Genomic DNA, 72,089 nt, shown 5'->3' on the forward strand with positions numbered 1-72,089 from the left:
TTCCTGGGTCATGAGGCAGCTATACTTGAATAAAGGATTAACTTTTATTTCTAGCATTTTGTGTTGTATGTTAACTTCTAAAATTTGGTATTTTAACTCAAATCTTATCTCTTATATTCTCCATTGAGTCTCAAAATATTTTCTTAGTTTATTCTTTTATTGAATCACCATGTGGAAAGTTACAAAGCTTTCAAGTTTAAGTCTCAATTATACAATGCTCGAACACCCATCCCTTCACCAGTGCACATATTCCACCACCAAGAATCACAGTATACCTCCCCCTCCCCCTCACCTCCCCAGCCCCTCATCCCTCATGTGTAACTGGTAAATTTCACTTTACTTTCACTTTACTTTGATTACATTCAATATTTCAACAAAAAACTCACTATTATTGATTTGGAGTTTCTCCCCCCTAAAGTCTACCTGCTGAAAAGAAAGCATTTGATAATTTGTTTTCCATTGCTGAGTCTCAAAATATTTTTAAAAATAAATGCGGCAAGGGGCTGGAGCAATAACACAGCAGGTAGGGCATTTGCCTTGCATACACCCGAACTAGGTTCGATTCCCAGCATCCCATATGGTCCCCTGAACACCGCCAAGAGTGATTGCTGAGTGCATGAACCAGGAGTAACCCCTGGCTGTGACCAAAAAAGAAAAAAAAAGTGCGGCAAAAGTAAAGCAGCATATGCATAATTTAAATATCCATTATTTATTGATTTGTGTATTGGATATCAAAAGGAAAAAAAATATTACCCAATTTTTGTTTATAAAAGGCTTTATTACATCCTCACAAATACAGTTAGTAGAAAATATTTATTCATGGTATTAATCTTTCAAGAATAATGCATTTTGCAGCATAGTTAGAAATATCTGAAACTGTATAGTGTTCTTTATAAAAAATTATAGTCTGCAAAATATGCAAAATTGTGGCTAGATAGAAATTTAATTTGATTTGTATTAATGTGAACACTAATGATCAGTACATTTACTTTGGACATACTAGAACATTGGGCCCAGTTTTGCTCTGATGCTGTTACTGGGGCCACAGCCAGCTGCCCCTGCGCTCTTTGCCCAGGGGATATTCCTAGAGAGGCTCCAGGAACTTATGGGGTCCTGGCATCCAACTTGGTTCGGCTGCATGCAAGGCAAGTGCCCAACCCACTGTACTATCATTCTGGAACTTCCTAAATTACTAACAAAAGGAACTCAGGAAAGTAATTACTTATTTTCACTGGGTTGTTCTGTTGAAACTATACTAAAGTAACAGTGCTTAACCTCTTCTACTTGCTAGTCCTTTTAGATCAACACATTTTAGGCAACCCTGGATATGTAGAACCTAAAATAGGCATAGTGATAAACACTAACTTGATAAAAATGTTATAAAGAAATGAATTTTAATACAAAATTTGAAAAGTTGCAAGGCACCATATGGTGCTACCAACCGCTGAGGAGGAAGCTGGGTGGTGAAGCATGTGGATGGAGTTCTCGGGGCTCTGAGGGGAGAGGTCTGAGCAGGGCTGCGGCATCTCCAGGCTTGCCAGTCATTCCAGTCAGGACATCTCCATCTCGTTTCTCTCTGAACCCTGGATTGGGGGGATTTTTGAGGGGAGCCTCCCAAGCAGCCCTCTAAGGTCCACTGGCAACTCCCAGTGGCACTAACTTGGAAGTTCCCAGAGGGTTTAGGACCTTCAGTGGGCCTGGAGGAGGGCGAAATTCATATCTCTGGGGCTGGGAAGGAGTGGGGTAGAGACAGTGCTCCAAGGGCCTGAAGAGATACTACAGAGGGCAGGGTCTTTGCCCTGCACCAGTTTACCACGGCCCCATCCCCACCTCTGATGGTCTCCAGAGCCCCACCGGGAGTAACCCCTAAATACGGCTAGGAGAAAGCCCTGTGCATGCCTGGGCATCACCTAATAACAGAAATAAGCAAAATCAACCCAGTGCCAGGAAGTAGAACTCAATGTCCTGTACATACGAAGCATCCATTCCAGACTTGACAGTATCCCTGAGGCTCTGCTTTGCAGGAATTTTTTTATGGTTTTCATCACACAGGTATAAATCATTATTATTTATTTTCCCTCTCTGGGGTATTTGGATGGAATGAATATTCCAGGGAAATAATTTTCCTTCAGTCGGGCTTGGCCTTCAAAGAACCAATTCTGAAACAGGTCCCACTATGAATCACCTCATTAGATAAAGAACACTTACATCACCTTGGAAATGTCCAGGGTTGTAGGTGAAAATTAATACCCGACATTAAATTATCATTTGATTTTACCTCTTCTCTTCATAGCAAGCTTTGGTTGGTTCCAAGATCTCCATGACTGCTCTATCCTGATTTTTGTTACCAAACCACATTGCCTGAGTCCCCTCATTACACTTACTGCATTTCTGACATCTCACGTTTCTGGTAGCTCCCCAACACATCCAGATGGATCCCAACATCTGGACCCCTTACATCAACACTTGTCAATTTTTGGGCCTAGATCATTATGACTACTGGCTGACCCTTTAGTTAATATTATATGTTATATATTATATATTAGGGCCCGATTTAACCATCTTCTCTATGGAGTATTCATTCATCTTTGTTTGCAGATGCCTGCAACCTCATGTTGATCAATAAGTTACCTTCACATGCATATTGGCTCTCCTAGACTGAATTACCTTGATGGTAACAAATATATTGTGTGTCATATGTGTGTGATTATTGCAAGCTGGCACACGACAGGTAATTTAAAATATATATCCTAAGCACATTGATCACTGTCACTGTCATCCCATTGCTCATCAGTTTGCTCGAGTGGGCACCAGTAACATCTCCATTGTGAGACTTGTTACTGTTTTTGGCATATTGAATATAGCACGGGCAGCTTGCCAATCTCCGCTGTGCAGGTGAGATTCTCTCAGTAGCTTGCTGGGCTGTCTTAGAATGACAGAGAAATTGAACCTGGGTTGATTGCATGCAAGGCAAATGCCCTACCCACTGTGCTATTGCTCCAGTCCATCGATATGATCCTAAAAGCACATAAGTATGTAAGTAAGAATCTAACATTTATCTAGGGGAGGCCTGCTTTATTTAGAGTTGTCATACTTTTGGAAGTCATATTAGCTTTGAACTAAGTAACTAATCTGAATCAAAATTTGTTTCTACTGATGAGATCCAGAGAGGGCAAATAACATTTCAAAAAAGTTCATACTGTGTATTCATGTAAGAGTTCTGGTTTCAAAATACAAGAGAAATAACAATAAAGTTCATAGCACTAACATTTGCTAACGTATACTTTATACTACTAACTTGCTGTTTATGATTTTGAGCTTCTGTTCAAATTTAATTTCATGTTTTCTGACCAAAAATATTCATCTATAATAGCATCTGTGCTCTAGAAATATAAGTGCTATTTGTTTGTATTTTGAACTCAACATGAAGTAATGGATTCATAAAGCATATTGAATTCGTCTATTAAGATAAGTCATGTCATCTGTAGGGAGGGCTTAAAAAGTGGGAGGATCTACTTGTTAGAGAGGTAAAATGTACATGAAGACTTATTGATGGCATACTGAATTTTATCTCTGTTTAGGATAATAGCATTCATGTTATATTACAGATATGTTTTGTAACATTTTATTGCTAATGAATGCTTCAACATTTATTTCAGCATGTTTAAACACTTGCTGTGCTCGAGTATAAGGTAAAATATCTTTGTGTTCTGTTCCGGTTTGCTTTGGGTAGGTGGCTACACCTGGCCCTGCTAAGGGCCTACTCTAGCCTCTGCACTCAGGGATGATTCCCGCTGAGGACGGAGGGAACACATAGCCTTCAGATATTTTAAATGGATTATACTGTGACAATTATGTTTCCCTACGAGAAGTAGAAACTATCTACACATTAGGATATGGTTTTCATGTACATTTCTCAGTAGTATTTCCCTTACTCAAATCATATCTGTATGAAAGTTAATAAAGTCGGGAGAAGGGATTTTCAAATGTTTTATTTTCACTTTTGTTTCTCTGTTTTTTTATATATAAAAAAGAATATAAACTTTTGTTTATATTCTTCATATAAAATGAACTGCTTATCTTTTTGCTTTCTGAAGTCATAAAAGCACTATTATCTTCTTTAAAGTAATCCTTTTCTATAGCCACAGATAAAGACATTAAAACTTGAAATTGATAACGAGTAAACACATTTTTCAGGTGCTTTAATACTACATTGCAAACACAACCCTTTGTGCAGATTCTCCCTTTGAAAAACTGTCTTCTCTGGTGAGACAACAGAGCTAACAGATCTAACCGAATGTGGAACTGAAAAGTCACCTGTAAATGAAAATATATAAAACACACAAGAATTACTAAAGATAAAATGAGAGATATTTTAATGAAACCAATGGGTGATTTTATTCAATATTACAAAATATGTCTTATGCCACTCTCCGGAAAGAGCTTGATTTTCTAAATATTAAGTGCCTCTGCTCTGATTCTGAAAACAAATAGGTAAGCTACGTAATAAGATATATTATTAATGTTGCAATAATATATTAATGCTATAGTCTCCTGCCAAGAGAAGACTACAGCAGCTACCTTGGACTATATGCTCTTGTTTACCAACCTTTTCTGTATCTGCCAGGAAGAACAGCTGCATGGAAACTTTCTGGGGATTTAGGAGAGAGAGTCACTGCAGGAGAAGCAAGGACACGTTGTCAGAGAAACAGAGTCTGCACTCATTCTGGAAACATCTAGCAGAGCTCATGTGGCAAATAGTGCATGAAAATTTGGAAGAAAGATCTTCCCAGACTACCAGCCCTCTCTTCTTTTAAGCAACATGCAGTGAAAAGAAAGGAACTTGTATAGTACTATTTTCCTTTACCCTAATTTCAGATCAGTAGTTTAAGCTTCAAAAGAGAGAAATGCATTATGTCCGTTAGGATGAAAAAACACGTTTGAAAGGATGTTCAGCCAAACTGCCAAAGAAGAAAGACATAACAGAAAGTGAGATTAAAGGAACTCTCTGATCACTACACAGTGTTTATGTAACCGAGCAAATGGAAGCTGGTCTTCTGGTGGTTATTGTTTCCATTTTTCCCCATCGTTATGATCATCAGTCCTTAAAGACTTTATTTTTCTCTAATGCTAAGCATGAAATGAACTTAGTAGTGTTTCTTGTTGAAAATTAACTAACTTTCACACCCCTTTATTGAAAATAAAAACCAACAGTGACCTCATGAAATACAATTAGGAATTCCCATTTCTGTTGAAAAGATAAATTAGTCCATTTCTATAAATTAATGGGGTGGATTAAGGTGTTCAATTCTAAAGCTGAGTCAGCCACAAAATACTATAATTAAATTGCATTTTGAATTTAATTATGATATAGAATACAAGGGCCATAGCTATTGTACAGGGAATAAGGACTTTTTTCTTATATCCACTAAGCCCTGGTTCAGTGCTCAGCACCACAGAGTCTCCTGAGCACTGCTAGGAGTAACCCTCGAGAGTGCAGCTAGGAGTACTCCCTAACACTGCGGGCTGTTGTCCAAGTCTCCCCACATTGCCCCACCCCAAATATCAGGTACAATCTTCTTTCTGAGACTGTACACTATTATTTTTAAAATGTTGTTGAGGAGGGCTGGAGCAATAGTACAGCAGGTAGAGACCTGCCTTACACACTGCTGACCTGGTTTCATCCCCGGCACCCCATATAGTCCCCTGAGTCATCCCTAAACTCATAGCCAGGAGTAAGCCTTGAGCACTGCGAGCACAATAAGTAGAGAGAAAAACATGTCGATGAATTAGGAGAGATATTTCATGGGCTAAAGCATATGCCTTGCGTGTGGCCAGCCCAGTTTGAGCGTCAGCATCATGCACAATCTCCTGAGCGTTGCAGGGTTCAAAAAAGGATGCCAAGGGTACCAAAGGGTGGCCTCAGTAATCCCCAGTACCACGGGGTGCGAACTCCACACATATTATGGAATCACTGGCTTGGTTAGGTTCAAATGGTTGTTGTCAGGGGCCCCTATACACTGGGGATCCTCCTTGGGATCCTCCCTCCAGGAAACGAAGTTGAGCCACTTGCTTGGAAAAATGGCCGCACCTGGGTCCAAACAATTGGCTCTTTGGAGCGCAGCTGGAAGCGCAGAGTTCAAAGGGGCTGCGTGTGTGCACGGATGGACCATTATCCCTACAAGCAACTATCCTGGGGGTCCACTTTCCTGGGCATCCACTATCCTGATGATTCCTCGGTGAGGGGAAAGATAAGAGAATCATTTTTGTTATGTCTATTTCTAAGGAGTTTATATCATTATATATCAGGCATATAGGTCTGAAAAGTTGCCACATAAAATATGTGCAATGCATTTTGCAAAGTTTTAAACAGGTAGTGGAGTAAAGGACACCCACATATCCCACATTCCCATGGGCGTATTTACACTGAAGAGTAGACCCCGTTTCTAAAAATGTGGGTATGTGAAAATATTAGTAGTGCTAATAGGAGAACTGATCGGCCTACCCGGGTTCGATTCCTCTGCCCCTCTCGGAGAGCCCGGCATGCTACTGAGAGTATCCCGCCCGCATGGCAGAGCCTGGCAAACTACCTGTGGCATATTTGATATTCCAAAACAGCAACAACAAGTCTCACAGTGAAGATGTTACTGGTGCCCGCTCAAGCAAATTGATGAACAATGGGAGGACAGTGGACAGTGGACAATAGGAGAATAGAAATGGAAGAAAAGATTGGGACCAATCTGGGTTTGCTCAACAGCACCCCATATGGTCCCTGCAGACATTTCAGGAGTGATCCCTGAACACAGAGTCAGGAATAAGCACTGAGCACTGCCAGGGGTGGTCCTGAAACAAAACAAATAAACAAAGCAAAATAAAGTCTTTGAATTTTCTGGGAAGTAGCAGTGATAACCCAGATTCCTAGCAACCAGACCCATCCTGCCAATCTTAGCTACATGAACACTCTTGAATAGAACTAACAGCAGAATCCCATGCAGTGGCAGTAGCAATAACCAGCGTTTGTTTGCCAAGCTTTCGATCAAACGCTCTGTATGGACTGTCTTGCCAGCTTGTGGTGAGTGAAATCCAAATTGATGTTCACTGATTCTAAAACTCATGTTCTAATTCTCAAAATGTCACACAATGATTATGTGAACTGTGAATTTTGTCTGTGGGAATATTACTCTAAAACATACAACAGAAAACAATTAGGTACTCTTGTTTAGATGAGAGTGTGGAGGGACAAAGGATAAATGGGAATCACTGGGTAAAAGATTGCACAGAAAGCCCTTGTGTGGCTGTTTAGCACTCCCATGAAGAACGGGTTGCCATATGCTTATTGTTTCTAAAATGCAATGGGAAGATAAACAGAATTATAATTTAGAAAATGTTTGAAACAAGGCACAGTGAATAATGTGTGAATGGTGTTACATGGGCTGTTTTTAACTTTTACTTTTTGTAAATTTTTGCTTTTGGACCACAACCGGGAATGCTCAGAAGTTACTCCTGGCTTTGCACACAGGGATTACTACTCCTGGAGTGTTTAGGGAACCATCTGGGATGCTGGGTATTGAACTTAGGTCGGCTGCATGTAAGGCAAATGTATGCTGCACAATGGCTCTGGCCCCATTTATATTTGATTAATGAGTAGGCATTAGCAGGATTTAACTCAACGCAATCTTTCTCTTTTGAGCCTCTTCCTTGCCTTCCACAAATCTCCTCCCTTAATACAAACCCCAAAATTCTTTGGCAGCAGTCACTGTGCCATGAAATAAATTGCTAGTGAGATCAGAGAATAACTATTTGGTGACTATTCTTGAAAATAACTTATTTACTTTTGTTTTGGTTTAATTTTGTTTTCTTGGCCTAATATGGTTAGCTTCATGGCCTGAATACACAGGAATTGAAGTTCCTTTTGCTTCTTCAAATAAGGAAAATGAAATAGAAATATAAGAGAAATATTAGGAAATTTCAGAAAGAATTTTCCTCATTGCATTATGCATTCTTTTCCCCATGCAGTGTTTACTTCAGTTATTCAGGGGTAATTGTGAAAATATAGTCTAACTGAAAATAAGACCAATTCACTATGGTCTGAGGTTGTAATATCAGACTCATCTGTTATATGTTGTATACTTTTTCTATATTACCATAGAAAGCTCTAAAGTATACTCATTTTCATTGTTAATTTTATAATTTTAATCTTAAGAATGATAAGATTTTTAAGTCAAAGTAGATAAATTTACCTAGATAATTTTAGATTAAATAACATGTCTAGCTCAATGAAATCTGTGGCTGTTTAAAATTAGAATGATTGTGGACATTGGGTAGAAAATTTTTTAAGTTTTTCTAACAGAAAAAAACAAATAGTGTTATTGTTAGACAATTGACAAAAAAGACAAGTAATGTTTTCTATATATATGTATGTATGTGTGTGTGTGTGTGTGTGTGTGTGTGTGTGTGTGTGTGTGTGTAAAATCTTTTTTTGGAATCTTTAATCTACAGAGCCAGTTCTCTGTGATAATCATTCCTTTCCTTATCTCAAGGTTAAATTTGAAAGTAAGGATTTTGTTTCACAACAGTAACTTTGAAAGTATCACCACCCAATTTTTAATAAAGTGTTATCTGAAATATTAACATTTCTTCAGTGTATTCTCACTTCAAACCTGGTTCCAGTCAAATTTGTTTATGGTGTTTAAAGTTTCTTAACTTCTTTTTGGTGGGAGAGGTAGAATTATGATTTTACTATTCAAGAAAATCAAAACTGATTTTTAATTTTCCTTAGATGTGTTTATCTCTAGTGATTGCACACACACACACACACACACACACACACACACATACACACACAGATGCCCAAAATCTGGGACACATTTTATTCTCCCTTTATTATCAAACAAAAATATTTGGTCAGAATAGATGAATATAAGACTTAACTTTTTAATAGTATGCATAAATTCATAAAGAAATAAAATTTATAAAATGCAAAAAGCAAGACTAGAAGATAAATAGCTGCAGCTATTTATCTAACCTTTCTTTTTGCATTCATTAGTTCAACCTGAGGTTTAGGAGGACCAAGGCAGCTGGTACTTTATTGTTGATGAAAGCAGTGACTAGGATATATTGACATGTATCAACTGGTTATTTTTTCAGAGGCCAGAAAATTAGTTTCACATGAGTTAAATACTTCAATCCTAAGCTTATATGTTTGTAATAGTCTGTCACAAAAAGGGTGTTTAAAGAAACTAGGAGATTAGTTGTGTGATATTGTTTAGCATATGAAAATTTTTCATGAAAAAAATATTTTCTTCCATCTTGGTAGGATATAATAAATTACCATAGATGATTCTGTATAACTTGAGAGACACAAAACATTAATTTTACATAAAATAAATTCAATATATATCAAAATGATTGATGTGAAAATACAAAAATGTGTTTGGCTATCCAGTTAGAATATAGCCTGCTTAGTGATTTTAAGATATTTTATTTTTTATTATTTTTTATTTATTCTTTTATTGAATCACCATGTGGAAAGTTATAAAGCTTTCAGGTTTCAGTCTCAGTTATACAATGCTTGAACTCCCATCCCTTCACCAGTGCACATATTCCACTGCCAAGAATCACAGTATACCTCCCCCCTCCCCCCCAACTCCCCCACCCCCCACCCCGCATGTGTAACTGGTGAATTTCACTTTACTTTCACTTTACTTTGATTACATTCAATATTTAAACAAAAAAAACTCACTATTATTGATTTGGAGTTTCTCCCCCCTAAAGTCAACCTTCTGAAAAGAAAGCATTTGATAATTTGTTTTCCATTGCTGAGAATGAAGAGATATGAGGTCAAGATGCCACACTAGCAGCCGCACGGGTTTGGATTTCTGTATTTTAGTATTTTAGTAACTAAGTCCAGAGAAATATCTGCCAGAACTTGCATCATTGTAAGCTTTAAGATATTTTAGTATCATAATAATTTTATGTTTATTTAGAACTTCAAATTATTTAATTATAAAATTACTTGATAGCACATGAATAGTTTATATTATCACTTTTTTCTACTAAGATAACTTTTATCAAAATTTAAATATTTAAAAAAAATTATCATTTTATTTTTACTGGATTGATGCGAAATATGTAGGTATGAGGGAAATACTCCCATTTATATTAAATTTTAAAATACTAAGTGAAGCCTTTATCATCCTAGCTGTTAATATGCTTCTAGTTTATATGTCTATTAAATTATTAAAACACATGCTATTTGATACATATTTATGAAATGAGATGAAACAAACATTAGCAAAGTGCCTAATAATGAGTATTGGGTTTATTCTTATAGAATAAATTAAGCTAATTTTCATCTGAAACTTGATTTAATACAGAATACAAAAATCCAAAAGTGAATATGATAGTTGTAGTAATCATCATCATCATCATCATCATATCACTTTCTTTGTCACTCATGGTAGTTCTCAGGACTTCCTTTGGTCTCTGTGAACATAAAACTTTTGTGATGACAAAGTGAGATATTAAAATTTGAAAATAATTATATTTCATCACTATTAGTATTATAACTATGTTGTAATAGTAGCTCTAGATAAAAATTAAGAATATTGACAAAAATAATCATTTTGTCTAGTGGGATATATCCTACAGATGAAAGGAATGATCAATATCCATAAACCATTTTATATAACATATCACAAAGTGAAGAGAAAGACAGAAAAATGCAACTGATGTTCGGTTTGTTTCATACAGGAAATGTAATAAATGTGTTGATATTTTTGATGCTTATATATATGCCAGTGGTTTGCGGACTTTTAACAGTCATACTGTATTATGCTATGTTTTCAGTGTTACTACCCAATAAATGATATTTTGGATACTCCTATAGTAGCACTTTCATACCAAAATCAATGATTACTCTATTTTATGAAAATAATTATGAAAATTAATTATTTAATAAAAATTGAGTAGAATATGTATTTTACTGATCATCTGAGAAATTAACTAATATTTCTGACTGATGTAATTCCATGCAAATATCTAAAACTGTTATATAGAAACTTAAATCACATTGAAATAAGTCATTAAATTATCTCTGTACCTAGTATGGTAAAAATTCATGGTTAGTCAGTTTCTGGATATGATCTAACTTCCATATTTTTCTTGGCAATAGTGAGAATAATATAATACTTCAAAACCACTTTTGCCAGAGAAATTGTGATTGATGACATATTCTCTTGTCCTTTCTTTTCTAAATCCAATGCCATTTCTATTTCTCTGAGCTTGTGAAACAGATTATTCTGTTGTTTTTATTATTCTTTTTTATATGGTAGAATTTAGTTGTGTGGACAAAAATTGACAAGTGACTCCAAATGACTGCTTACTGAGCAATCTCTCTAGGGTTCTGAAAGGTTGCTCTTATTTGTCATTCTATATCCCAGCTAGATTTACTGCCCTTCAGAAAAAATACTATCTGCAAAGTCACCAAGAAAATAAGCTGTTTGCAAACGGGATAACTTTGGATGAAATCAATAAGCAGCATCTAAGTTTTATGTCTTAGTGCATTACCCTATAAAAACTTGGTGATGTTGAAACTTCTAATTTTAAATCTATAAGGTATTAAATAAAGGAAGTCATGCTTTTAGGTTTGAATATGATATTTTATTTCATAATCATTGCATCCTCTTTTTAAATACTCTGTATCACTGTATCACTCTATCACTGTCCTTCCGTTGCTCATCAATTTGCTTGAGTGGGAGCCAGTAATGTCTCAATTGTCCCTGTCATGTTCAGGGTCAAGGGAATGAGGCCCTTTATTGTTACTGTTTTGGGCATATCGAATACACCATGGGTAGCTTGCCAGGCTCTGCCATGCGAGGTTCTTCATCGCTCTCTTTCGGAGCTTTGTTTTATAGTCTATGGATCTTGGCTGTTGATGAGATCTTGTTTGTGGGTGTGACTGCCAAACTATTGGGAAATGGGGATCTGGGTGGCTTAGGTCCAGTCCCAGTCAGAGCAGGCTTGGAGATCTCAGCCACGGGTCCCACATACTTGGGTTCCTCTGCTGGTTCCTCATGGGTGTGGCTCGTCCAAGCATGTGGAGAGTGGCCTTAAGCATGACTGTAACTGGGTTCCAGAGGTCTTTGACTGCCAGGGCTCTGTTTGGGGCACAGAGGAAAACTCAACCCACCTCCCTTCTGCGGGGGCAGGAAATTCTGCTTAAATACTCTGGGCACACTTTATAAGAACTTCACATAATGATCACATCCCATATTTTGCAAGAAAAAGAAAGCATAAAGACGTGGTAATGATAAAGTAAAATGTATACCTTTTAAACATGAATGATCCCTTACTTGTGCTTTTTCTCCCCTACCTGAAGTATACAAAATGATTTCTGCCCAGCCAGTCTGTCCAAGTTAAAAGCAGCATTATTTTAAAGGAATAACCTATTAAACACTTAGTGAAAGACATTTCAAAACATCATAGAAATTGCATGTGCCTATCTTCTTGCTGCTTCGAACAGGATTAAGCCCCATGACTAGCATTACTCCTTCCTCATTGTAACTGATACAGAAAAATTGAGTTGTATCTACTGGGTTATGCATATATATTTTTTCCATAACCATGGAGTTACAAGTGTTATGAACTCTAATGTAGAAAGCCAACGTTAGTAACATCATTTCAATGAACATGAAATTTTTTTTATTATATGAATTCAAACAAATGCTTCTGACAGTTTAAATTCACTAATTCAAATCATTTGATGCAGCATGTCCATTTTCTATGAATCTTACATTCTGCCATAAGAGAGTGAATAAAGGAGCCAGAGAGATATCTCTCTTTACACGCGACCAACACGGGGACATACCCTGCACTCCAGATGGCCCGAAGTTCAGCTAGGAATGACCCCTGAGTGCAGAGCCAGAGTAATCCTGAATAACTGCCTGGTTGTATCTCTGCTCCACCCCCAAAGAAAAGAGTTAAAGACGGAGAGTCTCTATTAATTTTCTGAAAATTAATAATTAATAATAATTAATAATTATTAATAATTAATAATTTTCTCACTACTATGTGAGACTCAAATTTCTTTCACTTAAAAAGCACTATAAAGGGAATGGAGATAGTAATAGGATTAACGGTTTGGCTTGCATATGGCCAACTTGTGTTTGATTAGCAGCCTTGCATATGGTGACCTTAGCCCTTGCAAGAGTGACCCCATAAGAACGGAAATAATAGTAAGCCCTGAGCACTGCGAGCTGTGGTCTGACCACACAGTCTCCGACATGCCCCAGAAGAAAACAATTAGATAAATAGGGACAGTTTGATACTAATAAAGAGAGGAAAAGGAAAGTGATTGACGCTATATACCTTCTTGATGACTAATTTGAGATCTAGGCCTGGAAAATAAAACTGCAGTGCCCATTTCATTATTAGTGCTACCTATATGGTGCTAAAGAAAGATTACAAAAGTAGAGGCATCATATGTATGTGTATATATATGCATACATATGTGTGTGATCGTGTGTGTATGTGTGTGTGTGTGTATGCACAGTATTTGTTTCCAAAATGTATCATAGCTTTTTTATCCACTCATCTGTTCTCAGGCACTTGGATTGTTTCCAGATCCTGGCTATTTTGAATAGTGCTGCAATGAATTTAGGAGTGCAGATGGCTTTTCTGCATTTTGTTTTGGGGGCACTAGGGTACATTCCCAAAAGCAGTAATTCTGGATCATATGGAACCTCAATTTCTAGTTTTTTGAGGAATGTCATATTGTTTTCCTGAAAGGATGAACCAACTGGCATTTCTACCAGCAGTGAACGAGGGTCCCTTTCTCTCAGTATCTCTGTCAGCAATGACTTTTTTTTGATGTGTGCCAGTCTCTATGGCCAGAAATGATATCACATTGCTATTCTGATTTGCGTCTCTTTTGAAATTTAGTGATATAGAGCACTTTTTCATATGCCTTTTGCCCATTTGTATTTTTTCTTTAAGGACATTTCTTTTCATCTCTTCTCTCCATCTTTTAATAAATTGCATATATTTTTTTTTCTTTTAAAGGCTACCAGCGCCTTATATAACTTTGACATTAGCCTCTTCTCAAATGAGTATATTGGTAATAATTTTTTTCATTCTTTGTACTGTCTTTGTATTTTGCTCATCACTTACATTGAAGTACAGGATTTTTTAAATTTAATATAGTCTATTTCTTTATCATTTTTTCCTCATGGTGGATCAATGATGTTTCATCATTGAAGCCTTTAGCTTCAATTTCATGGGGAGTTTTGTCTACTTTTACTCTTATGTTTTTATGGATTCATGTCTGATATCATTTCAGTTTGATTTTTGTGAATGGCTTTAAAAAGAGTCTGAGTAGTTGAGATTTTTGGGGGTGGGGAATTATTTTTTTATTCCACACAGCTGACCAATTTCCCCAGCACCACTTGTTGAAATGGCTTTTCTTATTCCACTTAATTTTGTTTGCACCCTTATCATGTATTAACTGATCATATCCCTTAGGGTCTGTCTTAGGGTATTCACATCTATTCCATTGATTAAGGTCTTTATTCCAATAACATGCTATTTTTTAGTCCTATCACTTTTTAGTAATGATTGAGGTTGGGAAAAGTGATAACTTCCACCCTCTTTTTACCAAGGACTGTTTTAATTATATATGGGGGTTATTGATCCACATGAATTTAAGGATTATTTGATCAATTTCTCTAAAAAGTGACACAGGTGTCCTTACAGGAATGTCATTGGTTCTATACAATAGGAATGCTGTCATTTTTATATTAGTACTCCCAATCCACAAGCAGTAGATATGCTTCTATTTCCTCATGTCCTCTTTAATTTATTTTGGAGTAATTTTTTTGTATAGGTCTTTCCCATCTTAAGCTACGCTTATCCTAAAGTACATTTGTAAATAGAATAGTTTCCTTTTTTTAAATATCCTTTTCTCTTATTCATTACTTGTATATAAAAAAGACATAGACTTTGTTGTATTAATTTTGTGGACTGCCACTTTACTATGTATATCTAGTGCTTCTAGGAGCATTTTAATAGTCTAGGATTTTCTAAGTTTAATGTAGCCCCATTTGATGTAGTCCCTACTGTCTCTTAATTGATGTATTTACCCCATTGGTAATTGAACAAGATTATTGTTATGTTGTTTTGTGCAATCTTTCTGCAGGAGTTTGGTGTCTTTGTGGGTTTTGGCTTAAATTTGTCTGTTCAGTTCTTCTTATAACGATGGATTTTAGTCTGTGAAGTTCCTGCATCCTGTCATCTGCAAATAGTAAGAGTTTGAGTTCTTCGTTTCCTATCTGGATGCTTCTGATATCTTCATCCGCCTAATTGTTATGGCAAATACTTACAGTACTATGTTGAATATTAATGGCAAAAGTGGGCAATCCTGTCGTGTGCTCGATTTTAGAGAGAAGGATTTTAGTTTTTCCCATTGATAATAAGGATTGCGAGGTGCGTGGGACTCCCCCGCTCTGCCCAGAGCTGCTCTGCTTGGACTACCAGAGCGGAGCACCTGCAGCTTCCCAGAACCGCAGCTTCCCAGAACCACAGCTTCTAGCTCCCTGCGCACTGCCCTAGCTCCAAAGCTTCCCTAACTAGGTGTGGCCTCTATGGTATGGGGCGTGGCCTCAGCAAAGGGGCGTGGCCTTCTCTGTTCTCTCTCTCCCAGCACTAGAGACTTACATCACAATCTCCATAGCCAAATTCTGTGGAGAACACCTTGTCCTCAGTCACATTAGGCCAATAACCCCAGTAGTCTTTTCTAATTTCACCAAAACTATCACTGGACACAAGAAGCTGCACAAACCAAATATAAGAGAGCATATCTGCCAAAGCTTCACTATCCCAGACTTGGAAAAAGGCAACCACCATTGTCTGAGCTCATTCCGACTCCATTCTCGCAGCAAGAGGGAATAGGGATAGAGAACTGAAAGGTTCCACCTCCATAATCCCACAACAATATGAAGAATCAGTGAAAATCCCCACCACGAGAAGATGAAGAAAAGTTTCCAGAAGCCCCAACAGGGGTCACCCAGGAAAACGATCTTTCAGATAAGGAATTCAGAGATGAAATGTTGAAGATGTTCAATGAACTCAAAGTAACGATGGAATAGATATCCAGTAAAATAATGGAGGTCAGGAAAGAAACAGTGGAACGGAGTGCCAAGAAAATAAAGGAAGAAGTGAGAGCAGAAATTTCAAAGGTACAAGCAGAAGTATTACGAGTAAAGGATTCAGTAGATGATATAAGGATTGCTGTGGGCTTGTGGTAAATGTCTTTGACTATATTGAGGAAAATTCCTTCAATTTCAATTTTGTTAAGTGTTGGGGCTGGACTGAGCTATCAGGACGAGCCCATGTGTACTGTACCGTGCTACGGACAGGAACATAGGGACCCATGAAAATGGGTGAGATTTCTCGTGTGTCCTGACTGGTTTGGATGAAGCTGAACATTTTCCCACTTCAAGCCGCCTTCAGAAAAATAATTTCAGAATACTGAAAAGAGCAGTTTTTCCTTCTCTCACAGAAGCCTGGCTGGTCTTTGACATGCAGATGGTGTTAGCCAGGCCTGACCTTTGATATTGTAAATTGTAGATTTCAGGTGCAGGCCCAGCTTTGTCTTTGGGATGTAAATCCAGGTGCCTGTAGAAGGTTTCAGTTTTGGTTTTGTATCTTTCCCTTCTCAGTTCTGTATTCTTTTCCCGAGGCTATAGGCCTACCCATACAAGGAAATAATATGTTTCCATTGTCTCAATGTTCTCCCTGTAACATTTTTTGATGCCTTTGGTGAGGTCACTATATTGCGTCCTTTAGAGCTACCATGATCAATAAAAAGAGGTCCACGAGGCCCTCTGCCTTTGCTAAGAGCCAGAGTGAGCCTTAGTCCTCCAATCAATGCATTTCTTCCGCGTTCCTATCTCAGCGCCTTCCGATTGCACGAACGTTCACGCAACAGTTAAGAGTTTTTATTATGAATGGGTGATGGACCTTGTCAAATGCTTTCTCTACATCTATTAATATTATATGATTTTATTATTTATTTTATTAATATAGTGTATTATGCTGATTGACTTGTGATTGTTCAGTAATGAGCTATTTAATTTCCATCTGTTTGTGTTGTTTCTCCATTTCTGTTTGTGATTAACTTCTATTTTTCACTACATCATGGTCTGTGAGGATAGTTTACATGATTTCTATGCTTTTGACTTTGTGGAGATATATTTTGTATCTTGAGCATGTAGTCTAGTTTGGAGAATTTTTCATATACATTGAAGAATATAATGTGTGTTTGGAATTTTGAATATGAAATGCTATACACACACATGCAGACACACTCATACAAACACCCTTTTTTCTTTCTCCAAGTAATTTCCTCGCTGAGCTTTAGAATAGTTGATTTAGCAAGTGGTGACAAAGCAGTGTTGAAATCTCCAACTACTATTGAGGTTTTTTTCTTCCATTTCAGCTCTCATATGCTCTTCTGTTTTATTGGAAGTCAGTTTTATTGTTTCTTTGATTCCTTATACATCCTCAACAATTCCTGTCTAAATATTATATCAGAGGTGTTAATAGCACATTATACATCTTGGGTCATCTAAACTAGCATCTTCACTCTCTAAACCTGGTCCAGGTCCTGTGTTGCTTTACCAGTGTGACCTTTGCAGTCTGGAGTTGTTTCTGTTTTGTGGTTGTGTGGTTAGTGTCTATGTTAGGATGTCTTTGTATGTTTATGTGACTTATGGAGAGGAAAAGAAGTGTAGTCCTGGAGCAAATCCTGACCTGGGAGGCAAAGTGGCAACCCTGAGCACAAAGCAGGGCCTCTCCTGGTGCTTAGCTGCTTCAGTTTCCTGGGACAGGGACTGGATGAAGCCAAGCAAGGGCGGCCAAGCAGACCTCCCCACTCCTGTGCTCCTCCAAGCAGGGGATTCTTGACCTAATGCACAACATGCTGATCCTGAGTGAAAAGCAGAGACCATGATGATGCTGGACTTCCTCAGGCTGAATCAAATCATTTTTATACCTGAAATGAAAAAGCAATACATTTCATGTTAATGACTACCAATGCTCACATTGCAGTTTATAGCCCATTTGTTGCTGAGACTACACCAAGTACAACATAATTGAGCAAACTATCACAATTATCTCTGTATTTATTTCAAGCTCAAAGTTAGATAAGAATAATTTAGTTTCCTTGGAACTACTTGTCTGAAACCAAAGACAATAGCTGAGACTGTATCACATCATTTGCTGAAAGAATCCTCAGATTAAAATTTGTACAATGATATTATTGGGAGAGTTTCACCACAACCTCAAACTTACTATATATATATGTATATATATATATATATGTATATATATATATATATATATATATATATATCACTGTCATCCCATTGATCTTCGATTTTCTCAAGCAGGCACCAGTAATGTCTTCATTCGTCCTAGCCCTGAGATTTTAGTAGCCTCTTTTTATTCATTCTTCCCAGCAGTGCCACATTGGAGGCTCTTTCAGGGTCAGGGTAATGAGTCCCATCATTGTTACTGTATTTGGCATAGTGAATACACCATGAAGAGCTTGCCAGGCTCTGTCCAGTGGGCTGGATGCTCTCGGTACCTTGCCAGATTCTCTGAGAGAAAGAAGTAAGCTATTCTCAGTCGTGGGCTTCCAAGAGCATTGTTTTATAGTCTCTGGAGTTTCCGTTGATGGGATTATACAGCGCTGGGGGCAGTTTATGTGTGTGACTGCCTAGCTGCTGGAAAATGGGAGATCTGGGTGAAGGAGACCCAGTCCCGATCTGAGCAGGCTTGGAGATCTCAGCCCTGGGTCCCACACACTTAGGTTCCTCTGCCAATACCTTCATGCGTGAGGCTCGTCTGAATGTGTGGAGAGGGGCCTTGAGCATGGCTGTGGCTGGGTTTTGGATGTCTTCAACTGCCGGGGCTCTGCTCGGGGCAGAGAGGAAAACTCAATCCGCCCTGCTCCAAGGGGCCCCCGGTAAAGATAGCCAGGAGTGGGGGCAAGAGATCATATATGTATGATCATTGATTTTTTATGACTACCTCTACACTCTTATAAGATTTTCTCCACCTGAGAGATAACATCAAGATGATTACATAAAATACATACAAATCTCCTTCTCACTATAACAGGGACCATGTCATTCATGAGTCTCACAAGAAAATGTTAAATATAAACAATAATAATATTTTTAAAACAAGCACTTCTGACAGTTATCACCCATTTTCTGTGTTCAGAGGGAGTGACAAAAAACCTTAATTAATAAAAAATATTCTTGATTGAGTCTGTGTTTTACAGTAATGTTACTGAGAATTTCTCACACATGTAATTTCAAAACCACCCCATCACTAGTATATCCACCTCCAACATTCCTCCCTTTTAACTCCGCCAAACTCAATTGTATGGATCCACTCTCCCATGGTGTTGCCTTTGGCCTTTGTTACTATCCATCTTAAATTGCTTTTTTCATGAAAGAGATTTGATGGTACATTTTCCCAGCTGCCGCCAGGGGTTATGACTTCTAATCAGCCTCTCTCTGAGAACTTATTGAGATTCTCCCAGGAGACTAAGAGATCTGGGGGAATGAAGCTTTGCTGCTTCTTTCTCTCCCATTACTGAAATACTAAAATCAAGGTTTATTTCTTCTCAGAAATAGTTGTCAAAACATCTGGCACCTCAACCGTTGTGGCTACCAGGTACACAAGGCACTTCCTCTCACATCAACCAGCTCTGGAAGCTGACAGAACTAAGTCGTCATGAGTATCCTGGGACTACACAAAACAAAAAATGAGTTCTATTTTACTGCACAAACATTCCTACACTCTTTCCTCTGACACAGCAAGGGTAAAGATAAACGCCCACCTCAGGTTCCCCCACACCCAGTGTAATCAGAATGCAAGAACTCATATGTAACTTTTTGAGCCGCTGTTGGGTTTTCAATTAGCTTTCACCGATAAGGTAAATTAAATGGGAACAATTATTCCTTAAGGGCTATGTACAGGCATGTAAGTATATTTCAGACTTGTGTGACTGTGTCAGGTCTGAACATATGATCAGCAACTAAGAACCGCTATAAACAAAAACAGCAGTTTTGACTAGCACAAAGGCTGGGTGGAAAGCAGGTGTTTGAGTATTGATGGATAAGGCTGTCCACTACAGAAGATCCTATCTTAAAACTAACTGGAGGCAGTGACTATTTTATGAAATATGCAAGAATCATCACAGTCAAGGGGGAAAAAAGAATTAGGAATCTTTTTCTAAAGAGTAACTCTTCTTAGAAACCAATCTTGATGTAATAAGACATTTGATTTATGTACTAGTGTGTTCCTAATAATACTCCAAAAGATGCCTACCCAAATTAGGAGAGTAATACATGAACAAAGTTAGAAGTATAACAAAGAAAATGAACTAAAATCTAGTAGGAACGATATTATAGTGCTGAAGATTGAAAACAAATATTTTATATAGGGAACTGAAGCACGGAGACAGTGAAGGGCACGCCATTACAACAAGTTCATGGGAAGAAATAAAATCAACAACCGTAAAGCTGCTAAAAACCCCTTTGTGAGTACAAGAATTAAGGCCTGATAGACCTTCACGTCGTGCCAGCACAGACCCAGGGAAGGATGGACTAACCTGTGAACAAATCCCAGCAGGACAAAGGCCAGAAAAGAGATTTCAAAGAAGACCATCGATCGCTCCCAATTCTACCCCCTGAGAACTACCCTGTGTAGGGTTTTCAACCTGGGAAAGCCTAGGTAGAATGCCTCACCTGAGGTAGATTGGGAGAAGCCCTATAAAAGCCAACAAAAGAAGCACACAGATAGGTTGCCTGAACCCATGCATTGCTGCTGCGAGTACCCAGTGCCGAAGCACATGTGTCCTCTCTGTCTCCCTGTAGAGGTGTGAAATGTCATACCGTCATAATTTAACTCTGGCACGTGTACTGGGGTCTCCCTCTACCTTGAAGTAGCCTGCATTCTCTCTGGTGCATATTATTCTCTCTATGTCTCTCAGTCTCTGTCTAACTCTGTCTCTGTCTCTGTCTCTCTCTCTCTCTGTTATACTTCACTGCTTATTTCTTCCTGAAATTCTTCACTATCAGGGAAAGGCAGAACCCAATGTTCTAGGACTTACTTTCCTTCCTGCAAGGAGCCAGGCTCATGGCACACTCTGATCAATTCTGATTCCTCAGCCATTACCCATTCCCCACATGTCAGGGGTGGCAGATCTTCTGTCTGAGGCTGCCATCTCTCTTCCTTGTGAGGAAGAAAATATAAAGCTTTCACAAAAGACAGCAGAGATCCCTTCAGCATCGTTAAGTGGCGACCACAAAAGGATGGTGATGATGCAGTGAAGAAATTCAAGAGGAAGAGGAGGCATGGTCTTTGGAAAAAAACTTTAGTGGGAGGTGACTCTTTAACCTTTGAACGTGTGATCCATGAGGAGGATCCTTCTTGCTCCATGTCTTGTACACAACCAAGCACAGTGGGAAGGACTAGTGTCCTTCTAGTTAAAGAACTATCTGATTCTGGGGGACCATAGCCTAAGAGAAACCCACAGGTAAGAGCCCTTTCTCCTACCTCTGCTCTCAGGTCATCAAAGCCAGTTGGCTAGAGATCACAGGGGCGATTGAGGCCAACAAGCAGACTCTGGTCTAAAACTACTGTGAAAAGACAGCAATTGGACTCAGCATGTGGTCATGTCTGAGGCCAGGTCAGGTCAGCCTCCAGGGATACTTGGGGTGCAGTCCGAGGTACTGATGGGGTCAGAAATTCAATTACACTGATGGTTGAAGGACCCTTGCAAGGGGACGGAGTGGTGTCCCTTGCAGCAAACTTCAACATGTTAAAGGCTTCTCGCTGCAAAAGGTCCAGCACATAATGGAAAGCTATCCCAGAGATGTAAGCCTGGAGAAGCTGACACTCCCTTGGGGAAAATTAGAGAGCCCCTGTGAAAAAAATGACGAAGACCACCTGTTTTAGAATCTCCTCACCTAGATTGTTGCTGCTCATAAATATAGAAAATTAGGCCTCAATTCAATAACACTGGCAGTTTTGCAGACTCAAATATCCCGGGGAGCTGCACTAAAGGTCCATTGGTCACCTCCACTCCCTTCAGAGGATTCCTTCACCCAGGGGACTTATTGTCTGTTCATTAATGTGTGCACTACTGATGACAGACTGAACAAAAATATGGGCTATTTTAATACTTAACCTCTGCACAAGAGTCCTTTCAACTTTAGTGGTTTCTAAGGATGGGGAATTTTGTAAAAGTAAGAGAATAACTGTAGTCTACTTTTTAAAAACTATATTGTTAGCAAGTCAGAATCAACAACAGATGATATCAATAGGAAGAAAATATTTTTTAAAATTCCAATCAAGGTCTTTGTATGTACTCAGAGGAACAGAGAAGCATAATAAAAGTGATAGAAAAAAAAAACTATAGAGATGTTAAGGAACTTATTGAGTGGGACCAAACATTTATATTGGTGGGATTCCAAGAGAAGAGAAAAGAAGCAAAGCAATGTTCAAGTAAATACTAGTTGCAACAACCTTAACATATGAAAAGAAATAGACATCAGATGTAGAAAGTTCAAAACTTAGTAGTTGGCATGAGATATTATAACTGAATAGTCCATAGTAAATTAAGAGATCACTTAGAAGATATGTAAGTAGTAAGGTACATATAAGTGTGGGACAGAAAGACATTTTGAAAAAAAATATGGGAAAAAGATAAATTAGACTATCTTATGTCAAAAAGAAAAAAACGAAAAAGAGAAGCCTGGAGCACACTAAGTTATCTTAAATCTCTGCCTTATACTTTCTAAAATTCTTGTGGAGAACTTTATAAGGTGACAGATTTATATGATCTGAAGAGAAACCAAAGTATAAAAGAAAGAATGTTTGAATAAAACAATTCAGGATCCAGGTGGAGCACTCTCAGTAAATAGAACTCTGAAATTACTTTGCTTTTCTCCTAAGTTCAAAATACATATTAACTTACATATATCCACCTCGTTGTATACTTATATCTGCAGTATCTGAGCAACCATAGAGTCCTTATATACAAACGTAAGTTTGTTATCACCCAGTTGTTCTCTGGTGTATAACCCTTTAAATGCTAAGCATGTTCCTTCCTTTAGTTTCTCATTCCTTAGAAATCCCTTTACCCAAATACCTCTAGGATATGCATAGACTTATGGAAGTAAATATGCTTAGTTTAAAAGATTGATTAGGTACTCCTGAAGACAGTGGATATATTAGATACACTAGATAGAATAGATGGGATGTTTATTCCTTGGCAATCCAATACCCTAGGGGAAAACCCCCTTAGTGGGGATCCTGTAACCTTTCTTTTTTTCCCAAAATTTCATTTATTTAGTGAGTTAATTAGTTCATGGTGCTCAAGGCTTACACCTAACCCTGTGTTCAGGGATCACTTCTGGAGGGCTTGGGACTATATGAGGTGCTGAGGACAGAATTCAAGTTTGCCTCACGCAAGGCAAGCACCCTGCCTACTGGACTATGGTTCCAGTCTCTGAAAAATAGCTTTTGTGTGTCTGTCTTGTTTTCTTTTTTTTTTCTTTTTTTTTTTTTTTTTGCTTTTTGGGTCACACCCAGCAATGCACAGGGGTTACTCCTGGTTCTACACTCAGGAATTACCCCTGGCGGTGCTCAGGGGACCATATGGGATGCTGGGATTCGAACCTGGGTCAGCCTGGGTCGGCCGCGTGCAAGGCAAGCGCCTTACCCGCTATGCTATTGCTCCAGCCCCTGTCTTGTTTTCTTAATCCTCAACGTGCCCCTGGTTCAGAGACATTCACTGAAGGCTGGTTCCAGGCAAATGTCCTATGTGAATTTCTACTTTTTAAGAGAGTCCACTCCATTCCTATGGCATGTACTATCTTTAAAAAGAATCTCTGTACTCTGTACTCATCTATACTGTCCTGTCCTTCAATATATTCTACAAAAAAGACAAAGGATCAAGGCATAGCAAGACTGCATCACTTTAGATGATATCAAACTATACTTAGAGAACCCTAAAACCACTACCAAGAAACTCTAAAAACAATAGATTTGTATAGTAAAGTTGCAGGCTATAAAATCAATACCCAAAAGTCCATGGCTTTCCTATATGCAAATAACGAGAGAGAAGAAAGTATCATGAAAAAGGCAATCCCATTGACAATTGTGTCTCAGAAAATCAAGTACCTCAGAATCAGCTTAACTAAGGAGGCAAAGGACTTGTACAAAGAAAACTACAAAATGCTACTTCAAGAAATAAAAGAGGACACGAGGAAATGGAAACATATCCCCTGCTCATGGATTGGGAGAATTAACGTTGTCAAAATGGCAATACTCCCCAAAGCATTGTACAGATTCAATGCAATGCCTATAAGGATACCATAACATTATTCAAGTAATGGAGCATACACTCCTGCAATTCATATGGAACAATAAGCCCCAATGAATAGTTAAAGCAACTCTTGAGAAAAAGAATATGGGAAGAATCACCGTCCCCAACCTCAATCTCTACTACAAATAGGTAATAATTAAAATAGCATGGTACTGGAATGAAGGCAGAGCCACAGACCAATGGAACGGTTGAATATCCTGACATGCACCCTCAAATATATGATCATCTAATCTTTGATAAGAGAGCAAGAAACGTGAAGTGGAGCAAAGAAAGCCTCTTCAACAAATGGTGCTGGCTAAATGGACAATTACATGCAAAAAAATGGGCTCAGCTCTCTACCTAACACCTTGTGCAAAAGTCAGATCGAGGTGGTTTAAAGATCTCAACATCAGACCAGAACCAATAAGGTAAATGGAAGATAAGGTTGGCAAAACCCTCCATGACATTGAACCTAAAGGTATTTTCAAAGAACACACACCACTGGCCAAGCAAATAAAAACAGAGATAAACAAATGGGTGTATTTTTTTTTTTTTGCTTTTCAGGTCACACTCAGTGATACACAGGGGTTACTCCTGGCTCTAGACTCAGGAATTACTCCTGGAGGTGCTAGGGGACTGAACCTGGGTTGGCCACGTGCAAGACAAATGCCCTACCCGCTGTGCTATCACTCCAGCCCCAATGGCAGTATCTTAAACTAAGAAGCTTCTGCACCTCAAAATAAACAGTGACCAAAACACAGACAGTCTAGAGAAGGTGAAAGGATATTCACCAAATATCCATCTGATAAGGGGTTCATATCAAGGATATACAAGGCACTGGTTGAACTCTACAAAATGAAAACTTCCAACCCCATTTTGGGGGATGGAAATGAACAGAAATTTTCTCAAAGAAGAAATCCGAATGGCTAAAAGACACAGGAGAAAATGCTCCACCTCACTAATCATCAGAGAGATGCATATCAAAACAACAATGAGATATCATTTCACACCACAGAGACTGGCTCACATCCAAAAGAACAAAAGCAACCGCTATTGGCAGGAAGTGGGGAGAAAGAGACCCTCCTACACTGCTGGTTGGACTGCTGACTGGTTGAACCCGTTTGAAAACAATATGGATGATTCTCAAAAGATTAGAAATTGAGCTCCCATTTGACCTAGCAATACCACCCCTGGGAATATATCCCAGAGAGGCAAAAAGGTATAGTAGAAATGACATCTGCATTTGTATGTTCATTGCAGCACTGTTTACAATAGCCACAATCTGGAAAAAAACGAAGTGCCCAAAAACAGATGACTGGTAAAGAAACGTTAGCACATCTACACAATGGAATACTATGCAGTGTCAGGAAAGATGAAGTCCACTCATTACATATGAGTGGATCAACAGGAAAAGTATCATATTAAGTGAAACGAGTCAGATAGAGAGGGACAGACATAGAAAGATTGCACTCATTTATGGAATATAAAGTCACAGAATGGGAGACTAATACCTAAGAGTAGTAGGGATAAGGAACAGAAGATCTGCCTCACAACTTGGAAACTGGCCTCACACTCTGAGAGAAAAGGCAGCTGAGATAGAGAAGGGAACATCAAGTAGAGGATGTTGGGAGGACCCATTTGGGTTGAAAGATGCGTGTTGAAAGTAGACTACAGACTGAATATGAAGTCCACTCAATATCTCTATTGCAAACTACAACACCCAAAAATAGAATAAAAGGGAATTCCCTGCCGCAGAGACAGGGTGGGGTGGTGGGGGTGAGGGTGGGGGTGTTGGGAGGGATACTGGGAACATTGCTGGAGGAGAATGGGCACCGGTGGAGGGATGTAAACAATCACTGTATGAATGAAATGCAAACACGAAAGTTCATAAATTTGTAACTGTACCTCACCGTGATTCACTAATACAAAATTTTAAAAAGACTCCGCATCACTTCATTCTATGGCAGAAGCAGCAAGAAAAGAAGCAAGTTGCAGTATACAATAGAGCTTCTGAGACTTGCTGAATACAAGCTTCCTTGTCTATAGCAAGTCCTGAAATTTTGGATGTATTTTGAAAGTAATGGGAAAAAAAATTTCCCAACCAAGAAAATGTGATTCCAGTGTTCTGTAGAAACCTACCAGTTCATTGAAATGTATTGACCCTTCACATATTGTATGCCTGGATCATGCAGCATATCAGAGAAAGACAGCAGTAATCTCTTCAGCGAACATAAGACATGAGTCCTTATACATCATTTCCCAGGCTAGTATTGTCTTAGTTCATCAGTTGATAGCATATTTTAGTCACTTCTAACATACCTTGCCAGCCTCTAACAATACATTTTTTATCAGGGAGAGGTGATAGGGGTTTGCTTTTGTTTTAGACCACAGGGCAAGATGCTCAGGGTTTACTCCTGCCTCTACATTCTTATTACTACTCCTGACAATTCTTTTTTTTTTTCAACTTTTATTTTTTTATTTATTTTTTTAATCACCATGAAGGCACATTTACAGATTTATACACTTTTGTGCTTATGCTTCCCTCATACAAAGTTCGGGAACCCATCCCTTCACCAGTGCCCATTCTCCACCACCAGTAAACCCTGACAATTCTTGAGAGATCGTGTCGAATGGCAGAGATAGCCATTTTCAAACACATCCTTGCCCTTATTTCTCTTCAATCTTTCCCCCCAGCATGGTTACATTTGCGAGGCCCAGACATATTCTTCACTAATGCCATGTTGTGATATTTTGGAAATAAAGTAATTTCTTGTGTGATTATGCTATGTAATCTGCATGATATACTATGGAATGTGCACCCTACAAAATGAAGACAGAACTAGTAAAAGAACAGAACCTATTAAACTTCTGTAAAATGGTGGTCCATAGAAAATTAGTGAGGCTCCAAAAGTAAACTAAATGAGGACTTCAGGCTTAGGTGAAACAAGAAAAAGAAAATCCATGCTGATATTTCAGAAACAAATAAAGAAAGCAAACCTCCTTAGGGATCACAATGAATGCACAATAAATCCATGACAGCTCAATTTCACTGATTATAGTTTTATAGGCCCTGGTAGTGAATAGTTACTGTGTTTAGTAGATTTCAAAATTCTATCAAATGCTATGATGAGAAGGTATTTCATAATTTCATTCAAATCATAATGATTTTATAGATCATTCACAAAGATTTTTAAGATGAGAAATAAGAAAAGTCATACGAAAAGGAAATTGGTAATAATCTCCTGAGATTAAGAATCTACTATAAGAATTTTATTTAGTTACTCTTTGATGATATAAAAGACAAAAATGGTCATGACTATCCTTCACAAGGATAACTAGTGAAGAGTTATCCTTGAATATTGGATGCTATTTGGGAAATATTGGGTTCTCAGGTGTGTGTTCACAAAAGAGTGAGGGGCCAGGGGGGCTCTATCTCTCCCACTGCCTGAGTTCAGTAGTCTCATGCCGATTCCCCCTCCCCGGGGAGGTTGATGGAGATGGTCAGGCGAAAGAAGGAACGAGTGCCAGGCTGGTCGGTATCAGTTGCAGTTTATTCCAATCTCCGTTCCTGTTCTGCTTCTCTCTCATGCGCTCCTCTGTGTGTTTCCCCTACTTCTGTGTCTTCTCTGTACTCCTGTGTGTTCCCTCTACTTCTCCTACAGTCTTAGTTTATATAGCAATTACATAGGGTGGTAACACAAAGGTGGGTCGGAACATTAACACATCAACAAAGAGAGGTAAGACCAGCCTCAAGGACAAAAATCTCATCTAAGATTACTAGGAGATCTGCTCGAGGGTGGGATCCAAACATGGGAGTGTTGCTTTCTTCTTTTCTCAACTAGTAATCCACTTAAACAGTTGTAGTAAATCTACTTCTATTATTTCTAGCACTGTCATTCTGTATGAGCACAGTAAGAGATATATCAGACTTAAAGTTTGGTTCTTCCTGAGGACATCTCACTATACATTCCAGACCACAGTTCTCAGGCCAGGTTAGTCTTCCTAACCCCAGCAGGGTCCTAGTCTCATTGTTACCTTTGGATCATGACAGCATTTGTCCATGATCATGCTCTCAACTTATCGTTGAGTATTGTGGCACTTTGGCCTAGCCTATCTTGATGCCAGGGTAGCTCACAGCTTGCTCTGGGTCCATTCCTTCCCTTGTTGGGACCCTGCTTTGGGGGTGTTAGGAACTAAGGGCAACTGAGTCAAGAAAGCAGATGCCCAGAAGTATATATTATTGGAGTCAATCAACTCCCAAGTTACAAAGCATAATATTAACTTTCTTTCTGTGTCCATACAGAAAGAACATTGCTTTAAGGTAAACTATGCAAAAGACACTAACTTACAATACAAATTCATGGTCCTTAGAAGGATCTGATCTTACAAGATAACAGAATGTGATTAGGGAAAAGGTGATAACTGTTTGGGAAGTAGGGTGCAGAAAAGAGTTTACAGATAAACAAAGGAATGGGAGTGTCTCAGGAGCACTGTGATGGCTATAACCTGATAAACCTAAGTTCCCTTGCAGCAAGGCTGAAAAGACAAACTATGTTCTCCTACACTCAGGCTTTACAAAGTAGATGTTTTACTGCTTTGGGGCAATACCTTTCATTAGAGAATGGCTGATATGACCAGCAATATTGTAAAGGGGGTAAAGCGATATTTCACAATGCAACTTAATAAATCAACTTTCCAGAGTAACCATGCTATTGTATTTTGCTTTGGGCGATAGAGTGCAGAAACTTAAGAGAAGACCTTCTTTGCTGTCTTGACTTGTCTGAATGGACCACTAGTTTAGAGTTATTTTTAAGTGCAAGGCTAAAAATATGGATCAAAATGTGTACAGATGATGCTGTGAACAGGACAAGTCTTTAATCAGGCATCATTAAGAAAATAAAGGATGTTGTTTAAGCAGAAAATTGGTTTACTCACTGGACGCTTCTATCTGCAAAGAACCTTTCATTGAAACAAAGACTTTGATGAATGATGCAGTGACTGCCATCAATAAACTTTTAACTTCAGGTTAGTAATGTCACTACCTGAGAGTACACACTTACAATACCATATCCTTTTCTATGCAAACATGAAGTAGCCATTAAGAGAAAGGAATTATTTCATGCCATAATCACACACAGAGAAAAAATAAAGCAGTTGCCGCAACAGAACATTTTTTCCCGAGTAGAGCCTTTTTTGGATGAGTAATAGACGGTGAAATTTCTGCATATAGCATATGCATTTAGACTTCTTGATGACCTTCATTTTTCTCTCAAGACTCAAACAATATTTATTTCACTGAAAAATAAGATAGATGTATTTTTTTAAGCTGGGACTGTTGCATACAGTTCATTGCTCAGTTCCACATATGTTTCCCTGAACACACCCGGGAGTTAGTCCTGAACACTACCAGGTATGAGTCAAACTTCCACTCACACAGCACCCATAAATAATAAAAGAAAGAAAAGGAAAGACAAATAAAATAACTATTTCCACTTTTGTAAGGACTTTTAATCTCTGTTAACATCAAATGGAAAGTCAGATTCAATGTCAATTTATATTATTCTATAAATGAGGGACTCTAAATAGATAAATGCTATAGGAATAATATTTTCACTGAAGAGATCAACTCATGTACACTTGCTTTCATGGATTGAATGAACCCTGATTCAGTGATTGAGTTGTATTTTCATGTCAGTTTTGTATCTAAGCATCACTGTATCACTGTCACCATCATCCCCATCCCATTGCTCATCAATTTGTTTGAGAAGAGCACCAGTAACATATCCATTGTGAGACTTGTTGTTATTGTTTTGGGTATATAAAATATGCCATGGGTAGCTTCCAGGCTCTGCCATGAAAGCGGGATACTCTTGGTATCCGCCAGCCTCTCCGAGAGGGGCGGAGGAATTGAACTCATGTCGGCATGTGGCCGTATCTAAGCATAAAATTAAATATTGTCACAATTTTGAGTATCACTGGAAAAAAATTATCCTTCAGTTACCAAAACTATTCAATTGTTGGTCATGTTTTCTATGATGTGTTTGTAGAAGATTTTGCTAGTTTGTAAATGATAAAAAAAATGTCAATGTAGCACTCCATCTTTCTGAAGCTGTGCTGTAGTCACACCTATCAAACATTCTAGCAAAAAAGCAACAGATTTCACACTGCCAAGCTTTTTCGAAACTTGAAGTTTTTTGGATATTAACATTTCTGTTTATTTCTTGCTTTCATATTATTTAATATTACCTTATAATTGTTTTTATGTTATATTTCCAAAGAAACACATTCAAAATTATTTTAATAATGTTTTTATTGTTTCCATTGTAATACAGGACATGAAATTTTACTTTCATTGATCTGCAGTTTTAACAGCAGTGAAAATGATAGTAAAGTTTTCTGCTAGAAACTAGCGACACAATTTTACTAGACAAACAAAAGAACAATAGGCTCTTTTGTTTAACATTGGTTTGTCCTTGCTCCTTAGGTTTATTCAGTTATTCCCATTAACAGTGCTCCCAAGGCTCCATCAAGCACTAATAATCCTGTATTGCTTTTTTTTTTCTTTATGTCCTTTGCATAGTTTAGCAATGTCATTTTTTTATAGACACAGGAAGATAGTTGGTGATGTGTTTTTGTAAAATGGCAGTCAATTAACTCCAAATAGTATTTACTCTTGGGCACCCATTATATTTACTTGATTTCAGCTTCAGTTTCCCTTATTCCCTAACGCCTCCAAAAGGAGGGTCCCAACAAGGACCCTGGTCAAGCTGTAAGCTACCCAACATTAAAAAGGGACAAAGTAGGCACCATAAGAAATATAAGTTAAGGGCACGATGGTGGGACAAACTCTGCCATGAACCAAAAAGAAGTGACTTATGGACCTAGCTGGGGTTAGGAAAGACTGGCCTGTCTTGAGGACTGTAGTCCATGGTATAAAGTGAGATATCCTAGGAAGAGCCAACTTTAAGCTTAATGCATCTCTTACTGTGTTCATATAAAATGACTAGAAATAAATGGATTACTAGCAACAGAAAGGAGAAAGCAATACGTCCTTAGGCAGAACCACCCTTGAGCAGATCTAGTAATTTAGAGTACCCAATCCACAGACGGGATTTTGTCCCTGAGTTAATTTCCCAGAAGAATTTCCCCTGAAAGGGGGGACTTTACATCTGTTTATTGTTATGATACTTAACCTCACCTGTGTGTACCACCACCCATCATAATTGCTATGGAACTATGCTGAGAGAAGAATGAAATAAATGATCTCTGATTATAAACCAGCCTGTGGCTTGTCCCTTTTTTCCTATCCCTTCTCCCCCTGTCCCTTGGTTCCTATCTATTCTCCCCTGCCCCTTTGTTCCTGTTCCTTCTCCCCCTGTTCCTTTGTTCTCCCATTGAAGTGGGTCAGCCTGGGAGACAGTTCTTGGCTACCACATGTACAAGTCGGGTACCCATGCTTTTTGAACTCACAGGGCTCATCATCACTTAAGAAATAATAAGAGAAAAGCATAAAACTCACAGATAAAGACAGCTAATGAGGTAAACTCAGATACTTCTTATACTTCTACTCTAATGCCGAGTAGATAATCACTTATAGTTAGAATAAAGTTTAAAATATAAACTTGTTAAATAACTATAGCTACAATGAAAGGGAAACCCAAAAGACAATCTGAAAGATCAATAAAACAAAGAGCTGGTTCTTTGAGAAAATAAACAAGATTTAAAAACGGCTAGCAAGACTCACAGAGAAAGAAAGAGAGAGAACCCTAATAAACCGAATCAGAAATGAAAAGGGGAATATCACAACAGAAACCAATCAAATTCAAAAGATCATCAGAAACTACTTTGAAAATCTCTATGCCATGAAATAAGAGAACCTAAAAGAAATGCACAAATTCCTTGATTCCTACAATCTCCCAAAACTGAAACAAGATGACTTGGAATACCTGAATAGACCCATCGATATCAAGGAAATTGAAATTGTTATCAAATGTCTTCCCAAAAACAAAAGCCCAGGCCTGGATGGATTCAGTAGCGAATTCTTCCAAATATTTAAAGAGGACCTGTTGCCAGTTCTCTTCAAGTTATTCAAGGAAATTGAAGAAACAGGGACTCTACCAAACAGTTTCTATGAAGGTCATATCTCCCTAATACCAAAAGCAAATAAAAATACCACTAAGAAAACTACAGACCAATATCCCTGATGAACATGGATGCGAAGATTGTCAACAAAGTACTAGCAAATAGAATCCAACAACTCATAAAAAAAATATACATCACGATCAAGTAGGATTTATCGCAGGGATGCAAAGATAGTTTAACATTTGGAAAAAAATCAACATAATCTATAATATCAACAAAAGTAATAATAAAAACCATACAATCATTTCAATAGATGCAGAGAAAGCATGTGACAAGATCCAACATCCATTTATGATGAAAACTCTCACCAAAATAGGCTTAGAAGGAACTTTCTTCAAGATAGTTGAAGCCATCTACCACAAACCCATGGCAAGCATTATCCTCAATGGAGAAACACTAAGGGCCTTCCCTCTAAGATCAGGGACAAGACAAGGATGCCCACTCTCACCACTTCTGTTCAACATAGTACTGGAAGTACTTGCAATAACAATTAGGCAAGAAAAAGACATTAAGTGATAGGAAAGAAGAAATCAACCTCTCACTATTTGTAGATGACATGATTCTATATCTAGAGAATCCCAAAACCTCCACTAAGAAACTCCTAGAAACAATAGACTTGTACAGCAAAGTTGCAGGCTATAAAATCAACACCTAAAAATCCATGGCCTTCCTATACACAAATAGCTAATCAGAGGAAAGTGACATTAAAAAAAAAACCCATTCACAATTGTGCTCCAGAAGATCAAGTACCTAGGAATCAGCTTAACTAAGGAAGTAAAGGATCTGTACAAGGAAACCTACAAAACACTCCTCAATGAAATAAAAGATGGCACAAGGAAATGGAAACATATTCCCTGCTCATGGACAGGAAGAGTTAACATTGTCAAAATGGCAATACTCCCCAGAGCACTATACAGATTCAATGTGATCCCTATAAGGATACCCATGAAATTCTTCAAAGAAATTGATCAAACACTCCTGAAATTCATAGGGAACAATAAACGCCCATGAATAGCTGAAGCAATTCTTGGGAAAAAGACGATGGGAAGCATCACCCTCCCCAACTTTAAACTTTACTACAAAGTGGTAACAATTAAAACAGCATGGTACTGGAACAAAGGCAGAGCCACTGATCAATAGAACAGGGTGGAATATTCCTACATACAACCCCAAATATATGATCATCTGATCCTTGATAAGGGGGCAAGAAATGTGAAGTGGAACAAGGAAAGCCTCTACAACAAATGGTGCTGGCATAGCTGTACAGCCACATGCAAAAAAATGGGTTTAGACCTCGACCTAACACCATGCACAAAAGTCAGATCAAAATGGATTAAAGACCTCAACATCAGACCACAAACCATAATGTACATTGGAGACAAGGTCGGCAAAACCCTCCATGATATTGAAGCTAAAGGTATCTTCAAAGATGACATGGACCTAAGCAATTAAGTAAAAAAAGAAATAAACAAATGGGACTATATTAAACTAAGAAGCTTCTGCATCGCAAAAGACACAGTGACCCGAATACAAAGGCAATCTACAGAGTGGGAAAAGATATTCACCCAATACCCATCCAATAAGGGGTTAATATCAAGGGTATACAAAAAACTGGTTGACCTCTACAAAAAGAAAACATCCAACCCCATCAAAAAATGGGGCGAAGAAATGAACAGAAACTTTCTCAAGGAGGAAATACGAATGGCTAAAAGGCACATGAAAAAATGCTCTTCATCACTAATCATCAAAGAGATGCAGATCAAAACAACTATGAGACACCAACTCACACCACAAACAATGGCTCATATCCAAAAGAACAAAAACAACCATTGTTGGCGTGGTTGTGGAGAGAAAGGAATCCTCCTACATTGCTGGTGGGAATGCCGTCTGGTTCAGCCCTTTTGGAAAACAATATGGTCACTTCTCAAAAAATTAGAAATCAAGCTCCCATTTGACTCAGCAATACCACTACTGGGAATATACCCTGGAGAAGCAAAAAAATATAGTCAAAATGACATCTGCAGCTGTATGTTCATCGCAGCACAGTTTACAATAGCCAGAATCTGGAAAAAAACCGAATCCTGAGAACAGATGACTGGATAAAAAAACTTTGGTATATCTACACAATGGAATACTATGCAGCTGTTAGAAAGTATGAAGTCATGAAATTTGCATATAAGTGGATCAACATGGAAAGTATCATGTTGAGTGAAATGAGTCAGAAAGAAAGAGACAGATGCAGAAATATTGCACTCATATGTGGAATATAAACTAGCAGAGAGGTACGAGCTAGCAATGATGCAACCTCTGGCAGAAAGCCCTCTGGACTTAGTCACTAAAATGCTAAAATACAGAAATCTAGAACCTCGAGGCTGCTACTGTGGCCACATGACCTCATATCTCTTCATTCTCAGCAATGGAAAACAAAATTATCAAATGCTTCCTTTCCAGCAGGTCCGACTCTGGGGGGGGGGGGACGGGAAACTCCAAACAATAATAGTGAGTTTTTTTGTTTGTATGTGATCAAAGTAAAGAGAAAGTAAAGGAAAATTTATCAGCTACACAGGTGGGGTGGGGGGGCTGGGGGCGGGGAGGGCGGGGAGGTGTTTACCATGGTTCTTGGTGGTGGAATGTGTGCACTGGTGAAGGGATGGGTGTTCAAGCATTATGTAACTGAGACTTAAGCTTGAAAGCTTTGTAACTTTCCACATGGTGATTCAATTAAAAAAATAAATAAATAATAAATCAATAAATAAATAAATAAAATAACTATAGCTAAGGTAATTTGTTGACAGCTTGTTTTTCATTGTTTCCTAGTTGGAATTGAATGTGTAAAACTTCATTTGAAATTAATACTGTTCAAAATTCAGCACGGGTGGCAATACTTAATATTCCATTTTTATTTTCATTTTTAATGTGGCTCATTTGAAATTGATATCACTTTAAATTTAATATTAAGAAGAGCTTGTTTTGAGGCCACACATGGCTATGCTCAGGTTTTCTCCTTGTTTTGTGCTCAGGGATCATTCCTGGTAGCACATGGGGACCATCTGGGTGCTGGGATCAAACTCCTCCTGTGCTATCTCTCTGACTCCATGTGCAAGAATTTTTGAAATATACAATTTAGATTTCTAAAGTGGTAGAGCTATGGATTTCTCATATACATGAGGTGCATGTGTATGTAATAGTTGTAACATAAATGTGTCCAGTTTAGTAGTTTTTCCCTAATGCGTTTTCAAAGCTTAGAGATGGCAATTATTTCCCTTTTCCTACTGATAGAACCTTTTGCAAAAGTTAGAGAATCACGTAGGGGAAAGTTATGCTCTATTTTTAATTAAAATGTGAAGTACTAAACAGAATAGCAAACAAGTTTATAATATTCAATGTTATTTTTTTACCTTTTTTGTTAATGTGGTTATACTATCAACTAAGGCAAAAGATTGGAAAAAATGGGTGAATGATTAAAACTGTGTAATTTCTGATTGACTGAGAAAAATAATCACCAAAATCTCAATTACAATTTAAAATATAAGAATACAATAAAAGCATAGGGTAGAAGTTGTAATTGTAATGCTTGCAGAACTTTGTTCACTTAAATGCAAGCCATTTTTACTTATTAAATCCTTCCTTGACTAGCTGTCCTGCTGTGTAAAACTCACTATGAGAAGCAAGACTTTATACAAAGCACAGCTGGAGACAGACTATAAGAGAATGTCAGAACCCAAAATATTCTTAAATTTCCTGTGATTTCCCTACATGCATATTTAAGATGCTAAAGCTTCCACTGTGAACCATTTACATGAGTGTGGTTTCTGATTAATTATGCTTCTTGAAATACTGCTAGAACAATTGATGTTATAGGAATGATAAGATAGGGAATTTTTTTCTATATGAAGTTTTAAGTATGCTAACTGTTTCTAGTTTTATAGGAAAATGGAGGCAAATACATTTTTATTGTTCCAAGGCATGTTATACGATTGTCACCAGAATTAATGAAACAACAACTTTCCAAGATAATACTGATTATATGATAGGACTTCGTGTCATAAACTGTGGCTTATGAGCCCATGTGAAGTTGCAGAACTGAATCTGAGAGTCATGAAAATATTTGACAACACTGAAAGTTGACAAACTCATAATAACCAGAGATTAATTTAAGTTCAAGGACAAACTGTGCTCTGGGGACCATCCAGGATGCCTCAGATCAAGCCTGGATGGCTGCCTGGATATAAGCTCCTTATTATCCTTCCAGCCCAAAAAAGTCAAAGATTCTGAAATTTATTTGGTGTGGTGCCTTTTGAAATAAAAATCATCATCATCACCATCATCATCATCATCATCATTATCATCCCATTGATCGTCAAATTTCTCGAGCGGTCTCAGTAATGTCTCCATTCCTCCTAGCCCTGAGATTTTAGAAGCCTCTCTTTACTCGTCCTTTCCAATGGTGCCGTATTGGAGGCTCTTTCAGGGTCAGGGGAATGAGACCCATCATTGTTACTGGTTTTGGCATATTAATAAACCATGGGGAATTTATGAGACTCTCCCATGTGGGCAGGAAACTCTCGGTAGCTTGCCAGGTTCTCCCAGAGAGAGAAGTAGGCTATAAGATGTCTTCCGGGAGCTTGGTTTTATAGTCTCTGGATGTGAGCTCTTGGTGGGATTACACAGCGCTGGGGGCAGATCCTGAGTGTGACCGCCTATCTACTGGAAAATGGGGAATCTGGGCGGAAAAGGCCCAGTCCCGATCCGAAATAAAATTCAAAAAACAAAAACATTCTGTGTCCCTCTGACTTTAACCTTTGTAATGTCTCTCTGGACTGGTATTTCATAGAAACACCAGTCTATACCAAAAAATACCAGTCTATACCAAAAAATATTTGGAAGTTTTTACAAAAATATTTGGAAGGTTTCTGGTTTCCAGTCTACATAACTTATCACTAATATCTTTACAAGAGACAGCTTAAAAATACAAAAGTCAATTTTGCTTCTTGAAAATTCATACAAAGGGACATAGAACCCTACATTTTCTTGTCTAGATCAAAAGCTGCTGGTAGGTACCACAGGTACTTCTGGTAACTTCCTAGAAGTTGAAATTCAACTCTCTCGAGGGTGAGAACATCCTTCAGGTAATTTTTTTATTTGTTTTGTTTTGTCTTTAATTGACTCACTGTGCATTACAGAGCTACAAAGTTCTCATGATTGATTTTCAGGCTTCCAGTTAATTCCTTCACCAGAGTCCACTTCCCTCCATCAACGTCCTCCTTTTCCCTAACCACCAGCTTGCTTTTATGAACGGTGCTTTTCTTTTGTTTTCCTTTTTTTCTCCCCCTTTCAGGCTCTATGGTTACTATATTGTTACTGCAGTATATGGCACCATACATGTCAGTTTATTTCCTGTAGCACGTATCCTGGTCCAGAGTGACCACTACTTTCTATCATTGTCATTGAGGTCCCATCTCTACCTATATCCTACCCCTCTGCCGCGTTCTTATTTAATACCAGTTTTTCTGCTTTTCATTTCTCTTACTTTTGTCTTTACATAGTTACTCTCTAACTATGCATTTTAAAAATTATTATCATTTTCTTTTTAATTTTAGTTTATCTGCCATTCCTAGCAGCATTCAGGGACTACTCCTGGCTCTGTTCATGGAGTTGTATCCAGGTGGTGCTGAGAATCAAACCCTGACCTTCTATATACAAAGCAAACCCTATACTTGTTGGTTGGCAGTGAAAAGTCATCTTAAAAGTAGATTAATATATCAACTAATGTGGAAATAAACCTCCATTTGCTTGATGTTAGACCTTTTTTCGATATATCCTAGAAACTCTCTGAAACCTCATTGATGTCTATTCTTAGTCCTTGGCACGCTTCATATTTGAAAATTTTACAAGTACTAGCTTCCATTGACAGAATGCTAAGATTACATGTTTTATTCATTCACAGGACAAAGCTTCTTAGTACTTTTTCAAAAGTATGGTTACAGAAAATATCCCAAGTTAAATGGTTTCCTACTATGAGAAGATAATGATGGGTGTATTGTCAAATATTTCCTAGAAATTCTGTCTGCAGAAGCTGAGCAATATATATTTACTCAGTAATGATAAATGCGCAGAAACAAATGAATGAAAATGACTCTGAAGCAGCAAGGAAACAGTATGAGAGTGCATTTACACAGAAAAGCTGAATAATAGAACGCAAAGGTACTATTTGGGGATGGGGCAGAGATTAAGGATGAAGTACAGCTAACTCCTTGCATGCCTCATGCCCTGTAACTGATCCCAGCCCTCACCCTCAGCACCACACGTGTGTTCATGGTGGTCTTTCGAGCCATGCTAACAGAGTATTGAACTGGGAGGTGTGGCACACTTGGGGAAATACCTTTATGAAAAGTTACAGTCCAAATAAAAGTTTTTTAATTAAAAGCAGGACCAAAAATGCAGCAGATAAGGACATTTGACTAGTATGCAGGCGACCCAGGTTCAATCCCTGGCATTACACACTTGAATGATTCTTTATAGGAGATAGAATTCCAGTACTGAGAAGCACTGAGTAGAGTTTTCCTGGAAAGTTTATTATTTGAGGTAAATTTGCAAGCCTCTTGTGTAAATATGTTATATATTATATAACATCCAGTTTATCAATTTTCTTTTGTGCCTCATGCTTTAGATGTCAAGATTAACTTTTATATTTAAGCACATGTCTTAAAGTAGTCCTCCTGTTAGTTCTAAAGTACTTATTTTACTTCTTACATGTAAGCTTTGTGATAAATTTGGGGTTAAATTTTGTAGAATCTGAGAAAGCCAGAGTTCATATTTCTACTGTTCATTTATTATAGGTGTCATACTGCACACACACCTTTGTTTAAAAGCTTTCTTCCATTACATTGCTTTTGCAATATTATTAAATATCAGTTGATCATTATTTGTGTGGATGTATATCTTAGCTGTCTCTATTGATCAATATGTTTACCTCAAATCAATTCCACACAGCCTTGATTAATGTAGCTATATAAGTATTAGAATAATGAAGAAGGATTCCTATCACATTATTCTATTTAATGTCATTTTATTTATTTTAGTTTCATTGCTTTTCATATAGATTTTAGAACAATATTTTCTATAGGTGCAAACGTTATTGCTGGGTGTTTTTTTAATGTAGGAGTACTGGTTTTCATTTAGCCATTGATTAAGCTGATTGAATTGGGTGTGAACTCCACGTTTGTTCTGCATATAAATTTGGAAAGGGTTGTGTTTTATTTTTTTCATTTATGTTGAGACTTCCAGTCTATTCCCATGGTCTGCATTTTACAGTACACATAAAAATGGATTTTATAAATACTGCAGTTGTTTTTACTACGAATCTTGTTGTTTTAAACTTTTAAATTTAAGTATTATTTCTATGCATTTTAATGAATTTTTCCTTTTATTTTTGATTCATACACAGTAGAACTCAGTCTTTGTTCCTGGCTCTGTGCTCAGGGAGTTCGGGCAATCATGTGGTGCTTGGGATCAAACCCTGGTCATCCATGGGCAATGCAGGATTGACCACTATTGCTCTGGGTCCTACCTTTTAAATTTTATCCCTGCCTGTGGATGGAGCAATACCACAGAAGTTAGGGTGTTATCCTGCACAAGGGAAGCCCAGGTTTGACTCCTGGCACCCATATTGTCCCCCAAGTCTATCAGGATTGATCCTCAGCTCAGAGCCAGGAGTTAGCCCTGACATATGCCAGGTGTGGCCCCAACATACAAAAATCATTAGCATCATCATCATCATCATCATCATCATTATCATCATCATCATCACGTTGATTGTTGATTTTCTCCAGTGGTCTCAGTAACGTCTGCATTCATCCTAGCCCTGAGATTTTAGAAGCATCTCTTTACTCTTCCTTCCCAATGGTGCCGTATTGGAGGCTCTTTCAGGGTCAGGAGAATGAGACCCATCATTGTTACTGGTTTGGGCATATGAATATGCCACGGGGAGCTTGCCAGGCTCTCCCATGGGGGCAGGAAACTCTCGGTAGCTTGCCAGGTTCTCCGAGAGGAGAACTAGGCTATACATAAAATATATTTTTCACTTTTTCTTTGTTAGTGCACAGAGAAACAATTGAATTTTAAATGTTGTCATGTATACTGAAATCTGGCTGCACTCATTTACTACTCTAGAATGTTTTTGTTGATTGGTGGCCTTACGTTCTCTCATTTCCATTGTGTATCATTTCATTGCACATCATCCCATTTAGTATACATGCCCCATCTCATATTCACTTCCCCACTGGCTTCTTTGCTGTTCTTGGTTTATGTCCAGATCTTGATGATATGGATAGCACAGCAGTGAACATAATTACACACATGTATATACTTGTTCAGACTAGTGCTTTTGTGCTTTTGAATTAATGTCTAGGGGACAAATTGCTGGAACATATGGAAATCATATTTTTTAATTTTTTAAGAATTTTTAAAAGAAATTTCCCATAATTGCTGAGCCATATTCCTTCCTCACTGACAGTGAATGGATTTCCTGTTCTCCCTGCCCCCAGCCGAATTTGCTGTTTTTCACCTTTTTAATACAGGTCATTCTCACAGATGTGATGTGCCATATCATCATGTTAAATTTTTCTGATAATTAAGGATGCTAAGCATTTTTTTTATGTACTGTCGATTATCTGTGTCTTTTCTTTGGAACAATTTTTTCAGTTTTTCTGAGAATTCCATTTGTCATTTCCTTAAGATTTTGTTGTAGTAAACAATATGAAATAAATTTGTGACATTCCTACCAAGGGAGCACGGTAGAGGATGTCAGGACTCTGGGCACACTGGCAGTGGGACTGGGGCTACAACTTTGTATGTCTGAAACAATCATATTATAAACAGCTTTGTTAATCACAGTATCTCATTAAAAATAAATATAAAATGACTTTAAGCAATTATCTCCAGATACCAATTTTCTCCAAAAATTAAAAAAACAATAAATGGGGGAACATATTCATAGATCATACATCATACATCTGAAAATGGATAATAAAAAAATTCAAATTATTTAATACAACATGGTATTCAACCCACTGTCATTTACATATCCAAGTTTTCGACCCTGGCATCTAAAATATAATGCTTTAAATTGTATTTTGTGCCCCAAAGTAGAGAGTGAGTATGGGGAAACTGTCTAGCATAGAGACAGGGGGAGGTTTGGGAAGGTGGGGGTGGGATACTGGGGATGTTAGTGGTGGAAAATGTGCACTGGTGGAGGAATGGGTGTTCAATCAATCATTGTATGGCTGAAACTCAAACATGAAAGCTTTGTAACTGTTCTTACAGTGATTCAGTTTAAAACAAAATAAAGAAAAAGCACTGACTACCTCTTTATGCTAAAAAATATATATATTCTGTACTTGAATCTTATTGCAGTGATCATATTTTCCCTGTCATAAATGAGGTTTGTTATTTTTTACCCCCTTCACAGGCATATAATGAATTTATTTAATATCATTTGGTCCAAAAACCTTAAATGAGTGACAAATAAAATTATTAGAAAAATAATCAATAAAAGTCAATTTGTGATGATTAATTACTACATTTTTTGACCTTTTTATGTAGTAGAGGACAACCATATATGGATCATTAGTGAGTGCCATATTTGACATCACGTGACTGGAAGTTTCTCCTGTTCTTTTTAATGTATTTATTTATTTATTTATTTGATTTTTGGGTCACATCTGGCGGTGCACAGGGGTTACTCCTGGCTCTGAACTCAGAAATTACTCCTGGTAATATTGTCAGGGAACAATATGTGATTCTGGGAATTGAACCTTGGTCTGCTACGCAAGACAAACACTACCCACTGTACTATCACTCCAGCCCCTCTCTCTTGTTCTTTATTATTTTTTTAAATTTTATTTTATTATATTGAATCACCATGAAAAAAAATACAAAGCTTTCAGGTTTAAGTCTCAGTCATATAATGATTGAACCCCCATCCTTTCACCAGTGCACATGTTCCACCACCAAGAACCCCAATATAATCCCCTCCCGCTCAGTCCCCACCAAAGCAGCTAATGATCTTCATTTTATTCAATCTAAATTTTGAATACATTCAATATTTCAATAGAGTACTCACTACTATTGTTTGGAATTTTCCCCCAACAATCAGGCCTGCTGAAAAGGCATCATTTAATAATAAATTTCTTTTCAAGGCTGAGAATGAATATTCTATGAGCTCGCAACAGCGGCTGCGCGGTTTTGGATTTCTGATATTTTAGTTCAGTTCACAGTCTAGATACATGTCTGTAAGAAGCCGCTCTGGGTGCCAAAATGGGTTAGAAGACCTCTTGGATCATAGTCTTTAGGAGCAGAGGGTCTGTTTCGCGAGCAGCAGCTCCAGATCTTATCTGGGCCGAGGGCGTGCCAGTAATGCCCCCTTCCCATGATCGCCTATGAGCCAAAACATTGCAAAGTTCCTACCTCTGGGTGGAAGTCTTAGGGGGTGGCTCTTGCCACGTGGATGATGCCACCACCGCCATTTTCCGAGCAGAAAAACAGGGTGGAAAGGGAAAATCCCTCCCTGGGGCAGCACATAGCCATAATACGGCTCACAGTCTAGATGTATTTCTCTAAGAAACTGCTCTGGGTGACAAAATGGGTTAGAAGACCTCTTGGATCATAGTCTTTAGGAGCAGAGGGTCTGTTTTGAGATCTCTCTTGTTCTTTAAAGGAGTTCTTTTGACAATTCTTACAAATTTGGTTTCAAAGCTATGAATTCCCTGAGCCATTGTCACTTCATAAAGCTCTGTTTAGTTCCTTCAGATCTGAACAATAATCTCATTGGATTGAGTATTCTTGGCGAGGTGTTCAATTAATTGAGTTGTTACACCATATATTTCCCTATTATCCTGACTTATAAAGTCTCATTTGATAGATATACTGTATAGTTTATGAGCATTCTTTTGTAAGTTCCTTTACTGATCTTGCTACTTTCAATATTTTGTCTCTTGGGCTGGAGTGATAGCACAGCGGATATGGTGTTTGCCTTGCATTCGGTCAACCCACATTTAATCCCCAGTTTCCCTATATGGTTCCCCAATCACTGCCAGGAATAATTCCTGAGTGCAGATCAAGAAGTAATCCTGTGCATCTATGGGTGTGACTAAAAATGAAAAAAAAAAAACTCAATATTTTGTCTTGATCTTTAGATTTTGTCATTTTGAGTATAATATATCTTTTTCCTAATTGGGTGTATTTATACCAGTACACTTTGTGCCTCTTATATTTCGATGTCTATAATCCTCAATTCTGGGACATTATCGTTGATGACTTCTTAAACTCTAGTTTCGTTATAATAGTCAAGACTCCTGACTCTTCTATTGTTCCTCTTGAACCCATCCCATAACTCTCTAGTATGGTGCTCATTAGTTTTTAAGTTTTCTCCTTCTCCTCTTGGAGTTCCTCAATCTTTGGCTCAGCTTCTATTACTCTGCTCTTCAGAGCTTCTATCAACGTTTCTGCATCACCAACCATGTTCTTCATTCCTATCATTTCAGACTGTGGTTTTTGACTCTCATTTGTTCCTGTGCTTTGCTGACTTCCTGTACTATCATTTCTCTTAACTCAATGGATATCCTAATCATAGTGTCCTTAAGGACATAAGGATTTACTGGTGTTTATGTCTACAGTTATTTCAGCCATTGAGCTTGGTGGGGTTTTTTATCAAATAACCACACGAGCTGACGTGTGCTTTAAGAGCTGTTATGCGACCCTTAATACAATGCAGGTCAATTATGGAGGCTGCTGGATTTTTAAATAGTTCAGACACTTCTATATTTATTTTATTTTTTTTGGTTCTGTCTTTTTCTGCTTTAGATTTTCTTGCTAATGAAGTTAAAACACTGGAGCCACCTTAATTTTCTGTGTATGGTTTTGAAAGGTTAGTTATTTATTTTGAGTTTTGGGCCACACCCCGCTATTCCCAGGGCTTACTTCTGGCTTTGTGTCCAGGAATCACTCCTGACATACTCAGGTGACAATGAAGAATACCAGAGACTGAATCCAGGTCTGTTGCTTGCAAGGAAAACACCCTACCTGCTGTATTATTTCTCCAATCCCCCAGAAACTCTATCACTCAATACTATGGAGTTTATTATTAATGTTTGTTTTCTCTAATTTTTGTTGCTTTGATTTTTGGTAGAGGAAATACAAGTGGTACTTACAGGGTTTGGGAGACTACATGGAACTATTTTTTTAAATTTTTTAAATGTTATTGAATCACCGTGAGATTGTTACAAGCTTTCATGTTTGGGTTACAATCTCACAATGATCAAACACCCAACCCTCCACCAGTGCACATTCCCCACCACCAATATCCTGGGTAAAACCCCCCTTTCCCACCCTCCCCCTGCCTCTATGGCAGACAATATTCCCCATACTCTCTCTCTACTTTTGGGCATTATAGCTTGCAACACAGACACTGAGAGGTCATCATGTTTGGTCCATCATCTACTTTCAGCATGCATCGCCCATCCCAACTGGTTGCTCCAGCCATCATTTTCTTAGTGATCCCTTCTCTATTCATCTGCCTTCTCCTCTTCACTCATGAAGCAGTCTTCTAGCTATGGGGAAATTCTCCTGGCCCTTGTATCTACTGTCTTTGGGTGTCAGCCTCATGTGATGTTATTCTATACTCCACAAATGAGTGCAGTCCATCTATGTCTGTCCCTCTCTCTCTGACTCATTTCACTTATCATGATACTTCATGATTTATCCATTATAAGCAAATTTCATGACTTCATTTCTCCTAACTGCTGCATAGTATTCCATTGTGTAGATGTACGAAAGACTACATGAAATTCTTAATCGAATCAGGCAGACAGTTCAGTGTGAGGGACAGAGAATGTGGCACTGCTTGGGCCCTGGAATGCTGGGGATAATTCAGTCCCCTCAGAAATTGTCTACAGGCCTCCAAGGACACTCATGATGATGCTCTGGAGACAATCTGCTGTGAGGAACCAAACTGGGATCAAATACATGCAAGGCACGCACCTTTATAACTGTGCAGGCTCTCTTATCCTTTCCAACGTAATTTATAAATTCTGGTCTAATAAATTATTTAATCAATTTCAAGTTAATTTTTGTGCATGGTATGAGATAGTAGTTCAATATGATGTTTTTTGCATGCAACTAACCCGACTTTCCAATATAATTTGTTGAAAAGAATATCTTTTCTCTATTGTATGTTCTTGTCACCATAATTTAAATTAATCAAATGGAGTATAATTGGAAAATTATACTCCATTCTTCTGGTGTCTGCTTTTGCAAAACAAGAATGCTATAATGTCTTGATTATTAAAGGACTGTGATGTAGTTTAAAGTTTTGCAATGTGATGTCTTCTGTACTCATTTCCCCCTTAAAATCACTTTGGCTATTTGGAAAATGCTTCTCCATACAGACTTTTCTAATATATTTCTACTTATGATGCTGAACAACTTTTAATGGGTTTGTAAGCCTTGAAATATCAAGTTTGGAGGTGTTTCTATTCAGATTCCTTTTTCATTTTAAAATTGGTTGAAAGCATTATTGAATGTAAGCATTTTTAAAATATTTTGAATATGTTTTCAGAATATATATACATTTATATTGCACATACTTTTTTCAGTCCTGTTTAGATAGTTTTCTGAAATCTTTTTACCTATCTCTCTATCATCTATCTATCTGTCTGTCTGTCTGTCTTTCTATCTTTTTGGAAATTTGGGGTCACACCTTACTCTTCTCAGGCCTATTCCTGGCTTTGTGTTCAGGATCACTCTTGGCAATGTTCACTGTGTTCTAGTGGTTGACCTTGGGTCAGCTGTGTGCAAGAAAAACACCATAACCAACATACTATCTCTCCAAGTTATTGGTAGAATATAGGATAATATTGATTTTACATATTGATCATCATCCTAAAACCTTAAATATTTATTTATTGTAATGTTATTCGGGTAGACCTCTAAGAACTCTTATATAGGCAGGATATTTCTTTCTGATGCCTTTTTTCTTTTATTTCTATACCTGTCTCCTCCTCTAGAGTTTCTAGATCATTGCTGCAACAGGAGTAGCAAGAGTAGATAATTGTTTTCATAATAATGATTTTTCCTCCAGTAGAATTTTCTTAAAATAGCATTTCTGCTCTAATAATTGGATACTGGGAAGTGGTGGTAGCAAAAAGTGTTCTCTTATCTCTCACAAGCTCTGCCTTCTACCCTGGAGCAATTAAAGAATATATAATTAAGAATCAGTATTGTGGGATTGGAACCGCTTTGTTGAGAGTCAGATTCACATCCTGTCAGTGAACAGTGCCCTGAACTCTCGGCACATCCTACCTGGAATGAGTCTTTAAAAAAATGTTTAATTATCATTATTGTTATTTTATACTTTAAGCGCCATGATAATAATAATGTTACAAATAGGGTATTAGGGTATAAAATTCCAACACCTGGACTGGAGTGATAGCACGGACTGGATTGATAGCACAGCGGGTAGGGCATTTGCCTTGCATGTGGCCGACCCAGGTTCAATTGCTCTGTCCCTCTCGGAGAGCCCGGCCAATTACTGAGAGTATCCTGTCCACATGGCAGAGCCTGGCAAACTCCCTGTGGTGTATTCAATATGCCAAAAACAGTAACAAGAAGTCTCACAATAGAGACTTTACTGGTGCCCACTCGAGCAAATCAATGAGCAATGGGAAGGGACAACAGTTCTACAGTGCTTCAATTCCAACACCACACCTTTCATCTACTGCCCACTTCTGTACACCACCATGTCCCATTCCAGTCAAATCCCCACCCTAAACTCAATGCTATAGACCAGTTCCTAAATTTGGTTGGCTTTGTGCATTTGTATTCCTTTACTATGTCTCATTATTTTCTACAAAAGGAAGTGATCACTCTGTATCTGTCCCTCTCCCATGAAGCCACTTTAATTTTTTTTTATTTTTTTTTTGAATCACCATGAGATATAGTTACAAAGCTGTTTATGGTTGGGTTTCAGTCATACAACATTCCAATATCGCTACACCAGTGTACATTTTCCAGCACCACTGTTCCCATTTCCCTCCCCCACAGCCTGCCTCCATGTCAGACTCCCTCTCTCTGTCTCTCTGTCTCGCTCTGTCTGTCTGTCTCTCTCTGTCTCTTTGACTCTGTCTGTCTGTCTTTTTCTCTGTCTCTTTGTCTCTGTCTCTTTCTGTCTCTCTCTGTATCTGTCTCTCTGTCTTGTCTCTCTCTCTCTCTTCAGCACTCAGTTCTCTTACCAGAGTGATTATATCCAACTGTCATTGTCACAGTGTCTCTTCTCAATCCCAATTGTCTTCTCCCTCAAGACATGAGGCAGGCTTCCAACTGTGAACGAATCCTCCTGGCCCTGGTGCCTTGCTCCTACTGTCCTATAGTCTATACTATGTTTTTGTATCCCACAAATGAGTGCAATCATTTTATGTCTGTCCCTTTCCTTCAGACTCAAATCACTCATCATGATGTTCTCCATGTCCATCCATTTATAAACAAATTATATGACTTCATTTTCCCTGGCGAGAAGTACTTTTTGAAATAAGGAAAGAATGGTTTAGTGGAAGACTGATCAGCATACTTTCTTGGAGAGGAGCTGTAGGCCCTCTGGAAGCTGGTGGGAAAGGAGATCTTGTTTTCTACATTCTTCTCTTCTGGGTTACAGTTTACATCATGCTGAATTTGGAGAGAGATGGGAGTGTTCAGATATCCCACTAATTTCTTTTTAATAATTGACAGATTTTCTTGAATAAATGTCTTTCCTTAGTTGCATGTTCTTAGTATAATGCCTAAAGATTTAAATGATTGTTTTGAGGTAATAATCAATAGGTATGTTTTTTTTCTGCCTAGAATTTTGGCTAAATATTTTCACCACTTTAACACAATTAAAGAAATGCTTGATTCTATCTGTGACTATTTTTTAACCTAGGTATTTTTATAACTAATTTTTGTGGTTGGATAAGGTGTTGCATTTATGAAATGTCCAATATTGACAACATTTTACCAATTTTAGTGACATCTAGTGGCATATTTATCTTCTGGAGTTTAACAGTTAAATATATCTCCTACATCTATATTTAAAACTCTACCAGACAACTTCATATTTTCTCATAAACTTTTAAACAAAAGAGAAAAAAGTTAATTTTGCTTATTTTTGTAGCTTAGCCCTTTTTAATGCTCTAAATTCCCATATATAATTTTATTTTTCTTTCAAGGAAGTTATTAAGTTATTGTTTTAGAGTCAGTCTTCTGGCAAAAAATTTTAAGTCCCTTATTCCTGAAGAGATTTGCTGAATGTGGAATTCTGGACATACAGTTGTCTTCTTTCGAACATCTTAAATATGATGCTATTCTAATAAATTATCATCTCTTCCCACTTCCAACCATGTTTACTTTGATCCCTCCATGTAAGATAACATAAATAAACTCCAATGATATAATAGCACTGTTGTTGGCAGCATGAAGCTCCCCTGTGAGACGGAGAATGTGCTCTGAATCCAGAGAGCATTGTTTAAAGCCACAATTCAATTACAGGAAAGGAAACAGGTTAAAACCATTTCATGACTCTAACTCACATTCATTTATCTTGACTCTGAATCCAGACTTGTGTGTGTATCCTCACAGAGGTCTTGGGACATCTGTCTTCCCTACTGCCAATCGCATCTCCTCAGGCAAACATAAATATAGTGAAGAGCCTGCTGGCCTCCTGTGGAACCAGCTCTGACTAATGCCTGTGGGTTGGTATATTTTCTACATCAACTGCTCTTCCAGATGATTGGGCCTAAAAATGGTGACAGGTGTTGTGGGCTTTATAACTCCTCTTTAAAAAACATCTGAGTGTCTTTACATTAAAAAAAAAACCAAAAAACAAAAAAAGCAAAAACAAAAACAATGCATATATTTAGCTGACTTACCATCATTTCTTCTTCATAAATATGATCCAAAATTCCTTGCCTATCAACATGTAGCAATCAAATTTTCCATTGAGTCAAATAAGGACTATGAACAATAGATTATTTAACACATTGATAGCTCTTTTAGGGCTCCAACAACTAAGTTTAACTTGCATTATTGCTGTTGAGTCTGATGCATACATGCTGTCTTTATATTTAAAACGAACTTTGATTTTGTGATTCTGATTTTCATTTGAAGGGAAGAAAGATAAATCTTCCAGGCCACTAATAAAACAGCCCACTATGAGACAGGGTTTATTTTCAATGAAGACAATTAGGAAACAAATAGAAAATACTAACTGAAATCAAACAAAATGTAACTTTTATCTTTCAGTAAGCAATGTCATAATTTACTTCCTGAAGGTGTCTGCTTGTATCTGATAGCGAAGGGAAGCAGTCTTTCGTATTACATCTCCCCAATTCCAGCCTCTGTTGAAATGCATATAAGTCATCCTGAATTTAACTGATTTGGGGACTTTAAATTCAAGCATCCAAAGAAGATAGGAATAGCTGAATCAAAATAAAAGACTTCCTTGGCATGAAATAACTTAAGTTGTGAAGTATCTAACAGCACAGGTTGTTAAGCTTCAAAAAGAGGAAGCTTGGGTCTGCCTTTATACCCAATTAAAAAAAAAAAGTCATATGCCAGTAAACACTTAGTAGTTTTCCAGGAAACTCCTGCATTTATGAGGGGGAGCAATGGACGGTGAAGCTGAGGAACATGTGATGGATATACATCACATACAGACAACTGTGGTGAAGCATCATCAAGTATGTGTTCTTGAAAGTAATAAAGATAAAGGTGGCCATAGGTTAAGGAGGACACAGTCTCTACCAAACACAATTGTTCAGCTGGGGATTTCTGGTCACTGTCCACCCAAAGGCACTCATAGGCTCTTTCTTGGCCTAACCAAAAAAAAAAAAAAGTAATGTAGTAAGGTGGATTCCACTAGCAAGGGCTTATTTGCAGCTTCAAAAATACATACGTCAGGCTAATGTGTTTTAACTTTCTTAGCCCCAAAGAGGTTCTTTCCATTTTGGGAAAAAATAAAGCACAAATTTACACTTAGTCCTGGTTATTTGGTTACATTTTTTCTATGAAGGTACTTACTTTTGTACATAAAAATAAAAATATTTTCATTGAGTAAAATCTATATTACCTTTCTCCTGTCTTTTGTCTTTTGTTACTATGTTTTTTGGAAATTTAATTCAGAGATCCAATACTATGGAATCGTAGATGAAAAGCCATTTCTCCCTTATACATCCTGAACATATATTAATCCACTTTTATTGTATTCAGGGATTGAAATGATATTATTATATATTATTTGGCAGCATTATGTAGCATTTAAGAAATCACTTCTGTCAGAATTCCAACTTTTAAATTAACTCCATTACTTACTACAAACACTTGAGAATTAAGTTAATGTTTCTTGCTTTTTTTTTCCAGGAGGATGGAGAATTAAGTATGTGTCTTCATATGATTGAGATGAAAATGTAAAAATTATTCAAATGAAAAATAACATAGTACAAAATGACCTATAAAGTTCAATAATTTTATCTTTAAGTAGTAGTAGAACTATATCAAACAAAACGGCTTTACTGGTAGACAACCTTAAAAGCTTAATAAACAATAGCAAAATAGAAGAACTCACATAATATTGGAGCTTTTAGCTTGACTTTAATTCATTTTAAAGCACTGAATTTGTAAGCTGCCATCATGTTTTTTTTAAAGACCTCTAAATTGCTAACCCCTGTTCAAGCCCCAAAATTGCATGTACTTGTTCCCCTGAGTCTCTCTATTAATGACCTCTGAGTACAGAGCCTGTAGTAAGCCAGGCATGGCAAAATAATAACTTCAATAATAATAATAATAATTTTTTAAAAACTTGGTTAAGTCATCTATGAGAAACACTGTTCTAAAATTTTACCACAGCAAATCATGACAATTCAACTAATTTCTTTAAATCTCTACATAATCATTTTGTGTGATGTATTGAGTCCCATAAGGTGAGCAAAGTACAGATTTTGACAAGAAATTATTTTGGTGGGGGGCCAGCTATTTTGAAAATTGTTAACGTTGGAGAAGTCAGGGAACTTTAAATCATACAAATTGCCAATTTACTATTGAAGTTGCAAAGCTGAAATTAAGATTATTGTTCATAACAAAAAAGGAAGACATATGTTTACATATAATATCTACTATATCTAAATTTTTGTAGCAGATAAGTTGTCTCTAATATGCCCACATTAAGTGAAAATATCTCATTTCTTCTATATAATTACCCACTATTAAATATAAGTTTTACCTTTTACTAAAATGAAATTAGTTAAGACTCTCATTTTAGTTAGATATTCTAGAACTTCACTTATCTTTGTATTTTGAAATAGTCATGCAAAATGGAGTCATTTTGACTAAAGTATGAGATAACATCTCAGTGCTGTCATGTATTCATAAGTGCTATAAGTCCCCTGCCAATTTTTATTCACAAAATACTAAATATTTTGATGACATAGGAGTATACCATGCATTTGTAATACAAAGTATCTTCTCAGGGCCAGATAAATATTACTATAGGGAGGTACTTGCCTTGCACACGGCTGACTCAGGTTCAATGCCAAGCACCAAATAGTCCCCTGAATCCCTCCAGGAGTGATACCTGAGTATAGCAAAATATCAACAGCAACCTTTTTCACTAGTGCAATGTCTAAAAACCTTGTAAAGGTGATATGACTCTATAATCATACACATGGTACCTTGAAAATTTTAGTGCTTATATGATTCAGCAAGTGCTGCAGAATGGTGCATTCACAAATGAAATTACAATGAAACAAATAGTACCTATATCTCTCTTTGGCATTGGGTACTTCATAGGCAGAATCTCTATTTTCATTTTGTGGGAGTGGAACCCCCTGATGATGCTCAGGGGTTACTTCTAGCTCTGCACGCTGCAATTTCTCTTGGTGGTGTTCTGGAGACCATATGGGATGCCAGGGATTGAACCCAGGTCAACTGCATGCAAAGCAAGCATCCTGCCTACATCCTGCCTACTGTACTATCTCTCTGACTCTGAATTTCTTAAGAAGCTGAGAGAGGGAAAAAAATGTTTCATTATAGGGGCCCTACATCCATCTTAATGTCTCTTCCTTAACTTTATGGACTCACTCTTCTTTCCCTCTAATATTTTCTAAATAAAAATATTTCACAAAAAAATGAAGAGTGTGATCTTTTCAAAATACAACTGTTCTGAATTATATTTATTTAAACTGCAGTGTATAAATACTTTTAAAATGGAAACTCAGCATGTGCATTGACCTGATCTACTAGTCATTCATATTTATTATGAAATACTATAGCACTGTCTGCACTGTTTTCCCATTGCTCATCAATTTGCTTGAGTGGGCACCAGTAACGTCTCCATTGTGAGACTTGTTACGGTTTTTGGCATATCAAATGTGCCACAGGTAGCTTGCCAGGCTCTGCTGTGCAGCTGGGATACTCTCGGTAGCTTGCCAGGCTCTCCAAGAGGGATGGAGAAATTGAACCTCGGTCAGCCTCGTGCAAGGCAAATGCCCTACTCACTGTTCTATTGCTCCAGTTTCATGAAAGACTATAACATAAAAAAAATTAAAGCACTGGGGCTGGAGCGATAGCACAGCAGGTAGGGTGTTTGCCTTGCATGCGGTCAACCTGGGTTCAATTCCCAGCATCCTATATGGTCCCCGAGCACCACCAGGAATAATTCCTGAGTACAGAGCAAGGAGTAACCTCTGTGCATCGCTGGAAAAGAAAAAAAAATTAAATCATCATACAAGTTTCAGAACTCATCTAGCCCACCCTCACATTTTATAGTTTAAAATCCAAGACCATTTAAACAGAATGATAAAACACACAAAAGTTTGATTTCACTGACACTTTCTGGAACTGATGGCCAAGAAGGATTTTATTTGCAACTAACTGACAGGCTAAAGGATAGCTAAAAGGGTCATCTTTCCTTGATTGCCACCAGAGGATTTTATATGAGTAAAGAATAAGAAACTTGAAAGCATTTTATGTAAGTAAAGAACAAGAACATTGGTGCATTTCAACATGGCCAGTGATGACCCTGTGAGCTGGCTATCTGAGATATATGTATTTGTATTCTAAATGTATTTATAAATATAGAGGAGCATTCTTTTTAAAGGTTCAGCCTACATGTTATCTTCCTTTAGTAGACTTTTGAAGCGAGCGCAGTATATAAGAAAATAGTCATTCATGGTAGTTGAGAAAATATACAGTTATATAAAAACAAACAAATTAAACATATTTAAGGGTTATTCTCTATATACTTGTAGTGTATATTATATATACTACAAATATTATATATAACATAATATATATTACTTGCCATAACACATATTACCAAATACTACCCATTTTTTTTTCAATATAACCTGAAAAATTTAGAATAAAATGTTATAACCATTTTCTTGAAGCATGTCTTTTTGAAAAAGGATGAATAGTGAGAATGGAACTAGAAAATGGTTCAGGTCTTTCATGAAATGAATTTTTTTCCACCTTATTAATAATCTTCAAAAGAATACAATGGGATGAGAATGAGCTCCAATATTCTAATAGGTAGGAAAAATACTATGCCGGCAGCCTTCTGTGATTGGCTACCAAATGCTGAGATTCCAGAGACAATATGGGAACCTGATTACCACCAATCCCAAAGCATTAAGGAGAGAATTCCTGTGTTATATCTTGCACATAGTTATAGATATAGACCAATTTAAGGATACAGATCATATAAGAAGATTAAAGAAGATAGGTTACATTAAAAGACTGATAAGGCAGATGAAGATGATTTGAGATCCATCGGGAATGAGACTCAGGGAAAGTAACATTAAGTGAAAACCAAAGGCAATAGTTTCTTATGTGGAAGTTATTGGATTCAGAATAAGAAACTGTGAATATTATGTAAAATTTGTGTAAAATCTTACGTAAAATATTGGGAACACATGCGGTTTTTAAAATGTACATTATGAGGATTATTTTGATGTTATAAAATGTTTCATCTATTTTGTCACCAGAATAATTTTAAGCCTTGGTATTTTTCTCACTTGGCATTTGTTCAGTTTTTTTAGTCAAACAACAACATTGATGTGAAAGAGATTGCAAGATGGAACAGAAATCAGAGTTGGAACCACTTCCCTCACACTAATATTGCAGTGAAGTGTGAAGTGCAAAGTGTAGTAACATTTTAAAAAGCTATCATATAATATATATACATATACATTTATATAGAGAAATCCGTTGAGAATAAGACCCAGGGAAAGTAACTTTAAGTGAAAACCCAAGACAATAGTTTCTTATGTGGAAGTTATTGGATTCAGAATAAGAAACTGAATAATATGTAAAATTTATGTAAAATATTACATAAAGTATTGGGAACACATAAGATTTTTTAAATATACATTATAAGAATATTTTGATGTTATAAAATGTCTACGAGATGATCAGACTTCTTCATCAAAACCCTGAATGAATGGTTTGAGTCTCTTCCTTTTCCTGGAGCGAGCAGACACCAATGGGCTACACTACGCGACTATGATGAATAGGGATGTTACTGGTACCTGCTCGAGCAAATCAAAGACCAATGTGATAACAAGTAATACAAGTGATATATACACATATATATGTTTTTCACAATGCGTATGTTTTATGAATATAAAGATGGTGTAATATAGGTTGGAATTATCTATAAACTAAAAACTATTAGGAGAATTTATGTTTTATTAGGAAGGACATACCCAGTGATGCTCAGGATTTACTCCTGGTTTTGCACTGAAGAATCAACCCTTGTGGTGCTCAGGGGACAGTATTTTGTGCTGGAATGGAACTCTTGAGAGCTGTGTGCAAGGCAAGCACCCTGCCCACTCTACTACCTCTACAGCCCTAGATGTATTTCATTTTAAAATAATGGTGAAATTCTACTTCTGTGGCAGCTGAATCTATGCTCATTTGTTAGTCTTAAAATAAATACCACTGTTAGAATCTTTGGTTTTGATTCTTCTTGTCCTTCAAGCATCTGTAAGTCACGAGTTACTGCTTTTCTGGTCAGAGTCCCGGGGCTGGAAATTTACACACCATTCAGTGTCTTGGCTTGTGGAGCAACATGAGAGAGATGAATCCTAAAATCTGGAGTGACATCTGGGAGAGTTGACAGCAGAAAATGGAAACCAAAGGTTAATGCAGTGACACGCTCTCTGGAAACCTGGCAGCAGGATTCTGGAACCATCTAAGCCAGGAGTTTCCAGCTTGTTCAGTTGTTTTCATCAGATGAATAGCGAGGCTAATTTTTCAACCTCACTCTACCTTCCTAATCCAATTCAAAACACTCATGCTAGCTTAATTTCTCTAAAGCAATGGCACAAACCATTCTTCCTTCTAGCTAGACTAATTTTTCAGTCTCACTCTACTTTGCTTTCTAATCCAATTCAAAGCACTCGTGATGGTTTAGTTTCCTATGCCATCGCACTAGCAATCCGTCCTCATTTCTGTTTTCTCTGTTCAAGCATTTTCAGAGCTTTGCTTATAGTGGTTCTGCAGTATTACTTGCCCTCAGCAAGTGACAGGCTTTCTTTTACGCTGTGATCTCAGTAAGGCATATTTGGTATCTATGAAGGTAAGCTTAGTTCCAGTAAAAATCAGAAGTAATTCCAAAATCTGGCTCCAGTGTCTAGGCCAGCTGTCCGTGCTATGGAAGGCCATAGGCAGGTGATCTGTATCTCCATAGAAAAGTCACCATAGATCCCCCGACATGTGTCAGGATACAATTCTCCTTGCTCTTTATTCAGGATAAGTCATTTGACCAAAGGGGAGATCATGTCTTCAATTCACTTATAGACTAATAATGACACACTCTCAACACCCCAACTGAGGCAGACCCATGAGGACCTCTACCCTTCCCTGACCTCAAAAGGGAGTTTTAAGAAGTGTTTGAGAGTAACAAGTATGCCAGCGTCCGCATGTTGCCAGGAAAAATGAATAAGTGGAGGAATTCACGTGGGTCAATGACAAGGATTTAGAAGAACATCCAGTACACAAGATATCTCCAGTCTCTGGGATGACGATTTCTTAATAAGCTAGAATATTAATAAGCTGTTCACCAAATTGAAAAAAAGGAAGAGAATGAAAAAAAAGAAAGAGAAAATAATAAGAAAAATCTCTATTTGAAATCATGCATCTGAAGAGTAGTAGTCAAAAATAGAGAAATTGAGCAGCAGGATAATAGTAGCAGATAAATCAGCACAATAAGAGATAAGAGGTTTATAACACTATAGCATTGTCATCCCATTGTTCATCAATTTGCTTGAGTGGGCACCAGTAATGTCTCCATTGTGAGACTTGTTACTGTTTTTGGTATATCAAACATGCCACGGGGAGCTCGCCAGGCTCTGCCTTGTGAGTGGGATACTCTCAGTAGCTTGCCCTTGTGAGAGGGACAGAGGAATCGAACCCGAATTGGCGCAGTATCACTGTCATCCTGTTGTTCATTGATTTGTTGGAGTGGGCGCCAGTAAAGTCTCCATTATGAGACTTGTTGTTACTATTTCGTGCATATAAAGAAAAGTTAAGTTAATAGAGATAACATCTGAATTGTATGGATAACAGGAGAGAAAAAATGAGACTTATGAAGAAGTTTTAAAGAACGCCACACATAGGGGCTGGAGCAATAGTACAGCGGGTAGGGAGTTTGCCTTGCACGCGGCTGACCCGGGTTCAATTCCCAGCATCCCATATGGTCCCCTGAGCACCACCAGGGGTGGTTCCTGAGTGCAGAGCCAGGAGTAACCCCTGTGCATCGCCAGGTGTGACCCAAAAAGAAAAAAAAGAAAAAAGAAAAGAATGCCACACGTAGTGGTGAGGAGAGAAGAGAAGGGAATATTTGGTTGATTGGAAGTAACAGGCACTTATTTAGTAGATCTGGAGCACATGATTTATAGCTAAAGGGGCTAAAATCTTTACCAAAAACATAACTGTCAATCTGCAAATAATGAAGTGGTAGTGGAGTGGAAGAAGGTGGAACAAATATTGAATAGGACAGAAGTTGAAGGTCATGGGCACATCAGAGGTCCAGTAGGTTTGTGCATCAGTTCTATAAATTTTAAATTCTACTGTAACCATATTACCAAAACTTTATTTAAAAAAATCAATTAAAATTTTTGTGAGAAAATATAGCCCAAATATCTACCATCTGAAGACAGAGTTAGACACCCTGATTCTCAAAGTTTAAAAGTTTCAAACCAGAATAAACACAGGCAGAAAATCACCAAGACAACTTTCAATTTAAATGATAAAAAATAAAGACAAATAGTACCCTCAGAGCAGACAAAGCAAAGAAAAGAATCAGATAAAAGGGATTTACTGTATAAATCACAAATGAGCTCTCATTTGAAAACCTACAGACTAGAAGGGATTTTTTTGGTCTATCTAAGACGTCCAAATGAGAATACATCATCCGGCTGGTTCTGTCATTTAAATTTGATAATGCAACACAAAACTTTACAAAGAGCTAAACCAATGGGCTCTCAACCAACGTCTTAACATACTTAAATATCTCATAAAAATAAAACACTAAGGAAACAAAGACTAACCACAAAAACACCCAGAACCCATACAAAAAGATGGGTTAAATTCATTATTACAATAAGTTTCTTATTTCAGTAAGCTTACTTGATGTCAGTCACCAGAACTAACCAAATGTCAAAAAAAAAAAGGTTCAGTTCAGAAAGCTGAACCCAAACCTCTGTTGATGATGAGAGACTTATCATCAGCTAACAGTTATGATGAACTCTGACTCAATGCAACAGTCTAGAAAACTGCACTATGGGAGTACAGAAGCTAAAAATCATAGAGCCAGTCATATTTATACCACAAAGACTTCAATTTAAGAGAATTTGTGAAAGACAAAGACAAAAAGTATACAATGATCAAAAGGTCTATAGACCAAAGCATTATACCAGTATTATAAATTAACCAAACGAAGAATTATCAAAATATATTAAAATAATAAATTGACCAGTAGAACACTTATGGGAAAATATCAATACCACAACAGTATTAAAATATTTTAATATCATGTTCTCACTGGGACTGGCACAATAGCACAGCTGGTAGGGCGTTTGCCTTGCACGTGGCCGACCCAGATTTGATTACTCCATTCCTCTCGAAGAATCGGCAAGCTACCCAGAGTATCCCGCCCACACAGCAGAGCCTGGCAAGCTACCTGTGGTGTATTCGATATGCCAAAAACAGTAACTAGTCTCACAATGGATATGTTACTGGTGCCCGCTTGACAAATCAATGAACAATAGGATGACAGTGCTACAGTGCTACATAAGCTCACTATTGGGCAGATCATTCAATCATAAAAGCAATAAAGAAATAGCTGTTTTTTTAAAAAAAAATGAAGATAATGGTTTAATAGACAAATTTTTTATTCTTATCTGCCAAAAAACTGAGTACACACTTTTCTTCAGAGTTATGGATGATTCTCTAAAATTGACCAGTCAAATTTTCATGAAATCAAGAAAAGGAAATCATATCAAGATTCTTCTCAGATCACAAGTATCTATATGTTAATCACAAACAGGAAGCTAAGAAAATCAAACACTTATAAATTGAAAAATACAATACTGACTAACCATTGAATCAATGAGAAAGAAAGAAAAAAGGAAAGAAAGAAACAAAGAAAAACAAAGAAAGAAAGAAAGAAAGAAAGAAAGAAAGAAGGAAAGAAAGAAAGAAAGAGAAAGAAAAAGTACTCTTAGATACAAATGAGAAGATATGAGGAACGAGAAAATACATCATACAGCAAAATCTAAACTGAAAGAAGGAAAGTACATGCAATACAGAGAGCAACATCTGTTAGTGTTATAATGGGGTCAAATTAATGACCTAACATTATACCGCAACAAACAAGTAAAAGAACAGCAAAGAGAGTCCGAAATAAGTTGAAAAAGTAATTGGAATAGAAACCATACTAGAATAAAAACTAAATGCCAATATTTATTGATATGAATATTGACTATTTTAATAAAATTAAAATGAAATTAAAATTTAAAATAAAATAAAGATTTTGAATTAAAGAATTAAAAATTTAAGATCAGTAAAGTAGCTGATCTTTGGAAAAATAAGATTGAAAAACCCTGAGTATACTCAAAATTTGATAAGGATAAAATCCCAATAAACCAATCAGAAATGAGAGGGAGAAATTACAATAGTCAGCTCAGAAACCTGAAAAATAATATGAGATTAAGAAAACTTTTTGCACCACTAAATTGGAGAATCTAGAAGAAATAAATGCATTTATAGTCTTATAACTGCTTGAGAAAGAATTTTAAACATTTAAACCTTTTTTTTTTTTTTTTTTTTTTTGCTTTTTGGGTCACACCCAGTGGTGCACAGGGGTTACTCCTGGCTCTGCACTCAGGAATTACGCTTGGCGGTGCTCAAGGGACCATATGGGATGCTGGGATTCGAGTCCAGGTTGGCCACGTGCAATGCAAATGCCCTACCCGCTGTGCTATTGCTCCAGCCCCAAGAAATTTGCACATTTATAGTCTTACAATTCAGGAGAAAGAAAACTTGTCTAGATGAAGTCATCCAGCTTGCTCACTCTGTATATAAGGACACACACATTGGCATGCATGCACACACACACACACACACACACACACACATGGTTTATTGTTTTCTTTGAGGTGAGAAATTATTGTACTTTGATTTTTGGTATTGTTCAATTCTTCTTGAAGTGAGAGTTTTCCCAAAACTTGGATTTTGTTTGTTTTATTTTCTGCTCTTACTTGGTTTTTCAACAAATAAGCAATTCTTTTCTGTTTATTTCATCATTTTCTCATCATTAGTTGTGTTCATCAATGACTATATGGATAAATGGATAAATCTGGATAAATGATACCTATTTTCTATCCTTTTCTCAGTTTAATTGAGGTATGATTGGCAATGTTTTTTAATGCCAGAATATATGTGTCAGCTGCATTGTCATGTCCTTTCTTTTAACTTTTAATGTTCTCTTCAACTGCTCTAATCAGAGATGCTCAGAGGTAAGCTGGAGCAAATATCAGGAAACAATTATTCTAGCTCAGTCCAGATGAGGTGCATGGGGCAAACCATTCATCAAGCTTTGTTGTATGCACTGGTGGCTCCTAGAGGACGTCTGCATTGACCAATAAGAGCGGCCAACTGGACAGACAAATGAATCTCAAAAGAGAGCAACACGCTACAGAGATGCCTCAGGACCTCACATTCACCATCCAGTTAAAAAATAATTTAACTCCTGTTCTAGCACCCTACGAAAAATTTTAGAATATCAGGAGTATGCGGCTACTTTTTCAGCAGTGTGACAACTCATACGATTATGCCACTGATAAACCAAGAGTAACACACCACAACCAATCTTGATCCAAAAATATATGTACATACATATATATGTACATATATACATATATTAGCACACAAGACTCAAGCTCTGACAACATGTTAATGATCTCTAATACAGGGACTTAATGGCTCCAAGATGAGATACAACAATTTTTATACTCTGTCCTTTAAGAAAACCTTTTGCATCAGTTTTAGTCAATTATTTATAACAAGCAATGCATAATAAATTATTTAGCATCTGCCTTTGCGGCAGGCTTGGGTGCTGGTTGGAAAATTTGAAATAATGGTGGTGGGAAGGTGTAATGGTGGTAGAATTGGTATTGAAATATTTAATGTAATTAATTACTGTAAACAATTCCTTGAAAACAATTATTTTAAAGCAGCCAACTTTCTTAATTTAGAAATAGATAATTTGGGCTCCTTTCACAAAGAGCTCTCTGATAAGCTCCTCCTAATTCATAGAGCCGAACATCAAGTGCATTAAGTGTAAGTCACTTCCTTTTAAAATCTGTTTGCACTGTTTCACTTAAGGATTTGACTACAAGAAAAATCAAACTCGTCTTCTTATGAAGTAAAAGGAATGATGAAGTCACAGGACTTAGTCTTTCCATCTTCATCTCCAAGCATCTCTTTTCTCCTTCTGAATGAGATCATCACAATTCAGTACATTTTTTTGGTTTGTTTCTTTGTTTTGTTTTGTGTATGGGCCACACCCAATGATAGTCAGAGCTTACTCCTGGCATTTTACGCAGGAATTACTCCTGGCGGTGCTTAGGGGATCAAACAAGATGCCAGAGATCTGACCTGGGTCATCCATGTGCAAGAAAAAAGCACTTTCTCCCTATATTATCTCAACAGTTCAAGAGGATTGTTCTTTAGATTCCTTAATAAAGTACATGAATTTTTTTTTTGAGATTTCAGGTTTTTGTTTGGGGAACACAACTAGCTTGTGACTGCTTCTAGCTAAGTGAGCAGGGGGGTCACAGAACACGAGAGTTTAAACCCAGGTCTCCTGCACACAAAACATACACCTCAACCTGTTGGGCTATCTCTCCAGGCCCAGATGCTATTGGTATTTTAATGCTGCATGTGGCATTGATGAAACTTATATGTGGTATTCCATTCCCCTCCCTTCAGGGAAATTATCTACCCCCTAAGAATCTAGTTAGAAACACAGCAGAAATTTAATAACATACTATATGAAATAACTTTGAAAAAATAAATTAGTTTTATTTTGGGCATAGTGAGACTTGGCTGTAATTTGATATATGTACACCCTTTAAAGACAGTTGTCTGTTGTGGCTTTCTCACTCTCGATATTCTTCACACAGACATGGAGGTGCTGAACCAGTCGATCATATTCCTTGTCGATGTTGTCAAGGACGGCATCTTCCCACGTTGCTGCAATAGTGCCAAAGAGCTCCCAGTTGGTGGTCATCCTGGGAGTTGGCTTCTTAGACTTAAATTTTGCAGACTTTTCTCCCCGCTCTGTGAAGTAGAATTTTGCACGAAGGAGATGATGGTCCGATACCATTTGGAATTTTGGGACAACAGAAACATCGGTCAGGCAAAACCTTCTATTGAATATGATGTGGTCAATTTCATTGAGGAACTGTCTACCGGGAGACTCCCATGTCCAGCATTTGGATTTGGCCTTCTGGAACTGTGAGTTACCATGGATGGTCTTGGTCGACATGATGCAGGCAAACTCTCACCCTGATCATTCCATTCTAGGCCATGTGTCCCAATATGGAGTTCTTCAGGCGACCTTCTTGGACCTATCTTGGCATTAAAATTACCAACAATGATCTTGTAGAAGGTGTGGTCTTCTTTTAGAACTTATCCAGTTCCATGTAGAACCTCTCAATTTCTTCATCATAGTTAGAAGTTGGTGCATAGACGATGAAGATAGAAACTGCGGGCAGTGAGCCACATTTATTCAAGTGTAATCTTCCAATTTGGGTTGTTAGGCATTTGAATGAATCGATACTCATAGCCAAGTTTGTGTTGACAAGGACACCAACGCCACCAATGCCTCTGTTGTTGCATGTTCCAAGGAATAATCCTTCTCCAGTGCCAAAAATGGTGTGATGTGATTGATGTCTCCTCGTTTCGGTCAGACCAATGATGTCGTACTTGATCTTCTGCGCTTGCTCCATCAGGTCCTCGATGGATGCTTCTGATGCCAGTGTCCGTGCATTGAAAGTACAGACAATCATTTTAGTGTTTCTTCATTTTGGCAAACTAGTTCGTCCCTGAGATTTTTTCAGCCTCTCTTTGCTCATCTGTCTTAATGCTGCCATATCGGAGGCTCTTTCAGTGACAGGTGAATGAGGCGAATTGTTGTTATTGTTGTTGGCATATCGAATATGCGAAGGGGAGCTTGCTAGGCTCTGCCGTGCGGGCAGGATACTCTTGGTAGCTTGCCAGGCTCTGTGAGAGGGACGGAGGACTTTAGGGCGGCCTCCAATCACCTTTAGAGGTGTTACCATGGTTCACACCAAATTTGAACCCTATGAAATATGGTGTGGGAATAATGGGTATTAAGGGTTTTATGGTGTATCTCGTTGAACCTAGAGCTCGAGGTCGCAAAGCTCTGTTCACCTGGATTTGCGGGGCTTCACTCATGCATGAGGTTCGGCCCACGTGTCCAGAGAGAAGCCTGGAGCATGGTGGTGGCTGGGTAGTGGAAAGAGTGAGAAAGACACAGACGCCTGTCTTCGGAAACTCTTGAACTCATTCGTCAACATGGTTTGGCGCGAGCCTCAGGCAACCACAAGCTAATGTCTGAGCTCACAAAGCTGTGCAAAGATGCGATTAAGGAAGACCTCAAAGAGAGAAGAGCAGCAGTGTTGGCCAGTGCAGCAGAAGCCAGGAAAAGTATTTGAAATGCACACCTGTCCTTTGCCAACTACAAGGCCAAGATGACTGCCCTTTGACGTCCTGATGGATCCATCACATCCTCCAGAAAGGCGACGGAGAGGAATATTCACGGCTTCTATTCGGATCATTTTGACAGCCATGTCCACTTGGCCACATACCAAATTCTGCAGGATGGATATGTCATTCCCCACGTTCTCCCTTCTGAAATCCGACACGACATTTCGTTGGTAAAGACTCAAACAGCACCTGGTCCAGACAAGTTCAGACCCGAACACCTGAAGATTCTGCTGCCAGTACCCAAGAATACACTGGCCTAACTCTTCACACGCTACCTGTCTGAATGCAAGGTTCCGTCCCAGTGGAAAACCCGTAGGACCATCCTCTTGTACAAGGGAGACATCCACGACATCGGCAACTATCGCCCAATCTGCCTGCTGTCTGTCGTCTACAAGTTGTTCACTTGTGTCATCCTGAATAGAATAGGCAGAACACTAGACGAAGGACAACCATGTGAGCAAGCCGAGTTCCAAAGGGGATTCATCACTATAGACCATCTCCACACAGTTACCAAACTAATTGAAGTTTCACAATAGTTCAAGATGCCACTCTGTCTAACGTTCATCGACTTAAAGAAGGCCTTCGATTCTGTTGAGACTGAGGTGGTCATTGAAGCCCTGACCAAACAGAGCATTCAAACTCAGCATATCAAAATCCTCTGCGAGCTCTATTGTGGATTCACTACCAGGATCTACAATTCTACAAGGAAGTGATCATTGATGTAAAGAGAGGGGTGCGGCAGGATGATACCATTTCACCGAAACTCTTCAGTGCCGGCCTCGAGAACATCATGCGACAACTGGAATGGGAAGGAATGGGAGTGAAAATAGATGGTTATCAATTGCACCATCTCTGCTTCGCTAATGACATCATTTTCATAACACCAAACATTAGCCAAGCAGCACCAATGCTGGCCAACTTCAACCACGAGTGTGGAGTGTGGAAAGGTCGGATTGCAGCTGAATCTCAACAAGACAATGTTCATGAAAAACTAACTGGTCCCTAAAGCTCCATTTGCTCTCAATGGAATGAACATCTCCGAATGCAGCAGCTATGTGTACCTGGGTCGAGAAATCAACATGAGGAATGACTTGGTGCCAGAACTGCCCAGGAGGAAGAGAGCAGCGTGGAATGCCTTCAAGAGCATCGAAGAAGTGATTAAGAGAATGAAGAACCTCCAACTCCGGGCACATCTTTTAGATTCCACCATTCTTCCTGCACTAACATATGCCTCAGAGACCTGGGTCCTATGCAAACTGGATGAGAATGCTATTAGGGTATTCCAAAGAGGAATCGAAAGAGCTATGCTGGGAATATCATGTCTCACTCAAGTGAGAGAAGGAATCCGGAGTTCTGACCTCCGTCGACGGTCAAAAATCAGGGATGCTGTCTCGTTTGCCAAGGCATCAAAAATCAGATGGGCCGGTCATGTAATGTGATTCAGAGATGACTGTTGGACTAGAGCTCTTACTACTGGATTCCAAGGGACGTCAGAAGATCTTGTGGCTGCCCACCAACTAGACGGTCAGATTTCTTCGTCAAATCCCTGAATGAACGATTTGAGGCTCTTCCTATTTCTGAAACAAGCAGACATCATTGAGCTGCACTAGCACGGGACAGGGACAAAGGGAGATTTTACTGGAGCCCGCTCAAGCAAATCGAAGATCAACGGGACTACAAGTGATACAAGTGATACTCACTTTAAGGAAAGAATGGATAGAGAACTTAGGGAAAACAAAGAAACAATTACTCTATTCCTTTCAAAGGGTTTTTTGTGGATTTTGTAGTATTTTAATAGAAATTTATAAGCAGAGAGTAAAAGTAATAACATTAAAACAAAACAAAGAAGCAAAATTTCTTTCATCTGTTCTAAGTGCTGTGCAAGTTATTATGGTCCAGTTGCTAGTTTTGAATTACTTTAAATTAATCTTTGTCCGTAATACAGATATATTTACTTGTCTCAATCTTATGCCTTGTTTTTTATCAGATGGAGTATAGTGTCAAAACATATTTATTATTAAATTTGAATTAAGGACTACCGTGGTTTATTTTTTTTCAATTTAACTAAGGATCATAGTGTTCATAGTTTAAAGTCATTTTATTTTTGATAGTATGTAGCCAATAGTTTTCCCCTTGGGCACTAAGTCTTTTCATTACCTTTCCAACATGACTTAATTACAATAGAATCTAAATGCATCTCAAAAAAAATAAGCTTTAGATTTTCTGATGAAGTAGATAGGAATAGATGGTGCTGGTGGGAAAACATTTACTCCTTTCTAGTAAGTTCTACTGAAAATTTTCAGCACATGTGCTTTAGCATCTCCTAAGGTAAAATGTAATCACTCTCACTATCACTACCATCCCATTGTTCATCAATTTGCCCGAGCGGGTGCCAGTAACGTCTCCATTCGTCCTAGCCCTGAGATTTTAGCAGCCTCTCATTACTCATCCTTCCTGACTCGTTCACCCACAAACTGCCCCCTGCAGCCCTGTAATACCATCAGCAGCCAAGATCCAGAGACTATAAAACCAAGTTTCCCGAACCTCTTATCGCTTACTTCTCCCTCTCAGAGAAACTGGCAAGCTACAGAGAGCATCCTGCCCTCACGGCAGAGCCTGGCAAGCTCCCCGTGACACATTTGATAGGCCAAAAACAGCAACAATGATGGGTCTCATTCCGCAGACCCTGGAAGTATAATAATACTGATATGATAAACAGCAAAATGCCTGGAAAGGTCATGCTTTTTTAACATATATGGTATAGAGGTCCAGCTTCTGATTATTCTCTGGGCAATGCATGCCCTCCTAAGCACTACCAGATGTAGCTCAGCTGACCCCAACTTGACCTCTGCCAGGGGTGAAGACAAACCACTGTGCTGGGAGCGAACCCCTAGTAGTGTTGACTGTCCTCCCAAACCAGGGAAAACAGCCAAGCAAATAACCTTTTTGTTCTGCTCAATCATCTTTTGTTTTTACTCAAAATTAAATATCGATGTCAATTACATACCCATATATTTTTAATCATTGCCTGTTATTTCAATAAAGATACGCTATAATTTAAAATGACCATAGAAAGCTTATAAAAACAATTAATATTAAGTATCAAAAGTCACTAACTTTACTTTATTCATATCTTAGATTTTTTTAATATTCTTTGTTTTGGGCATTTTTTTGTACAGAAATCAAGAAAAAATGTAATTTTTCATAATGACTTGGTCCTTGAAACTACTGAATTTTACCTTATCTCATTCAATTTCTTAAATTCTGCACTAAGAGTTCTACTTTACGTTTCGGCTTGCTAACGATGTCCTCGACTACCAAGAAATTTTTTGAAATAGTATCTAAATCCCTAGTTTGGTATTTACTCCTCAACACCATCTTCAAATGCTTATTGCTATTATTTATATTTGTTTATTCAAGATTTTAATTATTGAATCACTGTGAGATAAATCTTCACATAGCTGTTCATAATTAGGTTTCTGTCATACAGTGTCCAACACCCATCCTCCACCAGTGTACAATTCCCAGCACCAGTGTCCTCAGTTTCCCTCCCACCACCTCAACACCCAAAACCATTTTTCTTCTCTCTCTTCTTCACTTTCTCTCTCCACTCCCCTTCTCTTTCAAACACACACACACACTTTCTCTCTCTCTCTGACATTTAATTATCACCTCTTTTATTTTAGGTCCATATGGTGGTTCTCAGAAATTTTTTCTGGCTCTGAGCCCCAGGAATACCTCCAGGAAGTATTTGGGGTACCATATGTGGTATTGGGGCTAGTTACAATTGACTGTGCATATGGCCCACTTCTTAATTCTGTCTCATCTTTTGGCCCTTGATGCTTCTAATCTTTGTCTTAAAAACCCAGCTAGATATTTTTCTTCCTATTTATGCTTTAAATTTAAACACTATAAATGTTTAAGTCCCTTGAAAACAGACATTAACCTCCTTGGATGTATTTAGTAATCGATAGAAGTAAAGTGAAAAGCAATAGTTTGTTTAAATATTTATGTTACTGGGACAAGTGATATCATTGTGTCATCTCCATCTTTATATCTCTGAGAAACATCAATTCAGTCAGGAGCCCCAAAAGGGATAGTGATATATTTAACTAAGGAAATAAAGGAAAATATAATAGTATTCTACAAGGAGATGTTTGGAGGAGGGTGGCTTGAGAAGTGGAAAAATTCACCAAATATACTGTCCTTAAGCTTTACTTCTGATCATTTTCCTTTGTTCCAAATCTGAATATTCATTCAGGTCCCCATTGCTATATTATTTCCCTTGTGAAGAAGCCCTGATGTGAAATGGTCTTAGAGCCTCAAGATGAAAAACACAACTCCAAGTAGTACTGTCTTCAACTCAGAATGCACAATCTGTAAATAAACCAATTGGGATCATTCTTGGACTATGACATTCCATACCCAGAATATTTTGATTCTGGGCAGTCATCTTGTCCAGGAGACCATTTAGGATGGCCCTAGTTGATCACCTTTGATCCCACAATCTGACTAAAACTCTCTACCTAACATTTTTTCTTCAAATTTTGAGACCATGGTCTTCTTAGGGCAAGGAATAATGAGTTCTCTAGAACTGCTTACGCTGGGGGAAGCTGTTTTTCCACAGGCTCTCAAACCCTTGCTATTTGTCAAGCATGAGATGTGAAAGTGTGCCCATGCTATGCCTAAAATCCCTGTCCACTTGAGTTTCAGGACTGACATCCTCACCAAGCCTGGAGCATCTTCTCTGTCATGAACCTGTGACATTCCTACTAAAGGACCATTTGTATGTGAGCAGGCTCAGGACAATTTTGACCCAAAATTTAACAAACGAGAATCAAGGAGTAATAGTAACTCAAAGACCATGAGTTGTTCAAGGAAAGAGCAGAGCCATGATCGTGTTTGAAACCTTAAACTAAATATGTCCCAGACACCATCTGCTTCATGCAATGAAGCAGAAACTGTATGCATTCAATTGGCTTGCTCAGAAATTGCTTTGATTTTAGGATTAATCTGGACTGCATTTTTGACATATGTACATAAAGTTGAATTAATTATTCCTCAGGCCTCCCTCCTTCTGAAGAAAACAATAACCAGAGCCAGTTGGTTTTTCACAGCTACATTTGCCCAGAAATACAGTTACTTCTCAAGTTCTCTAAGGTCTTAGCCTTTTTCTGGGAAATGTTGTCTCAAGGGTGAACGAGGGTCCAGAGGATTGTCTTAAGTTCCACAATTCCACTCCAGGGAACAATTGAGGTAATGGTTGCTGTTACCTCTGGAAGAATTCAACTCTAGGTTTGCTTGGAGAGTCATTGAGATTTATGACAGATACTAAAAACCCACAATTTAATATCAAGGGTCAGCAAGGTGGCTGACTCTAAAACTGTGGCCAAGAAGGGCTTCCCAGACAAGCGCTCCATGGAAATGAGGCCTGTACACCCAAGATACTGGGTTCTCGATGTTTCAAACTCTGCGGAGAACAGTAGTCACCGTCCAGCAAGGATAGAGGAGTATTCTGACAGAGTTTCTCAGACTAGTGTTTGTCTTCCTTTGTTCCTTGAAGTTGCTAATTTTTTTTTCCTGGTTTTCAAATCTTTGGAGAATGCTACTGCGCTGGCAAAAAAGGATCAGGTCAGTGGGTCTATTCCCATGATCCTGTACGGTGCTTGTTTGGGGTGTTTCTGATGGAGAACCCACCCAAAATGAGCTTCAGCTGTTGTGTTCACTAGTTTTGCCAATATTTTGTTGCCTCTGATTTGGCTGTGTGCCCTATACTAAGTCAGATGACAGGAAGGACACTAACAGGTTTGGCTTCACCAGGTTGTGCAGAGGGGAACATCTTCCCCCGGACTGGGAAGGCTGAAAGAGCAGTTTTGACTCTACAGGAAGAATGTGTCAAATAACCAAGTTCTCTCTTAGGTGATTTCACTATAGAAAAAGGTTAACTTTCCAGGTACATGTAGATCTAATTTATAAGTCTCCCATTCCATTAACCAATGGTCTATTGGGACAAAATAACTGTTTCTTGATCACTACAATTATGGTTCTGCAAAATGTGTAAATTAATTTTGGGGCATAAGTAGTTTCACATGTGTATCATTGCAATTATTATTACACAGTAAATTATCTTTTAATTTCAGACTTGTGTATAATTAGAAACCTTCACAGGAGAAAACTTAGCTACATATGTCTAATGTATATGATTCACTTATTACTTAACCAAGTTTTATACTTGAGAAGTTTGGGTTCAATGAAACTTTTGCACATGCCAAGCAAAGGTAATTACCATATCAGAAGGACTGCTTAAGAAAACACAGGAATACATGAAACATTATGTGAGAAATTAAAATATATATAGTATATGATTATATATGTATATGTGTGTTTCTAAAAATTATATTTGTACCTAAAACTGTGAACAGCAAAGTATGAGTGCAAACAGAATTGATAACACACTGTATCTATTAATGGCTAAAGTTGGATAAAAATTTTGACATCCCTATAAGTCACCCTATTAGATGAACTTCAGGGCAAATTCTATCTCTCTCTTTTTTACATTATTTTTAAAAGAACTTAAAAGCCCTTCCTAGTTATTGCTTAGAATGTATTTTCTAAGTATATCATTTAAAAAAATAATATGCTGTTTTTCCTCTTCTTAAGTGAAGTGAATGCTAGAAAAGCAAGAGTCTTTCATATTTTCTAACGTGGGAAATGAAATAAAAAAATCTCATAGGATAATTGATTTAGAAAATTTAATATGTTTTATATAATTATGTCTCTATTATTTTATTTTATTTTTCATTTTTCATCTAAAGTTACTAGTGGCAACTATACCATGAGCAAGTTTGTTTAGAAATTCAGAACTTATTACCTCATATTTATTTAGAGATTTAGTTAATATGAACAAAAAATTCTAATCAAACCATTTTATGACCTTTGATAAGAAAATCATATAAATAATTTGGCACACATATAGCATTATAATATGTACTTATGCATGAAGTTAAAGTCTCATTACAATGATCATACTAAAAATTTTAATGTATTTAAATTACTACTAATCAGTTATAAATGCTATAAGACAAACTTTGAGGTTAGTAGTAAATTAATATAATAAAACTAATCAAACATCAAATCAAAATCATATATATGTACCCTGGGTTTCAGATATCCAACAATAAAGATGCGTGGCTAATAGTACTGTTCACAAAATTATGCTTATTAAATGTTTTGTGATATAAGAATAAATATATATGCAGCAGGAGTGGGAGAGATGGCGATTTCACCACTTATCTCCCATGCTACCAATCATGGTTAATAGCCAACACTTATAATTCCTAACATTATAATTTAGGAATATGCCATATATTTCCATTTTCTTAAGCACTTTCTATAATACATTGATTATTCAATGTAAAAAACTGTACAATAAGATCTTTACATGTGTTATTTTTGCTTCTATAAATATACTTAATAAAATTTTGTGTTCTTGGATGCTATATGTGTTTCAAAAACTTAATTTAATATATTTAGTATAAATATATTAAATTAAGTAAGCTTAAATATATTTACATTAAATATATTGATATATTTATCATATTTTAAATACAATTGTATTATTTTATTTTCCATAGAATGAATCAGTTTTTTCAATATGTCAATCAAGAAATTTTATTCACTGTATCACTGTCTTCCCATTGTTCATCAATTTACTTGAGCAGGAACCAGTGATGTCTCCATTCGTCCCAGCCCTGAGATTTTATCAGCCTCTCCTTACTCATCCTTCCCAATTATTGGAGGCTCTTTCAGGGTCAGGGGAATGAGACCTGTTATTGTTACTGTTTTTGGCATATCAAATACACCACAGGGACCTTGCCATGCTCAGCCTTGCGGGCGGGATACTCTCGGTAGCTTGCCTGGTTCACTGAGAGGCATATATATTTATTTTTTAAAATATATAAATCACGATCACAAAATCCTGTTAATCGTCGATTTCTGGAGCAGGCTCAGTAACCTTTCCATTCATCCTTTCCCTGAGATCTTAGAAGTCTCTCTCGACTCGGCCGTCCCAACGATGTCACACTGAGGCTCTTTCAGGGTCAGGGGAATGAGATCCAGCTTG

The sequence above is a fragment of the Sorex araneus genome, chromosome 1, assembly GCF_027595985.1.
Source record: "Sorex araneus isolate mSorAra2 chromosome 1, mSorAra2.pri, whole genome shotgun sequence".
In the NCBI taxonomy this organism is placed as follows: Eukaryota; Metazoa; Chordata; class Mammalia; order Eulipotyphla; family Soricidae; genus Sorex; species Sorex araneus.